The sequence below is a fragment of the Mesoplodon bidens genome, assembly GCF_964165515.1.
Source record: "Mesoplodon bidens genome assembly, contig: HAP1_SCAFFOLD_159, whole genome shotgun sequence".
In the NCBI taxonomy this organism is placed as follows: Eukaryota; Metazoa; Chordata; class Mammalia; order Artiodactyla; family Ziphiidae; genus Mesoplodon; species Mesoplodon bidens.
The window spans coordinates 1,076,686-1,148,774 of NW_027672558.1; the positions used below are offsets into that span (position 1 = coordinate 1,076,686).

Sequence of the window (72,089 nt, forward strand, 5' to 3'; positions counted from 1 at the left end):
AAGCAAATGGGAGGCTCTGTGGGTTGAACTGAGGAGAATCTAATGGGGAGATTGTTTACAGAGGTTAAAGGAATCAGCAGGGGTGAGGCTCCCCTCCCAGGAACTGCCAACAGTTGATGTGGTCATGGCCACTGTCACTGCCGCTGCTAAGTACTCTGCCTGTCCACAGCAGAGACCCACACCGAGTTCCCAATAAGGTAGCCTTCCCTGGGGGATGAGCCCACCACCTTGTGGCGATTGATGAAATCAGACCACATCTGTGGGGAAGGGGCCACAATTTGTCCTCACTTGAATAGGTACTTATCATGAGCCACCTTTCTGCTGGCATGGCCACCCGTAGACTTACTGTCCTGCATTCACTTTCACAATATTTCACATAACAGTGCTTCCAACCAAGGCAATCACTATAAGACACAAGACGTGTGCTACATGCTGACACTGAAGGATTGCCCTGAAGCCCCTGGCCTGAGAGGATCGGTGCTGGTCAGTCTAGTGAAGGCTCACTTCCTATGCTAGGTGGGTGAAAAGACACTGAAAGGGGGAGGTGAGCTGGTGGCCACTATGTGGTGCTGTTTCTCCTTAGCCAGAATCCACGGGCCCACAATCGAGAAGTGGGAAGGACTCCTCTCACCATCTCACCTAATCATCTACTCCCAGGGTGGAGCAGCTTGGAGCTCTGTTGGTTTCCAAGGTAGGAATGCTTCAACCAGGATCCAAACGCTGGTTCCATCATATTGCAAGTTGACATTGCCATCTGGCCATTTAGGGTTCTTTTTTTTTTTTTTTTTGCGGTACGTGGACCTCTCATTGTTGTGGCCTCTCCCATTGCGGAGCACAGGCTCCGGACGCGCAGGCTCAGCGGCCATGGCTCACGGGCCCAGCCGCTCCGCGACATGTGGGATCTTCCTGGACCAGGGCATGAACCCATGTCCCTTGCATCGGCAGGCAGACTCTTAACCACTGCGCCACCAGGGAAGCCCCATTTAGGGTTCTTTATGCCACTGAACCACAGGTCTCCTGAGCAGACTTGGATGGTTGACATGGATTACCAAGTTGAAACAGGGTCACTGTTATACCATGGGATTGGGAAGGACTATGTCTTAAATCCAAGGGATCCTCTGGGGCATCTCCTACTACCGTCACGTCCAGGCAGGACCACTAAGGATTCAGGCTCAGTGGGAATAAAGGTTTGGTTGACTTACCAGGTAAAGAATTCTGACCAGCTGAGGCTGGAGAGCAAAAGGAGGACAGGGACGGTAGTGAAGAAGGAAGTTATAAAGACCAATGAAATTATGATCTCAAGATCAGTTATAGAAAGGAGAACTGTAGTAGCTGTGTGTGCGCATCTGTGTGTGTGTGTGTGTGTGTGTGTGTGGTGAACATATAAATTTTTCCCATATTCCTTCTCTCCAGATTTTATGTATGTCAAATAAAGGCTGATAGAGGTTAGCTTTATGTTTTTCTTTAGGTTTTAGGATATTGAAGTGAGGTGGTGTCTGAACTAGAGATGGCTACAGTGACGGATGGGTCTTTTGGTGTCCTGTTTTAGGGAGTGCTTTTTAGTTTTGTAGGAGGGATACGGTAGCAGTATTATTTTGCCAGGAGTGAGTTGTTGTTGCTTTCAGCGCCCACGGACTCCCAATGCTCCAGCACTTCCATTGATTTTATAAGCACCTTCTTCCCTAAATTAAATCCCTTTCTGCTTGAAATACCTAGAGCAAGCTCTGTTCCCTCCACTGAACCCTGACTGATTACAGAACAACACATGAACCCTACCATACAAGAGTCATCGCTCTGTGGAAATTTCAGATGTATGGTAGGAGGTTGAGAAGTCTTTTTGTAAGTCAAAGAAATGATGTGGCATTTGTTTCTTCCAAGTGTCACTTCTAAGGGAGAGGCGTCACACCGAGGGAAAAGAGCACTACAGGTCAGGGAGCTGGCCAGGTGACGCCATACATCACTCGGATTGGCATTGTGGATGCGGCCCCGAAATTTGATATCCGTGCTTTTCTGTTTATAAAGTGCGTTCATAAAGGGCAGAGAGTGCCTTGAAGGGCAGCACAGACAGGCCTGTTTCTCATTTTACTCACCCGCACAACTGAGATCATGATCAAGCCCACTTGATAGTGTGTATGGATCCAGGGAGCTAATGCCTGTCCAGTGGTGCGCATACTCACCGGCCCTGCAGCCGCAGGTCTGCGTAAGTGTCGTGTGCGTGGCTGTTACCAGGCTCAGCACACCGCCTGCACCATCATTCTTGGATCCATGTTTTAAAGACTTCAGGTCAAAGAGACTGCAAACAGCACTTCCAGTTTTGAACCTTTTGATTATGGATGATTTGGATTCAGTTTTGCTGCAGAGCTCATCACTGATAAAGAGATCTTCGGGGGAGGGGCACAGCAGAAGCAGTAATTTGCCAACCGTCAAGTGGAAACGGGAAGTCAAGGGGCAGTTAGGCTTTTCTTTGTCCCTAAGCATTGACATCGCAGGTGCGGGGTCTAGATTTCGGCTCTCGTGACCCCGAGGCCCGAGCACCAGCCCTTCAGACGCGGACGACCGCGGGCGGGGGCGAGGGCGGCGAGGGACCGGCTCCGGCCCGCAGAGCTTTCCTGCCCGAGGCCAGGGGTGGCGCCCGTCCCCTCCGGGCGGGGGTCGCGGGGCCGTGGGGGCGGCGCTGGGAGGGCGGACGGGCGGGAGGCGCTGGGCCCGCCCCGCCGGCATCCCCGCCGACTTCCTCCCGCCGTGGGCGCCGGCCCAGCCGGAGGAAGCGCGGCACGATGAGCGCGGGCGACGCCGTGTGCACGGGCTGGCTCGTCAAGTCGCCCCCCGAGAGGAAGCTGCAGCGCTACGTGAGTAGGGGCGTCGCCGCGCGTCCTCGGGGCCCCGGGTGGCCGCGGAGTGGCCTCGGAGTGGCCCGGGAGTCCTGCACTCGGGCTGCGGGCGAGGCCGGCGGACGGAAAGCGAGATCGCACGTCGAGCCGGAGCGCGCCGAGCCGACGGGAGGGAGGCGGGTGGGGCGAGCCCGGGCGGCCGTCTCGGTGCGGGAGCGGCCGGGGGAACCCCCTGAAAGAGCGGCCCTGTCGCCGTGCCGCGGCGGGGGAGAGGGACGGGGACCCCGGGACGCGCTGCCTGCACGGGGCGGCCGCGGAGGCTCCGCTTTCCCCTGGGGGGCCGCGAGCACCGTCTTCCCGCGGAGCTGTCGTCGGACACGACCGTCCGCAGCCTTCCTCAGGGTGTCGCTTCTCAGCTTCTCCTTTCTGCGGACACTGCTCTTTTCGAGAACCTCCGGTAACCATGGACTTTTGCTAGGATGAGACAAGGGGCAGTCGGGAGAGCACAGCTCGAGCATTTATTATGTTCACCCGCGTCCTCGGGACAAGGTCTTTACAACGCACAGCTGCTCAGACCCCTTTCTCCATTGACCCGGGACTACGCACCCGGGACTACGCTAGTGTCTGTCTCTTAAGACTCTTTGAGAATTTTTTTTTTTTTATGGCTGTGTTGGGTCTTCGTTTCTGTGCGCGTGCTTTCTCTAGTTGCGGCGAGCGGGGGCCACTCTTCATCGCGGTGCGTGGGCCTCTCACTATCGCGGCCTCTCTTGTTGCGGAGCACAGGCTCAGTAGTTGTGGCTCACGGGCCCAGGTGCTCCGTGGCAATGTGGGATCTTCCCAGACCAGAGCTCGAACCCGTGTCCCCTGCATTGGCAGGCGGACTCTCAACCACTGCGCCACCAGGGAAGCCCTCTTTGTGAAGTTTTTTGCCATTTGTTCCGCTGAGCAGCGTTTTAGAGGCATGTTCCACTTAGCGTGTAGATGCCATAGATGTAGACACACCTAGATTCTTCTGATTACTACCACTGTTTACCTTCATCATTCTTTTTGAGTCCCCGAGTCTATAAACACGAGGTCCACTATTTCTCAGCCTCTAAGGCACCCAGCTGCTTTGCTAACGGTGCATCTGCCTTGAAGACTCACTGATACTCAGGGTGAGGGTCTGTCTGTCACAGAGCAGCACTTGCAAAGCCAGCTCGAGGTAGCCTTCCTTGTTGTCCTTTGGAATGTGAGACATCTTAAATGTTTACTGCATATTGTCAGCTGATGCAGGAAGGTGCTGAACCTGGAGTGCAAAGTTCGTGGCAGATTTTTTTCCAGTCCTGTTTTCTATCTTGTCCTGACCAGACTGGCTTAGGAAACTTTATTAGTACTTCATCCACCTCGGGAAGGCATGGGTGTCCATACCTCTTATTACATGTGCTTCATTCTCTTGAGGTGCACTGGAGGTGTGGCAGGCGTGGACTTTGAACAGCTTATAGGCGTGTGGGGCATGTGATGGGGTGGTGAAGGAGGAGACTTAGGACACAAGACTACCTAGATGTCATCTTACCAACACTCCAAGACATAAGCCTGGGCCTCTCAGGCTATGGTTGGGAACTTTTTATAATGAGGGGCATAGTCATTTCGACAGTCGATGCTCTTTGGTTGAAAGGAGTCCCTGAAACACACCCCATAGTCAGTTTCCGCGCATCTCTAAGTTCTGCAGGAATCCCGTATAGCCACTAGATGGCGATCATTTGTCAGTGCTCACAAGCCGCTTTTCACTCAGATCCTGTCGGGAGTGTTCATTCCGTCTTCCTTTTAATTGAACACCAACTCTGAACCAGGCCCTATGCTATTGGCTAGAGAGAGCAAAAGAGACTTGATCCCTGTCCTCAAGAAGTCCAGAGTCTCACATGTGTTACACAATGACATAACGAAGCTACTCAGTGGCACAACTAGGGCAATAACTTAGCTCTTTGCGCTGCCAGCCAAGTAGCTGTCTGTTAATGTTTGTAAACCACAGATGGAAGCTAAGTCTGTATTTAGGTAAGTCCTTCAGTCCGAGGTAAGCTGGTGTTTCATTCTCGAATCTATGAAAGAAAGAAAGTTAGTTTTATCACCGCTCTTTAAATTTTAAATTTAACTATAGTTAATTTACAATATTGTGTTACTTTCAGCCGTACACCTTCAGATTTTTTTCACTATAGGTTATTACAAGATATTGAATATAGTTCCCTGTGCCATACAGTAGGTCTTTGTTGTTTATCTATTTTATATATAGTGGTGTGTATTTACTAATCCTGAGCTAACTTATCCCCCACCCTTCCCCTTTGGTAATCATAAGTTTGTTTTCTATGTCTGTGAGTCTATTTCTGTTTTGTAAGTTCATTTTTTTTCTTTTAGATTCCACATATAAGTGAAATCATATGGTATTTGTCCTTCTCTGACTTACTGCACTTAGTATGATAATCTCTAGGTCCATCCATGTTGCTGCCAATATTTCATTCTTTTTTATGGCCGAGTAATATTCTACTGTAGATATATGTACCACATCTTCTTTATCCATTCCTCTGTCAGTGGACATTTAGGTTGTTTCCATGGTTTGGCTACTGTGAATTGTGCTGCTATGAACATTGGGGTGTATGTATCTTTTTGAATTAGACTTTTCATCTTTTCCAGATATATGCCTAGGAGTGGGATTGCTGGATCATATGGTAGCTCTATTTCTGCTTTCTTAAGGAGCCTCCATACTATTCTCCATAGTGGCTGCACCAGTCTACATTCCCACCAACAGTGTAGGAGTGTTCCCTTTTCTCTGCACCCTCTCCAGCATTTATTGTTTGTAGACTTTTTGCCATTCTGACAGGTGAATTACTGCTCTTTTAAAAGACGGTTGATTCTTTTCTGTTTTTTCTTTCACAAATATACAAACTTATTCTTATAAACAGCCAAATGATCTAGGAATAAATACAGTAAAAAGTGAAAGACCCTCTTTAATTTTCCCCACATCCTACCCTTCCTGTGCACCCCTCCTCATTCCCTTCCACACCCCTCCCCAGGGATGACAACTGTTAGAAGTTTGGTTAATGTTATTCTTTAAAAATTTCGAAGAAGATACAATTTTCTTTTTGCACAAATGAGATCATACTATACAAACTGTCCTGCGATCTTCTTTTTTCACAACAATCCTGGACATCTTTCCAAGTTAGTACATATAGATTTGCTTCATTCTTTTAAACCATTGTGTAACATTCCTGGTCATAGACATAACATATTTTAACAATTTCTCTGTTGATGAACAGGTATCTTGCTTTCATTTTCTCAACTTTAAAGAATGCTGTAACAATGATGATAATAAAATTATAATAATTCACATTTATTGAGTGGTTGTATGTGCCAGGCACCACACTAAGGACTTTACTTGAATTATCTCACTTAGTCTTCAAAGCAACACTAAGATCCAGGTACTACTTTTATCTCTACATACAAGTTCTTTGTTGGATATATAATTTGCAAATATTTCCTACCAGGCTATAGTTTGTCTTTTCTTTCTCTTTACAGTATCTTTTATAGAACAAAGATTTTAAAGTTTTGATTAAGTCCAATTTGTCAATTTTTCTTTTATGGATCATGTTTATTGTCAAATCTAAGAACTCTTGCCTAACCCTAGATCCTGAAGATTTTCTCCTATGCTTTTTCTCCTAAAAAATTTATAATTTTACAGTTTAGACCAATGATTCATTTCAGTTAAAAATTTTGTACAAGGTGTAGCATTCGTGTTGTGATTCATTTTCTTGCAAACCAATTACATTTATTGAACAAACTGTCTTTATTCCATTGAATTACTTTTGCAACTTGGATGGACCTAGAGTCTGTCATACAGAGTGAAGTAAGTCAGAAAGAGAAAAAAATACCGTATGCTAACACATATATATGGAATCTAAGAGAAAAAAAAAAAGGTCATGAAGAACCTAGGGGTAAGATGTGAATAAAGACACAGACCAACTAGAGAATGGACTTGAGGATATGGGGAGGGGGAAGGGGAAGCTGTGACAAAGTGAGAGAGTGTCATGGACATATATACACTACCAAACGTAAAATAGATAGCTAGTGGGAAGCAGCCGCATAGCACAGGGAAATCAGCTCGGTGCTTTGTGACCACCTAGAGGGGTGGGATAGGGAGGGTGGGAGGGAGGGAGACGCAAGAGGGAAGAGATATGGGAACGTGTGTATGTGTATAGCTGATTCACTTTGTTATAGAGCAGAAACTAACACACCATTGTAAAGCAATTATACTCCAATAAAGATGTTAAAAAATAAATAAAAATCAATTGGTCATATTTATTTATTTATTTATGTGTTTGTTTATTTGTTTATTTATTTATTTTTAAGGGCTTCAAATGCTTGGCTTTTTTTGGGGGGTCTTCATTTCTGTGCAAGGGCTTTCTCTAATTGTGGCAAGTGGGGGCCACTCTTCATCGCGGTGCGCGGGCCTCTCACTATCGCAGCCTCTCTTGTTGCGGAGCACGGGCTCCAGACGCGCAGGCTCAGTAGTTGTGGCTCACGGGCCTAGTTGCTCTGCGGCATGTGGGATCTTCCCAGACCAGGGCTCGAACCCGTGTCCCCTGCATTAGCAGGCAGATTCTCAACCATTGCACCACCAGGGAAGCCCCAATTGGTCATATTTATGTAAGTCTATTTCTATGTTCTCTAGTCTGTCCCCTTTATGTCTTTGTTCATCCTTATGCTAACACCGTGCTGTTTTGATGACAAGAACTTTATAATAATTCTTGAAATCAGGCAGTTTTAGCCCTCCAACTTTGTTTTTCTTTTATATTAAAGTATATACAGTGAAAAGTAAGTTTCCCCCTCCAACTGCAAGCATTGCGGATTTTCCTTCCAGATATATTCCATGCGTATACAAGCATATTTTTTGAACAAATGGTAGTATACTATATTCACTATTTTATAACCCGCTTTCTTAGTATATTTTGGGGATTGTTCCATATCAGCACACAGAGATCTTTCTCATTATCTTTAACAACTTCATAATATTTCACTGTATGGAGCTACTATGATAGACCTTCTCTTGTTTCCAGTCCCATGCTACTATAAACAATGCTGCCATGAATATCTTTGTACATTGGTCTGTGTAGTCATGTGCAATTAATTTTGCTTGTAAAAAAATGCTTAGAAGTGGAATTTCTTAGTCAAAGTGTATGTGAATGTAAAATGCCAATAGATATCAAAGTGCTTGTCTCTCTGCAACGCCCCAACTATAGTGTATTATCAAACGTTTTGATCTTTGTAAAGTTAATAGTTGAAAAATGGTATTTTATTTTAATTGAATTTATGAGTGAGGTTGAGCATCTTTTCATATATAAAAGACATTTGTATTTATGTTTGTACAGCATGATTTTAATTGCAACCTAAGTCTTAAATCCTTTCATGGGTCTGTTTTGGGGCAATTTTGTTCAGTTGCTTCTTCTGCTTTTATCTCAGCTTTTAAACTGTTATTGAATAAGTGCCATGAGGGAAGCCCCTTGTTTTGTTTTATTTATTTTCTTCCCTGAGTGTTCAGGTTTATTGAGGGCATGGGGGTCTACAGGGGAGACCCAAGTGCCTGCACGTGGCCAGGGATGAGGTCTCCAAAACCTGGGTTGACTTGAAAGTGTGACCCTCAGCTCCATCCCACCAAAGGCTTGGGACTCCAGTGTGGCTGCACTGCAGGGGTGGTTGCCTTTGGGTGTGGCCCCATCAGGGCAGCGACTTTGCACATTTCTCGCTCTTCAGGCAAGGCCCACGGCCGTTCTTCCCCAGGGAGGTCACCTGCTCAGCGCTTAGGGCACTTGGGTGCCAAGTCTGGGGCAGGCAGCTGGATGGCAGCAGACAGGAGCCCCGGACTGTGTGTGTGTGGTTTTTTTTTTACATTGAGATTTGGGATCCATTTGGAGTTTATCCTGGTGCAGATGTAAGGAATGGATCCGACTTTATTTTTTTCCAAATGGCTGTACAGTTTTGCCAGCACTACTTATTAAAAAGTTCATCTGTATCCCCACTGATTTGAGATACTGCCCTTCCTTATTATATATGAAATTCCCACATTTATTTTTGTTTCAGTTTCTGGTTCAACTTCCATTGGTCCCTCTGTCAATTCATGTGCCATTATTAAGCTGTTTTCATTATAGAGGTTTTACAGTTGATTTGAATAGTGATATGGCTAGTCCCCCTTTATTGTTCCTTTTTTGGAGTTTTTAGAGTTATAGAGTTTTAAGTGTTTTTAGAGTTTAGTTTGGTTAGTTTTGATTTAATTTTCCCACATGAACTTGAGAATCGGCTTGCTTAATTTCAAAACAAACCCTGTTATTATCGGGGAGGAGGGTTAAGTTAGTTTTTTAAATCAACTTAGAACTGACATTATGGTGTGGAGCCTTTCTATCCAAGTCAGCTCTTATGTCTTACAGGAGTATTTCCAAGTTTTTTTCACATTGGTCTTTACACAATTCTTATTAGGCTTATGCCTGTTTGGGTTTTTTTCTTTGTTTGTTTGTATTCATAGGGCTATTGGTTTCTGTCTTCACCTAATTCCTTAGAAAACAGAACTTGAGCCAAGGCTTATTTGCCAAGGCTTTGTTGGGGTTGTAATCTCAATGCAGTGAGAGTGATGGGAAAAAGGAAGAAAGGAAAGAACGTGCAAGTTCGTGTGTTACTGAGTTGGCCATGGCTTCATGAGAAAACACAGCCACTGGTTGGGTCATTTGGATGGATTTGGACAGGCTCTGTAGAACCGATTCACCTTGAAACCGTCTTTTGCAACAAAGAAGGGAGATAAATATATCTGCCAGTTCCCTTATGGCTCCTGTCTCTCAGTGCCTTTTGGGGCAGCCACTGGGAAAGCCAGTGTTTTTTGTCCTGGTTTCTCATCTGAATCCAGAAGTGGTGGAAGGAACTGGAGTATTTGAGGGTTCACTGGCTCGGGCCTGGGAAGGGTGGGAGGGTCTCTCAGCAGAGGCCATGGCTCCCCACTGAGTGAGCAGCTGGGCCTGGAAGGCAGGTGGCGCCAAGATGCACAAAGTTGGGTCCAATATAATTCCAACATATTAACATTCTATCCTCTTACCTTTGAATTCTCTTACTCTTTGTAGTAGTTTTTCAGTTGATTCTTCTTTGGGGATTTCTTGTGTATACAATTGTGTCATCCAAAAAAGAAAGAGTTTTTTTTTTTAATTTATTTGCCTGCGCCAGGTCTTAGTTGTGGCAGGCGGGATCTTTTAGTTGCGACATGTGGGCTCTTTAGTTGTGGCATGCAGGATCTAGTTCTCCGACTGGGGATGGAACCTGGGCCCCGTGCATTGGGAGCTTGGAGCTTAGCCACTGGACCACCAGGGAAGTCCCCAAAATAGAAAGAGTTTTACCACTTCCTTTTTCAATTCTTATGTATCTTGGTTTTTTTCCTCTTGTCCAAATGTGTTGGTTAACACCCCAACGTGAAACAGTAGTATTGACAATGGGCAAGCTTATTTTGATCTTGACTTTTATAGGCATGCCTTCAATGTTTTCCTATTAAGAAAAATATTAGAAGCTTATACCAATTGAACAACAAATCCCCATTTCCTTCTCCCCCTGTCCCCCAGTGACCACCATCCAACTCTCTGCTTCTATGAGTTTGACTATTCTAGGGACCTCATATAAGTGGAATCTTTGTCTGTTTGTGTCTGGCTTATCTCACTTAACATAATGTCCTCCAGGTTTATCCATAAGTCACAAATGGCAGGATTGCCTTTTTTAAGGCTTAATAATATTCCATTGTATGGACATACCACATTTTCTTTATGCATTCATCCATCACTCCAACACTTAGATTGTTTCCATGTCTTGGCTTTTTAAACAATGTTCTGATGGATGAACATGGGAGGACAGATATCTCTTTGAGATCCTGATTTCAATTCTTTTGAGCATATACCCACAAGTGGAATTGCTGGCCTGTATTGGTATAAAGTTTCAGTTATACAAGATAAATTATTTCTAGAGATCTGCTGTACAGCATAATGCCTATAGCCAACAATACTATATTATGCACTTAAAAGTTGTTAGAGGGGTAGATGTCATGTATGTGTTCTTATGCACACACACACAAAGGAACACAGGAAAACTTTGGGAGGTGATGGATATGTCTACTACCTTGACTATGGTGATGATTTCACAAGTGTCTACATATGTCAAACTCATCAAATTGTACACATTAGTTATGTCCAGTTCTTTGTGTGCCAATTATACTTCAATAAAGCTTCTCTTTAAAAAAAGAAAGAGGGCTGCCCTGATGGCGCAGTGGTTAAGAATCCGCCTGCCAATGCAGGGGACACGGGCTCGAGCCGTGGTCCGGGAAGATCCCACATGCCACGGAGCAATGAAGCCCATGCACCACAACTACTGAGCCTGTGCTCTAAAGCCCGTGAGCCACAGCTACTGAAGCCCGCGCGCCTAGAGCCCATGCTCCACAACAAGAGAAGCCACCGCAATGAGAAGCCCATGTACCGCAACAAAGAGTAGCCCCTGCTCACCACAACTAAAGAGAAAGCCCATGTGCAGCAACGAAGACCCAACACAGCCAAAGAATAAATTTTTTTTAAATCTTAAAAAAAAATTTTTTTAATACTTTAAGAAAAAAGAAAGAAAGAAAAATATTGACTTTGGGGCTAGGAGTATATATTTTCTTTACGTTAGTGAAATATTCTACAATTCCTGTATCACTGAGTTTTCTTTTCTTTTTTTTTTTTTTTTTTGCGGTACGTGGGCCTCTCACTGTTGTGGCCTCTCCCGTTGCGGAGCACAGGCTCCGGACGCGCAGGCTCAGCGGCCATGGCTCACGGGCCCAGCTGCTCCGCAGCTTGTGGGATCTTCCCGGACCAGGGCACAGGCCCGTGTCCCCTGCATTGGCAGGCAGACTCTCAACCACTGCACCACCAGGGAAGCCCTCTTTTTTTTTTTTAATCAGAAGTCATTGTTGAATTTTATTAAGTTTTTGAGCATTTCTAGTGATGCTCATAATGACTTTTTCATTAAATCTAGCAAAGCAATGATTCTGTTAATAGATTATGTAATATTAGACCACCTTTACATTTCTGGAATAAGCCCCAGTTGGACAAGGTATATTTTTCATTGTGTTGTTGGATTATTCATACTAATATTTTATATTGGCTATTTGCATCAACATTCATAAGTGAGATTGGTCTTTGGCTTTAAATTTGGCTTTATTTATTTATGTACAATCTTTAGCAGATTTTGGCATAAATGTTATACTTGGGTCATATAAAAATTTGGAAGTTTGCCATATTCTAGAATATTTTAAGTAGAGTTGGAATTAACAGCCCTTTAAAATTTTGGCAAAATTCCCCTCTAAACTATATCTGTTGCTTTTTTTGTGTGTTTAGATCTTTGTCAACTCTATTTCTTTTATGGAAATTGGTCTGTTTAGTCTATCTCTCCCTGAGTCAGTTTTATAAATTATACTCTTCCTGGAAAAGTGTCTGTTTCATCCAGGCCATCAAATTCATCACATATGATTTTCTGAAATGCTTTTATGATTTTTTACATTTGTTTTTACTCTTCTCAAAGGTATTGCTTCCTTGTCATTGTGAATTTGTGCTCTGTTCCTTTTCCCCTGTTGCTTAGGTTAGTTGGTGTTTTCTGCTTTATTGATTTTTGTTTTGGCAGTGAACCAGTTTTTTGATTATTAATAAGTCCTACTTTTTAATTTTTCTAACTTTAATTTCTCCTTTTCTATTTATTATTTCTTCATTCAGTTTTGGCGTATTTTAGAGATGAGGAAACTTGGACTGACCACACACTCTTTGTAGATGTTGTACTAGTCAGGGTTTTAATCTGCAAGCAACAGAAGCTGATCCTGACTGATTTAAGCAGAAAAAGGGCTGATCAGAATGATATTGGGTCTCTGACAGAAGTCGTGAGAGGGCTGGAGAACCAGCTTTGAGGTTAAACAGCCAGGAAAAAACACCCCAAACCACAACTCAGAACTAATTCTGGTGAGAAACCTGCTATCGCTACTGCGGGTGCCTGACAGGCTGAACAATGCCACTTAGCTCGAGTTCACTGCCACCAGCCCATCCTACAGAAAACAGTAGGGAAAAGAAAGGGGAAAGACAGTGCCTTAGCTGATCAGCGTTGTTGGCCTGGTGAGGTGATCGAAACCTTCCTTCCCGAGGAGTCTGACTCCTTGGTGGTCCTCCCAGTGGGGCTCAGATTCAGCCAAACGCCATCAAATGTCCCCATTCCAACTCTCCAGGTCCAGTCTTTTCAAAGCGTGCCCTTTGTTTCACTTATGAGACCCGGTGGAATAATTCAGCAACTTGCAGTGTTAAACCCAGGTTCGTCGTGGGTGATCTCAGCCTGCGCACATAAGCTAGGAGTCATAGCACTATCATAGAAAGCCTAGTTTTCCAACCGTGCTTCGAGCCAAGAATTTAAGTCTTGGAGCTTGTCATCCTTTTGCTTTACAATCTGGGCACATGGGTTCAGGGAACTAGATTTTTATTTAATTAGGTGGCTAGCAGACTGTTGTTGGGTCTGCAGAAGCGATCTTGAGGCCAAACTGGCAGGAGAGACCATCAGAGTCTGTATTCCAGCTGTAAGGGAGACTGGAAAACAAAGGGTATTAATGGGAGTGCAGCAAAAAGGAAGAATATGAGAATGATTTTAGAGAAATTACCAATGGGGCTTCTCGACTGCTTAATTAAAACGTCTGAGAGAGCCAGGGGCCGTTGAGCAGGGTGGTCTGTAAGCCCAATCGCAGTGCAGTTCTGTGAACTTCAGTGACTGGAAAGGGTGTCAGTGGTCGTCTCGTTACATACTGGCCACGTTTTTGAGCAATCACTTGTTATCCGGACAGTTCCAGCAACAGGAAACCGGTTACATAAACACGATTCCCAAAGAATCGTGTGACAGCTCCGACTGGGAGAATCCAGCCCGGTGTTGTTACCTCTTGAGATTACACGGAACACACCTTGCTCTGTTCACCTGGGAGCCCCGCTGGCGTCCGGTGTGAGGGTGGCAGTCGATGCCGCCATTTCTTCCAGGTTCTCAGGCCATCGATCCACCTCCTCCGAGCTGCTACCAGGACTGAGTGCGTTCCTGGGATCAGAGCCCCAGGCCGAGCGGAGCCAGCTGCCCCCTCCCCGCCTGGAGGCTGGAGGTCCCCCTGGCTCGGGGCTGGCGGCCACCGCACCGCTGACTCACACCCGCCTGGCTTCCTGTTGAGAGAACTGCGTTTTCCTCTTGCTGAGCTCTCTTTCCTCCAGTCTCTGCTTGTGCTGTCGATGTTTTGCTTTGTTGAGGCCCGGGGCCTGGACCTTGCATTTCTTACTGGTAAATTTCACCTTTTTGTTTGCAGTTTGTCCTTCAGCCAATCTGTCATGATCTTTGGGTAGCCGAAAGCAAAGGAGAGGGAAGCGTTTTATTGATTTGCAGTGTAAGGTCACCAGGAATCAAGTGACACCCACCTCCAGATTTGGGCCCGACAGAGAAGGAAATAAGTTCCCACCTTTCCTCAGGTCCTTCTCAGGATGTAAGTCCCCACCTGTTCAGAGCCTAGAGCCAGGGTGGAGAAAGAAAGCCATTGTCGTATCTTGTTCTTTTTTTATTGGAAGCTGGCAGCTGCTACCACCCCCCTGTCTATGGACCCATCTGCCTCTAGATTGTAACAGTCAACACTCACATGTTTTCATTTTCTGAGAGAAAACAAGCATTTCATAGAAGAAGAAACAAATGGCCCCAAGTCATATAACCAAAAATTGCTGATTAAAAATGTGATACCTTTGCCCATCAGATTGGCACAAAATTTTCAAAACTTTGCACAGTGATGTATGTTCATGGATGTTAACGTCACTATGTATAATGGCCAAAAATCAGAAAGGAAGAAAGTAAATCTCCGTCCAAAGGTACTTTGTTGTGATTCTTTGAGTTCCATTTCCCTCATCTCATTTACAAGTCTGAGTGAAATGAAGGGTAAAGTTTATCATTCTCCAAAATAAAAGCACACTCGCAGCAACGAGATAGAGCAGAGGCCTCGGGGCACTGTAGTCTCCCTAAATCCGCTCCTTCCAGGGGCTTCCAAATCTCAGAGTATGGAAATGCCATTCTCCAGGTGCTCAGGTCATTTAAGTTTATCGAAGTGTTTTCATAGAAGCTCTTTATGTATTTTGTTTATTCAGTTGTAGCTCCCTACAAATTCATCATCTCAACTTTGTTCAAGGGGTCTCTCGCCACGCACATATTTTTTATCTTTTGTAAGCAAATCTGGAAATTGGTTCCTTTATAGTTCTTGTGAGTTATTTGGCTTCTCGCAATTATATTCATGGAATAATTCACCATAAAAGGTTAAAAGGAAATGTAGGAAAATACTATTTTATTATCTTGTGTCAGGCTGGATGAGCCCAGAGGCCCTGTGTAGCAAAGCCCCAAGGCATGCTGGGCAGCCCTGGCTGGGGAGCCTCCACACCTGTTGTATCCTGTCAGGGATCAAAGTCGCGTTCCTTCTGCCATGGAGCACCCTATTTTCTTGTCTGTCTCCCTCCAGGTAGAGCCTCACGATGCATCCTGCCGTGCTGGGTAACTCAGCTTACTTTGCCTTCTTTACACATTAGAACTGTGCCTGCTTTATATCAACACGCCCGCTAGGTCCCCTGTAGGCTGCTTTGTTGTCCCCTCCCAGGCCTCCTTTTCCGTGGTTGTTTCGGTTTATCACCAGCAGTTCCTATTTCACAAGAAGCAAGTCTGTTACATTGTGGCTTTTAGTGCTGACAAGAAATCCGTGGTTTGGGGTCTTGGGCCCTGAGCATGGTGTAACTAGAAATTAAACTGAAGTTTAAACTGTAATTTAACTCCACCGAAATTTTCACACCAAAGGAGAACTCTCACATGGCCTTGCTAGAAAGAAGTACACACTTCACAGTCTTACACCCTAAAATGTTATTTTGGTCAATATTATAAGGTAAATATGAAAGAAGTGAAATTACCTCCGAGGCAGATGCTTGACTCAGAATGTTTTAATATTTGAGATCTTTTGAACTTTAAAGAACAGATCACTCTCACACTCCTTAAACTATTTAGGCACAGAACAAGATGCAAGCTTCTTCAGGAAGCCTGATAGCAAATTCATAAAACTATAGATCAATCTCACTTCATAGAGACGTGACAAACGAATTCCAGATGCGTTGAGTTTAAATGGAAGACAATGAAATATAATTCCTACAAGAGAATGTTGTAGGATCTCAATCTGATCTTGGGGTGGGGAAAACCTTTCTAAACATGATAGAAAAACTATAAAGGGAAAGACAGATGTTTGCTATATGAGAGTAAAACACTTCCATTCATTCATTTATTCATTCCTTCAGTCCTTCAGCAAATATTTACTGAGCATCTCCTGCATGCTGAGAACAATTTTAGGCACTGGCGCTTCAAAAACAACATAAACTTATAAGGCAAATGAGTTTATATCCTTAACTTCTAGGAATAATCCTTGTAAATCATTAGGGAAAAGATCGGCATTGCAATGGAAAAATGGGCATAGAGAAAGGTCTACAAAGGGACGTGACACATAAGGAATAATATACAACCTCCTGAGACACCAGACAAATACACATTTAAACAACAAGGTGCCCTTTTTGCTTTTGCCTATGTGACTGCTGGATCTTTCAAAGAGGTTTCTGAGAAAGAAAGGAACTTATTTCTGAATACATGTTTATGTGATTCCCCTCTGTGAAACTCATTGAAAAGAGTCGAAAACAGAGAAGGAAAATCTAACCAAGTCATGGAAAGACCTGAGATCGGTTAGACGTCTCATCTACCCCTGGAAGGGTACAGCTTTGACGAAATAGGAGGAAGATTTGTGAAGGATGCCAGTGAAAAGTCCTTAACTGAGGAACGAGAGGACAATGGTGTGGATTACTCCTCCACCCAGACTCTCAGTCTTTAGGAGCTGAGAGGGACCGTGAGGGGAACAGGATGAAAGCCAGACGCAGCGGGCAGCGGCTTGAGGTGCTTGCTCTAGACCAGTGCTCATCACTTCACCCAGCAAACATTTCTGCATCCTGATTGGCACGTGCGTTCCCGGCATGCAGAAATGCACTGGGGTCAGCAGGGAGGAGGCCCATGGAACTGGCCTTGAACTGTAAACAATAAAGGGGTCTTCCTTCTAACAGATGTCTGTCCCTTGAGCCCAGCAAGTCATGAAACCAAGCTGAAAGCCAGGCTGTTCTTTTCCTCTCTAGGTACCTGGGGACGAGTCTGCCGCCGGCAGGTGCCCTCTGGGAGCTCAGCTTCTCCCAGGCCGAGACTCGAGCTTAAGTCAACACTGGCATCCTGTGGGCTCCCGGGCGGAACCGCTTCTCTTGAGTCACAGTTTTGTGCTGGCCAGAGGCTGGGAGGCGGTTTTGGCAACTTCCTGCAGCCAAAAGAGTGTTTCGTGCTGATGAACTGCCCCATAACCATCACTCTGGGGCCGTTAGCTGCCTGCCAGCTGGGACCCGTCTCCTGCCCGCTGTCTCCTCTTTCCGTCCCTCCTGCCCTCCGGCAGCTGAGTCCCTCTGGTAGCACGAGTGTTAACAACACCGACGGCTCCACTTCTGAGGAATGAATGTGTGGCTGTCGTGTCTTGTTTTTGGAAAGCCTTCCCAGAGGCCAGTGTTAGGTCAATGCCCACCTCTATTTTTTCAGTCCTGTTATCATTTCCTTATTTAAATGTGAATATTTAATAAAGGCAGAATTTATTTGGATTACAGGTGGAATGAGCTAGACATTCATTAATTTGTTCAACAAGATTGCCTGAGCTTGCACCAGGCACCGGGGGGAACGTTTTAGACAGATTTTTCTCAGCGGTAAACCTCAGCTACCTTACATCTAATAACACAAGACACCGGGTTTTCCGAATGCCTTCCAAATTCACGTATTTCAGGAGAAAGAAGGGGTGGGCCTCCTGCTGGACTGTGAGCTCATTTGTATAAAATAGGGCCAGAGTTTCTCCTTTCCAAGACCTTTTGTCTTAGACTTGGTAACGAAGTCTACACTCTCGCCACATCCCAGTTCGTTCACATCACGCCTTTCCTTCTGTGTAGAGAATGCTGTAAGGAACTGTGTGCAGGTTAAATGATTTCATTTAATCCATCCAAAGCACTTCGACCAGTTCCCAGGACATGCGTGTTACCTATTATTATTACTATTGTGCATTCCAAGGGATCGGTGTCACCTCATCGTTCATGGACTCCTTCGGAGACAGTCCCAGGAGCCCTTACCCCTGTGTGCTCAGCTTGAGCAGTGGCGAAGGAACGTCCCAAGGGGACACCCTTGGGTGTGAGGGTCATATTATTTCATTTGTAAGTGTCCAGTTCAGAAATGATGAGAAACCACCCAGGACATTGAGTGGCACTTAGGTCTCCATACACGAGGAAGGTCAAGTCCACGTCACGTAGAGTGGCATACTTATCTCTGCCGAACAGTCCTCCTCAGGGTTCCTCCTTCCACATCACAGAGATCCAGGACTTGTCTGCTTCTCTTGACAAGGCCTGGAAGCGGAACCCGTGGGCCAGGCCGTCTCCAGGACAATCACAGGAAGCTATTCCACGCCTGCGACAAGTCCCGGCTCTATGTGGTGGCAGGCAGAAGGTTACAGGCCATCAGGCTGAAGGGTCACCAGCAATCCCGGCTCCTGGAAATTCCCGACCCACCGCCCTCAGGTCCCCTGGCTTTTGTGGGCCCCCTTGGCGAGGAAGTAGAAGGCGGAGAGAAGGGGCCCCCTTGAGTAAAGCACAGCAGAAAATAGAACATTACCCAGGACTTTGTTTCTTTGTTTCTTCAATGATGTTCGCCTTTTGCAACACATAGCCACACCCCAAACTTCCTGAGTGTTTTCAAGGTGTTTTCAAGGTGACACCACTGGGAAGAAAATGGGAGCTGGGCTTAAAGGAGCGGGTCTTGGGAAGTTACTATAAACCTCCAGGTTGTTACCAAATGCTTTCTTTCATCTCGTGTTCTGGGACCATATCCAAGATTCCCGGGGGCCTTACAAATGGCAGTTGGTGATGGAGTTGTTAGGTTTTCTAAACACTCACTAACATTTACTAAGTATCCGTTAATAGCAGCACAAGGAGAAGAAAAGCACAGTGGGGGAAATGTGTTCCAGTCAGAAGAATGGGGATGAAGAAAGGTGTAAAAGGAAATGAAAATTCACTCAGTCAGACAAGAGCCAGTCTTAGTCCTCTTGCCTCTTTTCCCTCCGTGTCTTCTGGACTCCAGCGAAGAATGTTTGTGTGTGAAGGGACAGAAAGATTCCACTTTGGAGCTAGATCGGGGAAAGAGCTTAGACAGTTCCGCATGACAGGACAGTCAGCGGAAAGCTAACACTCCACCTCTCTGAGGACCAGCTTCTTTTTCTGGAACATTAGCTGCCTTGACCACTTCACAAGATTATAAATACAAGTTGTTCCATTCGGGGGACTCTGAGCACTTGGTAACACGTGACACAATAATAGTACCTGCCTGGTCATAAAGCAGCCTCCGATTCAGCTTCAACCCCTCCCTCCCTCAGGCCCACCATTTGGCCACCACCCCCTCTTTAGCTTCATCCTCTGTCACTCTAACCTTCCTGGCACCCACAAATTCGTCCATGTGGTATATTCTGTCATAGCACATGGCCCTCAAGACCATCATGAGCATCCTGCGAGCAGGGCCTGGTGATGCTCATCTCTGCATCCCCTGCATGCGACTCATTCCATAAACATCTTTGTGCCAGAGTACTGAGTCCATTTCCACTGGATGTAATGATTGATGCATTTAGATTGAAATTGAGCATCTTACTTGTACTTTTGATGTGCTCCCCACTTCCTGTAGGTTTCCTTTTCTGTACTTTCTTGAGTTCTTTTGGATTGAGCATCTTTTTGTAAACTTATTTAGAAACTTAACTAGATCCCCAGGAGTTTGTAAACAAACAGGAGCTGCTGTAGGTTTCACCTGTTGTATGTGCGTGTGTCTGTGTGTCTCAGTGCAGTTTCATTGCACGTGTAGATTCCTGTGGCCACCACTGCAATCAATATACAGATCTGTTCCAACATGAGGATTCCTCCTGTTAAGCTTTTCTAGCCAGCCCTCCCCCCAGTCCTGCCCTCACAGAGCACACAGGCTAGATGGGCACAGGCTAGAGCCCCAGGGTGAGCTGGAGACCACCTGATGTTCATTGGCCAGATCTTGGTTTCTAAAGTTCCTTTCTTCTGCATGTAATTTCTCATGCTCCTCAAACAAGTTCCACTTCCAACTTTGTACCACAGAATTTGCACACAATGCGAACGCTTTTCACACTAGAGCTCAGAAGCCCAACACATGTAAGCAATCAGAACAGACTCAAATTTTGGAGTCTGAGCCCCAGATCCTGGAGCCCTGGACACTTCGGGCCAGGGCAGCATGGAGTACATCCACAGGTCCAAAGGGGAAGAGGCCTGCACAGTTCCTTGGGCAGCTTGAGTCGAAAACTGCCCTGGCTCAGATGACAGTAATATTGAAGGATCAAAACCCACAGTTCCAAGTGCAGCTCGATGGAGGTTTCGTTCCCTCAGCCCGAGTTGGAAAGCTGGGCGATGCCGGCAGCTTGCTGATGGGTCCTGTGCACATGCGGAGGAAATGATTTCATAGCTTTGGGATTTCACCACTGCAGAGGGGTCAGGGGGCCAATTCCGCTGAAACAAAGGGACAGTAATCACTCTGGCCAGGAGAGCAGTTTAAATCAGAGGTGTCTCTTTACAGCCTCAGAGACTTGCAGGATGTTTCTCAGTTCACTTCAGTGTCTTTCGACGATGGATACAATCCAGACAGGGCACTTCACTTTTATTGGAGTGAATTCTGGAGCCCAAGAAGTGAAACTTGCTTAACCCAGCCAGGTTTATTTTATTGTGCAAATAGAACTGAGTGTAGGAATAAAGTGCTCAAACTTCGAACCTTTGTCCATGGTAATCTTCAGCCTCAATAGCCTGTGTTATTAACTGAGAAAGGCTCATCTTAGAAGTGTGTAGCTAGGGCTTCCCTGGTGGCACAATGGTTAAGAATCTGCCTGCCAATGCAGGGGACATGGGTTCGAGCCCCGGTCTGGGAATATCCCACATGCCGCGGAGCAACTTAGCCTGTGTGCCACAACTACTGAGCCTGTGCTCTAGAGCCCGTGAGCCACAACTACTGAGCCCGCGTGCCTCAACTACTGAAGCCCGCGCGCCTAGAGCCCGTGCTCCACAACAAGAGAAGCCACTGCAATGAGAAGCCCACGCACCGCAACAAAGAGTAGGCCCCACTCGACGCAACTAGAGAAAGCCAGTGTGCAGCAACAAAGACGCAACGCAGCCAAAAATAAATAAAATTAATTAATTAAGAAAAAGCAAATAAATGTGTAGCTGACACCCCAGTGTACTCAATGTGTGGATGGAGCATTTACTGTGGTTGGCTTAGAAGGCTCGGACCAAGCCTTGCCTGACTGCCTCAGGTCCAGCTTCGAGAACTTGTCTGTCTGGTTCCCCATCACATCTCCAGTTCCTAGCACGTAAATATGTGATGAGTAAATCCTGGTGATGAGGTTTGTTATGAACCCACAAAGCTAGTCATGTTTCTCAAGAGTAGTGTTTTAAACCTAGGTCCAGGGCACTGTGAAATCATGTGGAATTAGTTCACTCAACAAGTATGAGCATGGTCTCGAAGCTGGACCTTAGGCATGGATCTGAAGTTTCTGGGAAAGATCTAGGTTGGAAACATAATTTTGTAAATCATCAGCAAACAGATGGTTGTTAAGAGAAATGATACTGGGTGAGGCCATGAGGGAAAGTGTGTGTAGTTCAATAAGGGAAAACCATCCAGAACAGCATGTGTGTGCTCACACGGGTGCGCACACACGTTTCTTTTTTTTAATTAATTAATTGTATTTTGGCTGCTCTGGGTCTTAGTTGCGGCATGCAGGCTGTTTAGTTGTGGCATGTGGGCTCTTAGTTGCAGCATGCATGTGGGATCTAGTTCCCTGACCAGGGATCGAACTTGGGCCCCCTCCGTTGGGAGCACGAAGTCTTAACCACTGGACCACCAGCGAAGTCCCTGCACACATGTTTGTGATGAGAGAAGGTCCATGAATTTCATCATGTTTCCTAAGGGGTTCACAACCCATAAAAGGATAGGAATTCAGTGTTGAAATGGTCCATCTTGAACTCCCTTTTCATCCTTGGCCAGTTAGGTACCTTTAGAAAGGGCGCTGCTTCTATGCATCACAATCTGTAGAGATGCTTGTTTAAAATGCACATTCCTGGGCCCCAAGCCAGCCCTGGTGAGTAAGGCTTTCTGGACATGAGGTCCAGGAATGTGCATTTTTAGCAGGTCCCTGGGGAGTCTGTTCATTTCTCCCCAGGGAGCTGCTAAAACTGCACTTTCGGTTCACTGAGCACTTCTTCGATGCTTAAGATGTTGTTCTACACATGCAGTGACTGTTTCATTTCAGATATTGTACATTTACCTGCACAAGCTCCATTTGGTTCTTGTCTATATCTTCTATCTCTGTCCTCGTTACGTACACATTTTCCTTTAAATGTCATACATTATAAGAGCTGTTTTAAAAATATTGTGTGCTTATTCCATCATCTCTGTCATTTTTTTTTTTTTTTTTTTTTTGCGGTACGCGGGCCTCTCACTCTTGTGGCCTCTCCTGTTGCGGAGCACAGACTCCGGACGCGCAGGCTCAGCGGCCATGGCTCACGGGCCCAGCTGCTCCACGGCCTGTGGGATCTTCCCGGACCGGGGCATGAACCCGTGTCCCCTGCATCGGCAGGCAGACTCTCAACCACTGCGCCACCAGGGAAGCCCCTTTCTGTCTATTGTATGATTTTTCTCCTGATTATGAACCACATTTTCGTGCTTCTTTGCATTTCTAGTAATTTGGGGGGAATGCTTTACATCATAAATATTATATTGTTTGGTGTCTGGGTTTCATTGTCTTCCTTTAAAAAGTGTTGAGCTGTCTTTGTCAGGTAATTCAGTAACTTGAAAGCTTCTGAGGTGCGGCCTTTCTAGAGTCTCTACTGAATGTTTCAGGTTTCTCCACTTGAGTTGGTCTGAATACCTCCCAGCCCTGTGTGAGCTCGGGTAGTCATTCACTTTGTGGGTGTCCAGGAGTTGTTTTTGGATTCACCTCATAGGGTTTCATCCAATACATGTGGGTGTTAGTATTCAGCCAAAGTCCTGTGAGGGAATTCCCAGGTAGATTTCTGCAGCTCTTTCTTTACCTTCTTTTCAGCACCCCCTCTTTGGTGCCTTTCCCTACAAATTGCAGCTACCTCAGCCATCCAGAATGCTGATCTGTCTTCTCAACTCTGCCAGTCATATTACATTAGGGCCCACCCTAATGACCTGATTTTAACTTGATACCTCTGTAAAGACCCTGTCTCCAAATAAGGTTACCTTCTGAGGTATTGAGGATTAGGACTTCCAGACAGGAATTTTTTTGGGGGGTGAGGGGAACAGTTCAGTCCGTAACAGGGAAACTTAGATCCAAGTCTCAGTCCCTCTTCCCTTGCAAGTGCTTGTACCTTTATTTAACCTGGGGGGTGGTTCCTCTTTATCAAGAAACCAACCAGGAGGTGTTTGTAAACACAGAATCAGCAACGGGCCTGTGATCTCAACACACCTTCCTAGAGGAGTTCAGTTTTACCTTCTTCATATTTGAGAAATGAGCACAAACACTTTTCCACAAGGTTACAGGATGTTGCAGGTTTTTGTTGCTGGAGATGATACTGGTGGGCTGGCTGAAAAGGCTGATGGGGAACATCTTTCTATGGTCAGAGCTAGAAGAGCCCTGAGGGCCCATCGGTGTGCAGTGGGAGAAGCAATTTGCCCAGGACAAACTGACAGTGTTTTGCTGTGGAATCCCGCAATCCTGCCCTTGGCACATAGTGAATGCAGCATGAACATGCCCTATGCAGAGAAATCTCTTCTTTGCATTTTTAAATGTCTTTATCACTCAAAAGAGCATCCCCTAGACACTATAATACAATGGAATGTCACTCAGCCATAAAAAAGAGTAAAACAATGCCATCTGCAGCAACAGGGATGGACCTAGAGATGACCATGCTAAGTGAAGTCAGTCAGACAGAGAAAGACAAATCTCATATGATATCACTTATATGTGGAATCTAAAAAAGCAATACAAATGAACTTATTTACAAAACAGATACAGACTCACAGACATAGAAGAGAAACTTATAGTTACCAAAGGGGGTGGGGAAGGGATAAATTAGGAGTTTGAGATTAGCAGATACACACTATTATATATAAAATAACCAACAAGGACCTACCGTATAGCACAGGGAACTATATTCAGTATCTATCTCATAATAACCTATAATGGAAAAGAATCTGAAAAAGAATATATGTATAACTGAATCGCCGTGCTGTACACCTGAAACTAACACAACATTGAAAATCAACTATACTTCAGTAAAAAATAATCCCACAGAAATTTTCTGATACATCTTTTAAGACTCATTTACTCCATAGATCACCTCTGTCCTTTCTTTTTCTTGTCATTTATCTGTTGAACAACCTGGGCCTTTGATCACAGAATTTCCCACTGTCTGGCTTTGCGGGTGGAACTTTCACGTCTGTTCGTTCCTCTTCATAAGTTAGCAACTGTTGAGGCTGAACACCTCTACCTATGATTTCACTGTGGACAGCAGAATGGTGAGATTCTAATTCTATCATTGGTTTTCCTTTGTTAAGCAGAATACATTTATGAAAAGATAATGAAGTGGTTCCATCACAGCCTCTGAGGATGACAAATTCTTTTTTCTCTTTTAATATCATGATGAACTCCCAGATTTAAACATATCTGATGGATTTCAAGCCACCGTAATTATTATATTTATTAAAGCTCAAATTGTTCCATCTTCGACCAGTGGGAGTATCTTCAGATTGGCTCCTGAGTCCTTTTGATAACTTCCTTGTGGAACAGTGTCACGGTGAAGAGCTTCACTTTGGTGCTGGCTGCTCGCTTTCAAGGGTCTTTGTCACATGACTCTCGCTTCCAGAAGCCCAGAAGCCTGGTTTCACCTACTTGGCAAAGAGCTCCAAGAACACGTTATTTCTGCTTTTCTATAATCACAACTCTTAGGCAGAGATTTTAAAACCTGAGGGGAGGGCGTGCTGGTGAGTTTCGCATGCAGACTGCGCTAGATGCTGCTGCTTCCTTGGCCCTTCTTCACTCTCAGCTTGGCTACCACGTCGTCCCGGAGGATGTCTCTTGTGTATGCCCGTAGCATTTTGGCTCTCCCTTTTTGTAGCACTGATCTCGCTGACTGCAGTTGTCTGTTTACCCATATGCCCACTTCCCCTGCTGCCCACGAGACTGAGGGGCAGGGCCCATGGCTTGTTGACCAGTGGCTAGCATATTAGGGTGCCAACAGATAACTGCCGAGTGAATGTCTGTGTCATTCTTCTCCTACCAGAGCGCTCCTTACCCGGGGTTGAAATCTACCCATTTCATATTTCCACCCCTCTCGGCATCCCAGCTACATGGTGAGCTCTTTCAGGGACCAGTTCTAACCCCCTTCCCCATCTCCACCATCTGGCAGGATGCATTGTGGACCCCTCCCCCCCCCGCCCACCAACACTATTATTAAAGGATAAGAAATGTGTTTCTATAAAACTAAGAGCAGTTAACTTGAAACTTGTTTCAGCATCCAATTTGACTTCCTCTTTTAGAATCATTTTTGGGAAGTACAACAAAGTTCCTCTTCACATTTCCCTACCAAAGTGGCCTTTGGAAAGTTTGGGGTACCCCTGGCACCCCAGGGCGTTCTCTCATCCTGACGGTGATGCGGGAGCTCCTTCCACCCCATCCAGTACCATGTTTTTGTGACAGGAATTGATTGAATGATTAATGCTTCTCTTCCTCATCCACCACTCCCAGGAGCCTACAAACATGCTGTTATTTCTCTCATCTTAAAAACAAGGACTTAATTACACTGCTTTGTCCCTCTTCCAAGTGGCCAGATCTCTCCTTAGAGCTTTACCCCATCATTAAAGGCAGGGTTTCCTCCTCTCTGTCGCAACCCTATGTGGGGTGACCGCCACCCTTCTGATGCTGCCTCTTGCCATGGCCTCAAAGCAGCTTTCAATTCTGAGCCATGATTGCAGGTCGGGTGTGAGAGCCCCCTTTCCCCCTTCATGGCCTCATCAGATGTTCTGCTGCCTCAGATCTCCCAGCCCCTGGGCAGGGAGGGAGCTGAGAACACTGCACATGGTGCCCTTTCCCTTTTCTCCCGGCCTCTGGATGAAAGTCGGTGGGCATATAAACATGTTAGGCGCACCTGAAGCTGTAGTGGCACGCAGAGCATCATTCTCTTTTCTTTTTTGGTCATGGTAAGCTTTGCCAGATCATCTGACCTCAAGGCTTGGCTCTTTCCCAGATTCCTACAGCACTAAAGGCAGTTTCTTCCTATTGTTATGGTGCTTCTCAGCGGGGAATAGAGGACCGCTTTAGGCCAGACAATGCCTGCCCCATGCCCGGGCCCCCAGCCTTTATGATGGGCTGACCTAGGGGGTGGATGCAGAAGTGTCTTCCATCTTTAAAAATATCCCTGGACCCCAGAGCTCTCCCCCTTTACAATCAGACATCTCTAAAGAATTGCCCACAGTCCCCTCTCTCTATTTTTTTTACTTCATATTTAGTGATCCTTCCACCCTCACTTGAGTTCAAATCTCTTCCTACAGCTTTGTAGCTGTGTGACCTTGGGCTCATGAATTTCTGCGAACCTCAATGTTTTCATACATAAAATGGACATAAAAATAGTTACCTGTCCCATGGGATAGTTTTTGGAGATGAAATAGGTTATGGTAAAGCCCTTAGAAAACAGTCTTTCCCATGGGAAACAGAACCAGCACGTTACTTAATTCTCTGAGAACTCTACTTGTATTTTAATCTTCATTGGGGATTTTATAGAAAGACAATCACATCAACTTCAGCTAATGATAATCCTCTTTCCCCTCCAATGTACACTATTTTTCTTTTCTGGCTGAGCAATTCTCTACAAGTTAAATGACCACGTTAGATGGCACTGATTTGAGTGTATGATACTGGCTTTTGGCTTGAGGTAGACAGTGATAAGAAAGCTGCCTTCTTGTTCTTCATTATTGGGTTTTTTTTAAAAAAGCATGGGCACACATAAATTTGTACTGCATGCCTTTGCTGCATCACTTGTGATGACTGCATAGTTCTCATTGACCTGGGGCTGTGAGTCCCATCACTACCCTCCCCAGTGATGACCCATCATTAAAATCACTGATGAAAGGCGACTTGAAGAGGCTGCACAGGTCCTTTCAGACAACGCCGCCGGCTGGGCCTCGCGCCTCACTGTTACGGTGGGCGGTGTCCTCGTTGTCTGCTGTCCTCGTCCGGCCGGCGGAGTCTGAGAAGCCGTGTCCACTTGCCTCCCCACAGGCCTGGCGCAGGCGCTGGTTCGTGCTGCGGCGGGGCCGCCTGAGTGGCGACCGCGACGTCCTGGAGTACTACCGCAGCCAGCGCGCCCGCAAGCCCATCCGCGCCATCGACCTCAGCGAGTGCGCCGTCTGGAAGCACACGGGCCCGGGCTTCGTTCGTAAGGAATTCCAGAACCATTTCGTGTTCGTTGTCAAGACTGCATCTCGCACGTTCTATCTGGTGGCCAAGACGGAGGAAGAAATGCAGGTGTGGGTGCACAGCATCAGTCAGGTCTGCAACCTCGGCCACCTGGATGACAGCGCAAGTAAGAGGGGACAGGGGGCTCCTGAGGCTAAGGGCGGGCGGGGGCCGCTGCGCTTGTGCCAGGGAGCTCCGGAAAGGACCCGGCGGCCGAGCCACGAGCCACGGGCGCTGCCCCCGGAGCGTGACGGGCCACTTCGGTGGCTTCAAAGCCTCACCTTGGCTTTGCTCTGGTGAGCTGCAGTGGAAGCAAAACGTGGGTGGGGATGTGCTGTCCGGCTCTGATTTTCCCCATGCTGCTGCTGCCAGTTTTTCTAGAAATATCAAATATCACTGTCTTTAAAAAATTCTAGGAACTCCAGCTTTTCTGTTGCCTACTGCGTTGTTCAGTACTAGAAGGTAGAAAGACAGAACTAAGCTACTTGTCGTAGGCAGGTAACGTTTCCTCTTATCTCCAAGTGGCTCAAGGTCTCTGCAACGGAAATGAGCTCTAAGTTTGCTGTAAGCCATTTCTGGGCAGTGGAAGCAAATGACCCATGAGGCTCCTTTTCTCTCACTCTTGCTCTCTCTCTTTTACACACACACACACACACACACACACACACACACACACTACCCTTTCTATATAATGTACTGGGTATAAAGCACTTGGGGTTACAGTGAACTCCCCTTCACGGATTTTGTTTTTGAGGCCTTGGCACCATGCCCTGATCTTCAAACTATGAGACTTAGAATCTGCTTTCTTTTAGTCTCTTAGTCTAGCCGGCAGAACCTTACCCCTAAATCCCATGGTCTACAGTTGCTTCAGCATTTCCCTCGTTACTGATGCTTATCATCTTCCACTGAAATACCCACATTCTAACGCTAGGTGGCGCGGAAGAGTCAGAGTTGCATCTCTCTTTAGACAGACGTGAGGGTGTGTGTGCTTCCTGCCAGCAAAGTCCTTTTCTTTTCATGACCCAGGGAAGCTTACTAAGTGAAGCTACTCGGTCACACCGCTGCTCACTCTTCACCCCAGTCCATACATTCAGCCCACACTAGATACATATTTTTGTGTCATGTTATGTGTCTCCTCTGTTTGTTTCCTCATCTGGGAGTTATGCTAAAATATAGGTACATAACATGTGTCCCAATATCCTAAGGGGAACAGAAACAAGTAAGGCACCAGGCAGAAAACAGAAAGCTCTGGCCTGAAGTTGGAGGAAGCCAGAACCCCCCATGACCTCTTTTGTTCCCTGTAGCCCCCCTCAGTTTTGACGACGATGTAGGGGCTAACTCCTCTTCATCTGAGAACCAGGCCTGTTTTAGCTCGTCTCATCCGCAGACCGATTCTGTGGCATATGTACTATGAGCATAAGCACTTTATGGATGAGGAAGCTTGGAGCAAGCAGGTAACTTGCCCAAGGTCAGGACAGCTGGATACTAGAGCCTGGACTTGAACCCAGGCAGTTCTGGACCACTCTGACTCAGGAATCCTGAATTCCTGCCAACTTGGTTCAAAAGGGAAATAGGGGCTTCCCTGGTGGCGCAGTGGTTGAGAGTCCGCCTGCCGATGCAGGGGACACGGGTTCGTGCCCTGGTCTAGGAAGATCCCACATGCTGCGAAGCGGCTGGGCCCGTGATCCTGTGGCCGCTGAGCCTGCGAGTCCAGAGCACAGCCGCAACGGGAGAGGCCGCAGCAGTGAGAGGCCCGCGTGCTGCAAAAAAAAAAAATTAAAAAAAAAAAAAAAAAAAAAAAAAAAAAAGGGAAATAGAAGCAGGAATTTCATTGGGAGTTTATGAATGTGGACTTTACCAGCCATCACAACTCTTTATTTCTTTCATTCCTTTTCTTAGACATCACTAACAGTCAATCATTAACGCTGTGAGGGTAGAGTTAGAGCGGTTCCAGGCACCTAGTAGGTGCAAGAGTAGGTATCTATATAGACATAAATAGACATATATCTACATATGCATGTCTGCATATGTGCACAAATGCTTATGTAAGTCTGTGTACATATATTTGTTATGCATAAATATGTGTGTTTACATATATATAAAATGTAAGTATATCTGTTGAGTGAATAAACAGTGATGCAGAGCTGTGGCCGAGGGCCATGAAGAGGCTGTGTGTAGACTATCTAACTGCAGATTTTTAGGCCAAGAGTCCTTGGGTTTTTTGCTCTTAATTGATTCAGCACTTCACTCTTGGAACATTGGCATTCTTCCCCAGACATTGTTTATAGCTTGGGGAAATGGTCTCCGTCAGTACAAACACCAGCTGTGATTTGCATCTTCTCTTTGGCCTCTTAGATGCCATTTGAGGAACTGTGTTCTAGCCATTCTTAAACGTTCAGCTGGGAAATGATTTCTCCTGCAGATTGTGTGGAGAGTGGCTCTCGTGCGCCTTCCTGCGTGCAGCCCTCTGCCGCCAGCTCCCTGCCAAGAGATGACCCAAGCACTAGTACTGTAGCCACTGAGGAAACCGGAAGTGAGTCAGAGTTTCTCTTCCTTCCTGATTATCTGATTCTATCCAACTGCGAGACGGGAAGACTGCACCACGCCAGGTACGCCTCCGTCCGTTTAGCTGTAGCATCTTCCAGTGGGTGTATGTACACTGCCCTCTCTTCCTGCTGCCGTCAGGGCAGGGACAGATCCTTATCAACCACTACCGAGGCCGAAGCTTGTGGCACACCAAGCAGAATGACTCATGCATTTCAGCACTGTGGCTTTCCTTTCTAACCTTGCATTTTCATACGTATCTTACACTTAGAGGATGAAAAAAATCAACGAGCCATTTTTTTCCCCAGCATCAAGGGCTTGGTGTCACCGAGTGTTGTAGAGGCGACATTAGAGGCATGGGTGGCTGGGTGCCAAGGGTGTAGCAGTACCAACTACCGCTGCCGGGGACTTGCTGCCTCTCAGTCAAATGTATGTGCTTTGCTTCCCTCAGTCTCCCCACCAGATGTGACAGCTGGTCAAACTCGGAGCGTTCACTGGAACAGGTGTCCTTTGACGATGTTTTTGTGGACGGCCCGCAGCCACTGTCCTCCGGGAACCTGGCCTGCCTCTCACGCCCTGGGAACAGTTCTCAAGAGGCCCCTTCCACGAGGCCCCCGGCTGCCCTGATCTGGACGAGAGATGTCAATGGCCCGTCCAGGGACCACTTTTCTTTACCAGTGCTGGAAACTTCCTTAAACTCCACCATCCAGGTAGATCAAAACCAAGCTTCCTTGCCCTATGGGGTAAAAGAACTAGATGTTATGTCCAACACGCCACCTCCCCGCCCCCCCAAGCCAAGCCATCTCTCTGAACGGCGCCACGAGGACCAGCTCCTGTGTGGTGGGCCCAGTAGCATCAAGAAGCCAGAAGGCACTGTGATACCGAGAAGAATCTCTCTCTCTGGCTTAGAGAACATGAGAACCTGGAAAGGTAAGTGTCCGATGCTAAACTTCACTACCGAGAGAAGCCTGGCTTCTCTTGCCTCCTTGTGTCCACTGAGGACATTGTCCAGCGTCCTTTGCTCAGGCCAGTCCAGTGTCCCGGCACAGTCAGGCTCTGGGTGGAAGCGCATAGCCCAAGCGGCAGCCCTCACTCCCAGGCTCCCCACCTGCCCCGCCAGGAGAGGTATACATGGGTCCCTGTAGACGCTGAAAGAGGTCAGATCCCTGGTCCCCTAGTCATGCCCTTGCCCACACGATGGGCTCCCCACCTGAGACCACGCTCCTGGTGTTTGTTTGGAGCCACTCCAGGATCCACTTGGTACAGAAGGCGGTGTCTTTTGCCTCAGCTGGGCCCAGTTCCATCCGTTTCCTTTCACATGCAGACTGAGCGCTGAGGTGGGAGACCATACCTCTTGTCTCCATTTTTCAACAATCCAATCAGCCTCATCCATCATCCCACCTGACATGTTCTTTCCAAATTCTACCTGGCTGAAGTGATGTGGCTTTTTGCCAGGCTATCACCATCAAGGTAATTCTAACCTAGCCCTATCAGCTTGGTCCCTGTTTGGCCTTTTTCTGGAACTCTGTTGATTCTCACAGGGTTGCCTTGCATGCGCACTCTCTCTCTTCCTTTCTCTCTCTCCTTCCCTCCCTCCCCCATCTCTCTCCCTCACTCCCTCTCCCTCTTCCTTTCTCTCCCTCCCTCCCTCCCTCCCTCTCTCCCTCTCTCTCCCCTCTCCTCTTCTCTATCTCCATCCAAACGTTGGATTCTTTTACACGAAGGTAAACAAAAGATAAAACTCATTGAAATGGAGGTTTTGACCATGAAACAAAGACCAGAACAACAGTGCTGGATGGAAGCCAAATGGCTGTGATAAGGCAGAGGGGACGCGTCCCATGGATTGTTCTGCCTTCCCCATGGAGCTTCCCCAGGAACCGATGTCTGTAGGCGGCGGCGGCAGAGTGGGGTCAGGTTCGTCATCATCCTCGTGGGGCTCCAGTGACCTGGCAGCCTTGATTGTCCCCGAGGCTCTCCAGCCCCCCTCTGCCATCGGTGAAGTGCCCGTGGCGCGGAGCCTGCGTCTCAGCTCTGCTGTCTCCCATCGGGCCCCCTGCTGCGGCCAGCACCACTGCCACTCTTTTTTTTTTGGTGGGGGGAGGGGCTACTAAATTATTTTATTGTAAGGAATAGTAGAAATGAAAGAACTTAAGTGGGTGCTTTGGTACAACTTATAGAAAAGGTTAAGGTAACCACGACATTCATGCCCCGCCTTGGCGACCAGGGAAGTCACCCCCACCCCGAGGCTGGCTCATTGTCACCGTGTTCCAAGGTGTGCTTGTCAAAGAGAGACAAGCTGGTGTCATCGTCACCCAGTTTGTTGATGGATCTCACCTCTTATTCAGCTGATGAGTCTCAGTGAAATGACACAAGCGGGGGTTGTGTTGTCAGTCGTCACTTTTTTCCAAGTGCAACACATTCTGTTGCATTCAGCTGCTTGCTCTCCAAGTCGTCATGGTTTAATTTCTTGATTTCATGACGATTTTGGGATTCAGCCACCTTGTTGGTTCTGCCCAAACAATGTCGAATAGGAAGAATTTCTGGAAACAATTAAACAATACAGAAATACATACTATCTCTTCTTTTTAAAGCATAAATGAAATCTGAATATATTTACTGTAATACAACTCGTTATCCTGAGATCACACCACCACCATTCTTGCCTGCCTCTAATCTGTTCTCCACACGAAGTCAAGTGGTCTCTTAAAAAATGTAAATCAGATAGTCAGTTCCTTGCTAAAAACCAATCTGACGACTTCTCTTCGCACTTGGGATAAAATCTAAATTTCTTAGCATAGTGTGCAAGGCCCACTGGGATCTATCGTGCCTACATCCCTTATCCTTCTTTTATTTTTCTTCCGGTTTTATTGAGATGTAATTGACGTACAGCACTGTATGAGTTTAAGGAATACAGAATGATCTGACTTACACACATCGTGAAATGATGACCACAGTAAGTTTTGTGAGCATCTATCATCTCATGTAGATACAACATTAAACAAATAGAAAAAATATTTCCTTCTGATGAGAACTCTTAGGATTTACTCTTGTTAACAGCTTTCGTATATGACATGCAGCACTGTTATTTATATTTATCTTGTCCTGCACTCCATCCCTAGTACTTATTTATCTTAGAACTGGAGGTTTGTACTTTTTGACCACCTTCAGACCTTCATCCAATTCCCCCTCCCCCAATACCATACTCTCAACTAGGAGTGAAAGTGCAGAGTCCTAACCACTGAACCACCAGGGAATTCCCCTTCCTATTTTACTTCTGTCTGTAATTTTTATGGTTTTTAGTGAAATCTTGCATAGCTCATTAATGTATTCCCATGCATTTGTTATTTTTTACGTGAGTGCCAACGGTATTTTACTTTAAATAATTTCTTTGCTGTTGCAATCAAATAAATTAGCTTTATATTTTGATTTTGTATCTACCTTTTCTAAACTATATATTTATTTGCATTTTCTTTGTATACAATCATATCACATGCAAATACTAATAACTTTGTTTTTCTTTTATAACATATCTTTCATTTTCTTTTTCTTACATCACTGCTTGGGGTAGGAGGCCAGGACATCTTTGAATAGTAGTATTAATAACAGGGACCCTTGTCTTATTCCCGATCTCACATGGAAAGCTTCCAGTGTTTCACCATTCTAATGTGGTTTGCAGCAGACTTTTATAGACACCATTCATTAGATTAAGGACATTCTCTGATATTCCTACTTTGCCAAATGTTATTTTTTAAAATCATGAAAAGGTATTGAATTTATTGAAACATTTTATGATCATGTGATTTTTTTCTCCTTTATCCTGTTAACGTGAAGAACTTCACTGGCCAATTATTTTTTGCAGTATAGTTGGTTTACAATATTATATTAGTTTCAGGTGTATAGCATAGTGATTCAGTATTTTTACAGATTATACTCTGTTAAAAGTTATTACAGGGACTTCCCTGGCAGCCCAGTGGTTAGGACTCGGCGCTCTGACTGCCGGAGCCCGGGTTCAGTCCCTGGTTGGGGAACTGAGATCCTGCAATCTGCGCAGCATGGCCAAAAAAAAAAAGTTATTCCAAAGTAATGGCTATAATTCCCTGTGCTGTACAATATATCCTTGTTGCTTATCTATTTTACACATAGTAGTTTATACCTCTTAATCCCCTACCTTATCTTGCCCCTCCCCCTTTCCCTCTCCCCAGTGGTAAACACTAGTTTGTTCTCTATATCTGTGAGTCTGCTTCCGTTTTGCTATAATACATTTATTTGTTTTATTTTTTAGATTCCACATACAAATGATATCATACAGTATTTGTCTTTCTCCGTCTGACTTACTTATTTCACTAAGCATAAGAGCCATCCACATTACTGCAAATGGTAGAATTTCATTCATTTTTATGGCTGAGTAATATTCCATTGTACATATGTACCACATCTTCTTTATCCATTCCTCTGTTGATGGACACTTAGGTTGCTTCCATGTCTTGGCTATTTTAAATACTGCTGCTGTGAACATTGGGGTGTATGTGTCTTTTCAAATTAGAGTTCTCATTTTTTCCTGATATTTGCCCAGCAGTGGGATTGCTGGATCATATGGTAGCTCTAGTTTTAGTTTTCTGAGGAACCTTCATGCTATTTTCCATAGTGACTACACCAATTTACATTTCCACCAACAGTGTACAAGGGTTCCCTTTTATCCACGTCCTCACCAGCCTTTGTTATTTGTTGCCTTTTTGATGATGGCCATTCTGACAGGTATGAGGTGATACCTCATTGTGGTTTTGATTTGCATTTCTCTAATAATTAGAAATTTGGAGCATCTTTTCATCTGCCTGTTGGCTATCTGTATGTTTTCTTTGGAAAAATGTCTATTCACTTCTTCTGCCCATTTTTAAATCAGGTTGTTTGTTTTTTTGACATTGAGTTTTATGAGCTGTTTATATATTTTGAATATTAAACCCTTGTTCGTCATATCATGTGCAAATATTTTCTCTCATTCTGCAGGTTGCTTTTTGTTTTGTTGGTGGTTTCCTTTGCTGTGCAAAAGATTTTTAAGTTTAATTAGGTCCTGTTTGTTTATTTTGCTTTTATTTCTTTTCCTTAGAAGTTGGATCCAAAAAATATTGCTATGATTTATGGCAAAGAGTGTTCTATGTTCTCTTCTAGGAGTTTTATGGTTTCAGGTCTTGCAGTTAGGTCTTTAGTCCATTTTGAGTTTATTTTTGTATATGGTGTGAGGAAATGTTCTAATCTCACTGTTTTACATGTAGCTGTCCAGCTTTCCCAGCACCACTTATTGAAGAGACTGTCTTTTCTCCACTGTATATTCTTGCCTCCTTTGTTGTAGATTAATTGACCATAGGTGTGTGGGTTTATTTCTGGGCTCTCTATTCTGTTGCATTGATCTATGTGTCTGTTTTTGTGGCACTATCATTCTGTTTTGATTAATGTAGCTTTGTAGCATTGTGTTAAGTCTGGGAGGGTTATGCCTCCTGCTTTGTTCTTTTTCCTCTGGATTGCTTTGGCATTTCAGGGTCTTTCATAGTTTCATTCAGGGTCAAAATCCATATGAATTTTGGGATTATTTGTTCCAGTTCTGTGAAAAATATGGGTATTTTGATAGGGATTGCATTAAATCTGTAGATTGCTTTGGGTCCTACGGACACTTTAACAATATTAATTTTTCCAATCCAAGAGCGCAAGATATCTTTTCATTAGTTTGTATCATCTTCAGTTTCCCTCATCAGTGTTGTATAGTTTTCAGAGTATAGGTCTTTCACCTCCTTGGTTAAGTTTATTCTTGGTTATTTTATTCTTTTTGATGTGATTTTAAACAGGACCATTTTCTTGCTTTCTCTTTCTGATAGTTCATTATTAGTGTATAGAAATATGACAGATTTCTGTATATTAATCTTGTATGCTGCAACTTTGCTGAATTCATTTATTAGTTCTAATAGTTTTTTGTGGAGACTTTAGGGTTTTCTATATAAAGTATGTCATCAGCAAATACTGACTGTTTTACTTCTTCCTTTCCAATTTGGTTGCTTTTTATTTCTATTTCTTGTTTGGCTGCTGTCGCTAGGACTTCCAATACTCTGTTAAACAGAAGTGGTCAGAGTGGGCATCCTTGTCTTGTTCCTGAATTCAGAGGAAAGGTTTTCAACTTTTCACCGTTAAGTATAATGTTAGCTGTGGGCTTGTCATAAATTCCCTTTATTGTGTTGAGATATGTTCCCTCTATACCCACCTTGAAGAGAGTTTTTATCATGAATGGATGTTGAATTTTGTCAAATGATTTTTCTGCATCTATTGAGATGATCGTGTGATTTTTATCCTTCCTTTTGTGAATGTGGTGTATCACATTGATTGATTTGCGAAAATTGAACCATCCTTGTGTTTCTGGAATAAATCCAACTTGATTCTTTGATGGTATATGATCCTTGTTATATATTGTTGGATTTAGTTTGCTAATATTTTATTAAGGATTTTTGCATCTATATTCATCAAAGATATTGACCTGTAATTTTCTTTTTTTGTAGTGTCTTTGTTTGGTTTTGGTATCAAGGTGATGGTGGCCTTGTAGAATGAATTTGGGAGTGTTCTGTCCTCTTCAATTATTTGGAATAGTTTGAGAAGGATAAGTATTAGTTCTTCTTTATATGTTTGTTAGAATTCCCCTGTGAAGCCATTTGGCCTTGGAGTTTTATTTTCTGGGAGTTTTGGGGTTTTTTTAATACAAATTCATTTTCACTACTAGTGACTGGTCTGTTCAAATTGTGTGTTTCTTCTTGTTTCAGTCTTGGCAGGTTGTATATTTCTAGAAATTTGTCCATTTCTTCTAGGTTTTCCAATTCTTTGGCATTAACTATTTGTACTATTCTTTTATGATTTTTTAAATCTCTCTGGGATCAGTTGTTATTTCTCTTGTTTCATTTATTTTGTTAATTTGGGCCCTCTCTCTTTACTTCTTGGTGAGCCTGGCTAAAGGTTTATGAATTTTGTTTACCTTTTCAAAAAAGCAGCTCTTGGTTTCATTGATCTTTTCTATTGTTTTTTGATCTCTATTTATCTCCTCTCTGATCTTTATGATTTCCTTCCTTCTGCTGACTTTGGCCTTTGTTTGTTCTTCTTTTTCTAATTCTTTTAGATGGTAGGTTAGGTTGTTTATTTGAGATTTTTCTTGTTTCTTGAGGAAGGCCTGTATTGCTGTAAACTTCCTTCTTAGAACTGCTTTTGCTGCATTCCATAGACTTTGGAGTGTTGTGTTTCCATTTTAACTTGTCTCAAGTTATTTTCTGATTTCCTCTTTGACTTCTTCATTGACCCATTGATCTTTATTAGCATATTGGTTAGTCTCCACACATTTGTGCTTTTCCTATTTTTCTTTCTATAATTGATTTCTAGTTTCATACTGTTGTTGGAAAAATACTTGATATAATTTCTATCCTCTTAAATTTGTTGAGACTTGTTCTGTGGCCTAGCATGTGATTTATCCTGGAGAACATTCCATGTGCACTTGAAAAAAATGTGTATTCTGCTGTTTTTGGATTGAATGTCCTGTAGATATCTATTAAGTCCAACCAGTCTATTGTGTCATTTAAGACCACTGTTGCCTTACTGAGTTTCTGTCTGGATGATCTGTCCATTGATGTCAGTGGGATGTAAAAGTCCCCTACTATTCTTGTGTTACTGTCAATTTCTTCCTTTATGTCTGTTAGTATTTGCTTTGTATATTTAGGGGCTCCTGTATTGGGTGCATATTTGTTAATGAGTGTAATATCCTCTTTTTTTATCGATCCCTTTATCATTATATAGTGTCCTTCTTTGTCTTTTGTTATAGCTTTTGTTTTAAAGTCTGTTTTGTCTGATAGAAGTATTGCTACTCCCACTTTTTTTGTTATTTCTGTTGGCATGAAATATTCTTTTCCATCCCTTCACATTCAGTCTTTGTGTGTCTTTAGCCCTGAAGTGAGTCTCTTGTAGGTAGCATATTGAAGAATCTTGTTTTTAATCTGATCAGCCAGCCTATGTCTTTTTTTTTTTTTTTTTTTTTTTTTTTTTTTGGTATGCAGGCCTCTCACTGCTTTGGCCTCTCCCGTTGTGGAGCACAGGCTCTGGACATGCAGGCTCAGTGGCCATGGCTCATGGGCCCAGCCGCTCCACAGCATGTGGGATCTTCCCGGACCGGGGCAAGAACCTGTGTCCCCCACCTCAGCAGGCAGACTCTCAACCACTGTGCCACCAGGGAAGCCCCAGCCTATGTCTTTTGATTGGAGCATTTAGCCCATTGACATTTAAAGTAATTATTGATAGATATGTATTTATTTCCATTTTATTGCTTGTTTTTGGTTGTTTTTGTAGGTCTTCTCTGTTCATTTCTTCTTTTTGTGTCTTCCCTTGTGGTTTGATGATTTTCTTTAGTTTATGTTTGTGTTCCTTTCTTTTTAGTCTTTGTGTATCTATTGTAGGTTTTTCGTTTGTGGTTATCATTGGGTTCATATATGTTGACTTATAACTGTATCTACTTGTTTTAAACTGATAGTCATTTAAATTCAAACAAATTCTAGAAGATTTACATTTTTTACTCCCTTCCCCCACATTTTGCGTTTTTGACGTCATATTTTACATCTTCATGTCTATCCCTTAACTCTTTATTGTAGTTATAGTTGATTTTATAATTTTTTGTACTGTAATCTTTGTACTGGCTTATTTAAGTGGTTGATCCTTAGTCATTACTATATATTTGCCTTTCCTAGTGGGATTTTCCTTTTCCTGTAGATTTTTCCTTCTTTTCTGCTTAGAGAAGACCTTTTAACATTTCTTTTAGGGTAGGTTTAGTATTGATGAACTCTTTTAGTTTTTGCTTGTCTGAGAAGCTCTTTATCTCTCCTTCGATCCTAAATGATGATCTTGCTGGGTAGATTATCCTAGGTTGCAGGTTTTTCCCTTTTAGGACTTTGAATCTATCACTCCACTCTCTTCTGGCCTGCAAAGTTTCTGCAGAGAAATCAGCTGATATAGCCTTATGGGGATTTCCTTGTAAATGACTATTTTTCTCTTGCTGCTTTGAGAATTATCTCTTTATCTTTAACTTTTGCCATTTGATTATGATATGTCTTGGTGTGAGTCTGTTCGGGTTCATTTTGTTTGGGACCCTCTGTGCTTACTGTACAGGAAGGAAACAGGATATCTGTTTCCTTCTTTAGGTTTGGGAAGTTTTCAGCCATATGTTCTGCAAATACATTTTCAATGCTTTTCTCTCTCTTTTCTCCTGGAACCCCAATGAAATGAATTGTTGGTATGCTTTTGCTAGTACCTAGAGGAATGGAGTTTTTTATATGCTTTGATCCAAATCAAATTAGACCCCTTTGGCAAAGAAGCTTCTGGTCTTCACAACTTGCCTTGCCCTGGTAGAACTACTTCTGAGTGAGCTGGTGAGGGGTATGGGAGCACCCCAAGCTAAAATGCCACAGATTCTCAGTGTTCTTACCGGATTCCAGTAGTTGTTTTTCATTTCTTCAATAAATCCTTCCCAGTATAATATGCAACAATTTTGTTGTATGCTTTTGGTAAATTTTCAGAGTCCCCAGATAGTTGTGCTTGACTTTTTAAAAATAGTTTTGTACACTTGTATAATTGTTTTTTGGAGAATGGCTTTTCTGAGCTCCTCATTCAGCCATTCCAGTAATACCACCTTCCTCTGTTTGCTAATATTTTTGTGGAGTGAAGTAGAAAAGAATAGCTTTATTGCTTTGCCAGGCAAAGGGAGCTGCAGCAGGCGAATGCCCTTAAAACTGTGTGTCCCAACTTGGAGAGGGTAGTGAGAAGTTTTACAGTAATGGTTCAAAGAGGGTGTGACATTTGTTAATATTTTATTTAGGATTTTTGCATTGTTAATCATAAGTGATATTAGTCTGTACTTTTCTGATATATTTTATGTTTATCAGGTTTAGCTACCAAAGTTATACTTGCATCATAAAAAGAATTAGAAATATTCCTTGATTTCCTAAACTCTTGAACAAATTTGTGAAGCATTGGGACTGTCTGGTCTTTGAAGTTTTGGTAAAATTGTCTGTTGAAACCATCTGATCTTCGTAACTTTGTCTATTTTATTCTTTGGAAATTTTTTGTGTCAATTTTGCTGTAGTGTATTTTTTGGAAAATTATCCATTTCATCTAGATTTTAAAATTTATTTGTGTAAAGGCATGCAGAATTGTCTCTTTTAAAAAAATTCCTCTGTTTCAATGATAATTTTTTCCTTGTCAATTCTTATTTTGGATATTTGTGCCCCCCTCTTTTATTGATTAGATTGGCTAGTCGGTTGCCTTTAGGTTAATTTTTTTCCCCAGGAAACCAAGATTTTGATTTTTTAAAATTAATTCCACTATTTCTCTGTACTCTATTATTTTTTGCTTTTATCTTTATTTTATCATTTCTTTTCGTTTTCTCTATTGTGCTTTTTTAGCTTTGAGCTGGTTATTTAATTCATCTGTTTCATTCTGTCATTATTATTGATATAATGTTTTAATAGATTTTACATTCTGGGTAGAATTGACCATTTATTTATTCCAGGTACTTGATGGGCCCTTTCAATATTAGATTCAAGTGTTACTTTATTTGTGGACCTTTTCTTGGATTATGATTTCAATATTTTGTAAAATTAATTTTTATTGGAGAATAGTTCTTTACAATGTTGTGTTAGTTTCTACTGCACAGCAAAATGAATCAGCTGTATACATATACATATGCCCCCTCCCTTTTGGACTCCCTTCCCATTCACGTCACCACAGTGCATTGAGTAGGTTACCCTGTGCTATACAGTAGGTTCTCATTAGTTATCTATTTTACACATAACATCAATAGTGTATATATGTCAATCCCAATCTCCCAGTTCATCCCACACCCCCCTTCCCCCTTGGTGTCTATACGTTTCTTCTCTACATGTGTGTCTGTATTTCTGCTTTGCAAATAGGATCATCTATACCATTTTTCTAGGTTCCACATATATGGGTTAATATGTGATATTTGTCTTTCTCTTTCTGACTTACTTCACTCTCTGTATGACACTGTCTAGGTCCATCCATGTCTCTACAAATGACCCAATTTCATTCCTTTTTATGGCTAATATTCCATTGTATATATGTACCACATCTTCTTTATCCATTCCTCTGTTGATGGACATTTAGGTTGCTTCCATGTCCTGGCTATTGTAAATAGTGCTGCAATGAACATTGGGGTTCATGCCCCTTTTTGAGTTATGTTTTTCTCTGGGTATATGCCCAGGAGTGGGATTGCTGTGCTGGGTCACATGGCAGCTCTAATTTTAGTTTTTTAAGGAACCTTCATACTATTTTCCATAGTGGCTGTATCAATTTACACTCCCACCAACTGTGCATAAGGGTTCCCTTTTCTCCACACCCTCTCCAGCGTTTGTTATTTGTAGACTTTTTAATGATGGCCATTCTGACCGGTGTGAGTAATACCTCATTGTAGTTTTGATTTGCATTTCTCTAATAATTAGTGATGTTGAGCATCTTTTCATGTTTTTTGGCCATCTGTATGTGTTCTTTGGAGAAATGTCTATTTAGGTCTTCCACCCATTTTTTTATTGGTTTTTTTTTTTTTTGATATTGAACTGCATGAGCTGCTTGTATATTTTGGAGATTAATCCTTTGTCAGTTGCTTTGTTTGCAAATATTTTCTCCCATTCTGAGGGTTGTCTTTTCGTCTTGTTTATGGTTGCCTTTGCTGTGCAAAAGCTTTTAAGTTTCATTAGGTCCCATTTGTTTGTTTTTATTTCCATTTCTCTAGGAGGTGGGTCAAAAAGGATCTTGCTGTGATTTATGTCAGAGAGTGTTCTGCCTATGTTTTCCTCTAAGAGTTTGATAGTGTCTGGTCTTAATTCCATCAATCTCCATCACATCTTTCTGAGCTGGGAGTTATTCTCTTGCTTTAAGATGATGTTGACTCTTCAGTTTGTTTCTCAGAGGCAGCCTGGCTTTTCACATGTCTAAGTTCTAGGAAGACATTTTGCTCTGGTCCCCACGTGCTGAGGGCCCATTTTGGTGGTGTTCCCCACCACCAGCCACCATCTCCTCCTGTGGGCTCTCGCAGTCCGGGGCCCCTGACTTTCCTCCTTCTCCACTTGCTCTCTCTCAACATGAGCCAGTGCTCATCTTCCTACTCTTTGAATATTGAGAGTCTCTAGGATTTTATATTTAAACTTTTCTCAACATTTACAACCTAGATCATCTCCTCTACTCTTAGGTTTTGACTGTCATCTCTAAGCAGGTCTCATTTGAATCGAGGCCCATATATCTTGCTACCTTCTGGACATCTCCTATTTCAGTTCAACAGTTATTCTAAGTTTATGTCACATCCGTCTCACAAATGTCTGATCCTGGATTCATCCAGCTCTCCTCTCTCTCCGGATCTGTTCCTGAGGCGCTGACTCTTGCTTCAGAAGTTCATGGTCACCGATTCGCGCTGCTGCTCTGCAAAGGCTTTTATTCACCCCGTGCTCCTGCTCATCACAAGGGCTATTTCATGCCTGCTCCCCTCTCCTCAAACCTCCAGCTCTGTCTCTACCATCTCTAAGTGCAGAAAATTCATGTAACAAATGCAACGAGCATTTGTTAATTACTTGCTCTGACTCTCCCCAGTTCACAGAGAGAACTGAAGCCGTCATACAGCAACCTCTTCAAAATCTGGTCCGCTTTCCATCTGTGGGGGGAAGGTGTTCTGACTGCCCAGCTAGACTCAATAGCAAGTCTCTCTCCCTCTCTGGAGCTGCACACAGGGCCCTGAGGCGCATAGGTACTTGGAGCCTAGTTTCAACTGATGTTGTCCGCATTTTTCACCACCCTGCTTGTTTCTTGCAGGTGATGTAGAAGGCCAATCTTTAAGACACCGAGATAAGCGGCTAAGTTTAAATTTGGTAAGTTTGGTACTTGAGTTTCTTTCAGCCTCAATTTTTACCAAAAAAATACCCTGACCTACTTATGTTCCCATGATATCTTTTGAGACAGCACTGTGAATCTCTGAGGAGCCCTCCAGTCTCCCATCAAGGCTTAAACTTGTCTGGGAGCTACTGGACTTTGTGTGCTGTGAGGACCCTGCCAGTTCTAATGGTCCAGAGGCTTCCCCAAACTTGGGGTACCTGCTGAAGTCATCACATGATACTTAAAGCATTTGCATAAATTCATTAACCTCTGTCTTCCAGCATGAGATCTAGGCGAATCATCACCTACCTCACATGATAAGTCCAGAGGCAGAGCTTGAGTTAGAGGCTTGTCTGACTTTCCTAAGAAAATTCAAAGTTATTCTTGGATAATCTGCAACTGAAATGCCATGTGCAGCCGAGGCTGCCCACTGGAAGCAGTTTCCATGGCTATTCTGTGCTTTCCCTTGCAGCCGTGCAGGTTCTTCCCGATGTCCCTTCCGGGTTCTGCCAGCACTGAGGACAGTTACATGCCCATGAGCCCCCAGGCCACCGCCTCTGCTCTCGGACCCCACTGCAGCCCTGACGACTACATCCAAATGAGCTCAGGAAGCATCTCCAGCCCATTGCCCGAGCTCCCGGCGGACCTGGAGCCTCCCCCCGTGAATAGAGATCTCAAGCCTCAGAGGAAATGTAAGTCACTTCCCCAGGCCTGCTGTGCGGGACTGGGGAGCAAGGTCTGGTGGCCGTGTGGAAAAGCTTCCGTCCTGACCGTCTCTGGGAAGGGGACACTAGAGAAACCAGCCCAGGGGCCTGGGAAGCACAAGGGCAGGGAGAAATGGCTGGGATTGAGTGGGGAGGGCTGAGGAGCCCTTCTGCCCCAGATCCTAAGGATAAAAGGAACCGGGGGACTTGCAATCACTGTGGCCTGGCAAATGCAGCCTCTGAAGCCAAGTTCATTCCAGAGGACTCATCTTTGGCTGCTTCCCTAACAAAGTCCCAGAAATAAGTGAGGATGGGTGAGAATGGAACCCACCTGTCCTCTCTTTGTTTAGACAGCACTTAAATGTAATCACAGTGTCCACCTTGTGTAAGGCAGCCAAGAATGGCCTTTGACACTGATTCCTGAATGTAGACCTGGTCGTATGCCACGTCGCTCAGTGCCCTGCTAGTGCCTGGCAGAAGAGGTGTGTGGGGCGGGGGCATGTGGAGATGAGCAGCCGGAACCGGCAGGGAGGAGGGCGAAGAGGGGACGAGCAAAAGCAGGTCAGAGTAACTTGCTAACTTCCTTTTTCGCTCGTCGTCACCTGCCCAGTAGGGCTGGGCGATTCCAAGGAAATACCTGGTACCGTGACCGTGACCCCTGACAGTCCATTGGCTCCATCGCCGCCTCTGCTGCTTCAGGTGGCCACGCCCAGAGCTGGAACTAAGTCGTCTGCTTATGTCCAGTCCACTCCAGCCTCCCTCTCTTCAATTCGAGTCAAATCACATTTCTGGGGGAGGCACAGATGAGGAAGCAAGCAGGGAGAAAGATATGTCCAAACCACCTGGAAGAAAAATAGTTATTCAATAGGTACTAAATAGGAGAACAGACCCTGTCTCGTGAGCTTTAGAGGAAATAGCCATTCAGGCTGGCCAGAAACCATTTCACAGGGACCTGTAACTTTGAGGTAGATACTGTTGTTTTGCTCAGTGACTTTTCTGTAGCAATGCTGTGCAACAGAACTTTCTGTAATGAAGAAAATGTGGCTGTTGAACAAGTGAAACGTGGCCAGTGCAACTGAGGAAGTGAATTTTTAAATTTCATTTAATTTTAACGTATTTAAATTTCAATAACCACATGTGGCTAGTGGCTACCACGTTGGATGTTAGAGCTCTAAAAGACCTAGTGATGGAGGTGCAGAGATTTTGGTTGGACGTGTGGTTGTGGATTAATTGGGACACCTGGGCCGGGAGGGGCTGGTTCTTACACGTGTGGCTCCAGGGATGGACCCTGTGGCCCAAGTGAGAGAGGCAGGGGGTGAAGCCAGGAGGCGGCTGGTCAGTGAAGCCAAGGCCAGGGTGCATCACAGCCAGGAGAGACCTTCTCCCCGGGGACTACACGACGCATATGTCCTTTCCAGCTCAGCACCTGGCAGGTCTGAGGCTCCTGGGAAACTGATTGAGCAGCACGGAAGTCACTGGCAATATGGAGCGGAGTTAAACACTCTCCACCTGTGTGGCCTAGTGAGGAAAGAGCTAGAAGACCAAGCAATAGAGGAATACACTCACGGCCAACTCAGCAAGGCGGGCAGCTAAGGCAGAATGGGATGCCGAGGCTACTGCAGTGAACAAGCCAGAAAACCCTGTGCTCCCAGAACGTGGTCGGTCTAGAGCCGAATGAGATCATCACAGCTGAATGTATCATCACGAAGTGGGCGAGTGCTGTGAAGGGTAAGCACAGGAACTCATGAGAGCCCATGAGCTGGGCCTTATCTTGCCTGGAGGTCAAAGAAGGCCTTCCTAAGCAGGACATGTTGAGCTGAGATCCGAAGATGACTCTAACTAGACAGACAGATGGGGAAGAAAGGTACAGTTTCAGTTTGGGACACCTAGAACCATGCCTGACAGTGAGTTCTCAATAAGTGTGTAGTGACTGGATGTAAGCCCAGCTGATGATGTGGCCACTGGCTCGGTGGTTGTCCCCTCTACTCCCAGTGAGGCAGGGAAGAGTAGGACAGCACAAAGCATGCTCATCATCAGCACTGCTTGTAAGTAAATGTGGATCTGATGGAATGTCATAGTTTTATATTCTTCAGTTTCTGGCCTTGAACCCCTGAGAACTTACCATGTTGGCTGTCATGTGTTATCTTGTAGCACGGTCACCTCCCCTGGACCTGAAAAGCCTCTCCACCATCCGGGAACACACGGCTCTCACCAGGACCCGCACTGTGCCTTGGTGAGTCTTTGATTGCTCATAGGGGCCTCATCTGGTGCACTCCCAGCGTTACTCAGGCCTCGGTGGTTAAAGGTAGTCGAAGCCCACTGGATCTAGCTTAAGCCGAACAAGGGATGGGATTTATTATCTCGAGCTGGAAGTGTTTTGTAGGTCACAGAGGAAGGACCATAAGTGAGTCTCCCAGGACAATGGAATCGGGAATGAGAGTGCTGCTGGGAACCTGTCTCTCACGTCTGCTTCTCTGTTGCACAATCCTCACGGCCTGAGATAGCTGTCCCTTAGATCCTTATTTACATGCTACAACCCTAGTACCAACAGAGAAAGTTCTTTTTCAATCCCAATTCACATGGGCTCAGTAGACAAACCCCAAAATGTATCTGCACTCTCTCATCTCACCTTGTAGCAATTTCAGAGTCCTTGTAGGAATTTCAGAGTCCTGAGCCTGGCCTGGGAGTTTCTTAGTTCACCCTATATGCCGCAGGACACAGTGGCTCTGTAAAGCAGAATTCTGCAGTGAACTACATTTCCAGACAGAAGTACAGAGCCTTGGCCTCTGCTTCTGACTTGGGAGTATGATGAAAGTGGATTTGTAGTCTTGATCTCATCCTATCAAAGGAATGACCACACTTCCTTACTTTTCCTGGTTACTCTGAATGGAAAGAAGAGAGCCTCAAAGGAGCGTTTTTGTTCTGTTTTGTTTTTCTCTAAATGATATGATGCCTTGGTCTCTTTCTAGAAAGCTCATGAGCTGTGTCACATGGAGGGCCTGGAAAAAAATAGCCTTTGAGAATTGGGAACCCTTTGCCCCATAGCAGGATGGCAGCTGTGGGGTAGTCTCTCTCCTGGTTCAGGAATTGCTTTGGCCAGGAGGAGGTTGCATGGGGAAGCGGGGGCGAGGGCCGAAACCCCAGAGGGGCCATGTCAGTTCTTGGCTGGCTTTCAGAGCAGCTGTAAGACATTGCTTTGACCTCATCTATATTTCTGTTCTTAGCAATCGAACCAGCTTTCTCTCTCCAGAAAGAAATGGTATTAATTCTGCAAGATTTTTTGCCAATTGTGTTTCCAGAGAAGAGGAACAAAGCTACATGCAAATGGTAATCCTATATTTTTCACACTCTTCGTATTCTTCACCCCAATCTATATTCTTATCAGTTCACTATAAAGGAAACATAGCATTCAGAAAGTCCCGTGCAATCTTAAAACAATTACTTGACTGTAATACCAGCTTACAATGTTTTCCAGACGGGGAACAAGTTGTTATGAAGTCGGTTTTCTTTCCTGCGATATTCAGCTCCTCGTACCATTTTGAGGCCACAGTTTTAAGTGTACCCAGGGCTGCAACGTGTAATGGGAAAATGGAAATGCTAGCGGTTCTTTTCACCATGGCTGGGATATCGTGTTTGACCGCAGTAGCTTTGTAGCTCCCTGTATGTCCAGAGTCTAAGCTGTGAAAACTCACACATTGGATGTTCCCGTCCACCACACCACCGGGTAGCCCTGCCCTGACTGCCTCCGAACCTTTACCAAAGATAAATCACTTAGAGTCCCGTTGGGAGGGTGGCCCAGTGTCCCGGGTCATGGATGGGTCTAGTCTCTGGAGACTCCTGGTAGAGTCTTTCTGTGGCCCAGAGTGCACAGAGACCCGATATCTCGATCCTTTGATGAACGATTTATGGTTCAATCTCTCCTCCTGCCCTGTGTTGTCCCTTCCATTCTCTCTACTTTGGATTCTGTTGAGAATGGGTTACTGAAGAGAAAGAGGGTCTTTTAGCACCTCTGGCAATTATCAGGCCCTTTAGCCAGAACTTTAAAATGTAGGGAACTCTAGAGAGAATCTCTGTTTAAACTATGAAATTTTGAAAAACAGATCTTAGAAGGACAGTGTTCAAGGCACTGAGACTATATACTTTTCAGAAGAGAACTCTGCCTTCCTATACGTGACAATAACAGGCATTTACAATTCTCAAAACAGTCATCTCCAGTGAAGCAGCAATTAAATGCTTCATTTTGCCTTTCTATTTGACAGATTGTTCTGTGAGTACCCATATGCAGGTGGAAAGTGACTCATATCCAGTCTGCTGTGGTATTCCCAATATTTTTCACACTTAGTAATGGCCCTTGGGAAACCTCTAGAAGAAAACACTCTTATAAAAGATACTGCCCAGCTGTGCTTTGTCTCCAGAGAACAGAGAAGGGAAGTGAATCTATAGCCTCATAGAAGCAAGTGCAGAGTCATTCCAGACACTAACCGTTATTTCTGATCTTTGAGGTTGTGAGAAAGACCAGTGTTTCATTAACAGCATAATTCAGGATTGCTTTCTTGCCTGTATATAGTCATTGATTAATGACTCTCTCTGTACATTACTAGGCAATATGACCCAGTAGATTAAGAGCCCAGAAAACTGGCTGAAGGAAGGTAGCTCTGAGGGAACCACCACATAAATGAATTTAAAGCCTTCCCACCTCATTCAATTGTGTGTTTTAAATTCAGTAATATGATATTTTCAAATGACTTTGATTTACATTATTTCACTTGTTCCACAAAACAACCCATTTGGTAGACAGAACTAATATGATTCAGTTTCGATTTTGCACATAATCATATGCATAATTTTTTTCTCTTTGAGGACAAGTTCTTATCTGAATGTAAAAATTTAGGCTAGGGGCTGAAATACAAGTTTTGTTTTATTAAAGTCACCTATTCTTCCTTAGCTACTTTATTTTTTAATGAAATATGGTTGACGTTCAACATTTTGTTTGTCTCAGGTGTACTACATAATGATTGACATTTGCATACATGAATGAAATGATCACCATGATAAGTCTAGTAAGCATTTGTCCCTCCATGACTTACAACAATATTATTGATCCTGTTCCTTACACTGTAGAGTACATTCCCATGGGTTATATAATGGGGGTGTGTACCTCCAAATCCCCTTCACTTTTTCCGCCCACTCCTCACCCCCTCCCTTATGGCAACCACCCATTTGTTCTCTGTATCTATGAGTCTGTTTCCATTTTTTGTTTTTGTTTTTGTTTTTGTTTTTGTTTTGGCTGCATTGGGTCTTCATTGCTGCACGCGGGCTTTCTCTAGTTGCGGTGATTGGGGGCTACTCTTCATTGTGGTGCACGGGCTTCTCATTGTGGTGGCTTCTCTTGTTGTGGAGCACGGGCTCTAGGTGCATGGGCTTCAGTAGTTGTGGCTTGCGGGCTCAGTAGTTGTGGCTCGTGGGCTCAGTAGTTTTGGCTTGTGGGCTCTAGAGCGCAGGCTCAGCAGTTGTAGTGCATGGGCTTACTTGCTCTGCAGCATGTGGGATCTTCCCGGACCAGGGCTCAAACCCGTGTCCCCTGCATTGGCAGGTGAATTCTTAGCCACTGTGCCACCAAGGAAACCCCTGCTTTTTGGTTTTTGTATTTGTTTTATTTAGATTCCACGTATGAGTAAGATCATGTAGCGTTTGTCTTTCTCTGACTTATTTCACTTTGGCATAACAGCCTCTAGATCCACCCATGTTGTCATAATGGCAAGATTTTTTTTTTTTACTGGGTAACATTCCATTGTGTGTGTCTCTCTCTCTCTCTCTCTCTCTCTCTCTCTATATATATATATATATATATATATATATATATATATGCAAATGTACATATACACACACACACACATATATATATACACATCCGTATACCACATTTTGTCCATTTATCTGTTGATGGACACTGAGGTTGCTTCCATGTCTTGGCTATTGTAAATAGTGCTGCAGTGAACATGGGAGTGCATGTATCTTTTCGAATTAGTGTTTTTGTATTTGGGGGGGATAAATACCCAGAAGTGAAATTACTGAATCATATTTTTAATTGAGGAACCTCCATACTGTTTTCCATAGCAGCTGCACCACTTTAGGTTCTCACCAACAGTTTAGGAGGGTCCCCTTTTCTCCACATCCTCACCAAATTTGTTACTTGTGTTCTTTTGATGATGGCCATTCTGACAGGTGTGAGGTGATGTCTCATTGTGGTACTGATTTGCATTTACCTGCTGATTAGCGATGTTGAGCATCTTTTCATCTATCTGTTGGACACAGGTATGTCTTCTTTGGAAAAATGTCTATTCAGGTCCTCTGCCCATTTTTTAATCAGATTGTTTTTTTGATGTTGATTTGTATTTGTTATTTGTATATTTTGGTTATGAACCTCTTGTCAGATGTATCATTTGAAAATATCTTCTCCCATTCAGTAGGCTGCCCTTTTGTTTTACTGATAGTTCCCTTTGCTGTGCAAAAACTTTTTAATTTGATGTGCTCCCTTTTATTTATTTTTTGTTTGTTTTTCTTTCTCTTGCCTGAGGAGACATAACCAAAAAATATTGTTAAGACCCATGTCAAAGAATATACTGTGTGTTTTCTTCTGGGAGTTTTATGGTTTCAGGTCTGGTATTTGTCTTTCATCCATTTTGAATTTGTTTTTGTATATGGTGTGAGAAAGTAGTCCTGTTTGATTCTTTTGCATGTAGCTGTCCAGTTTTCCCAACATTTATTGAAGAAGCTGTCTTTTCTCCATTGTATATTCTTGCTTCCTCTGTCGTAGATTAATCGACCATACAAGTATGGATTTATTTATGGAGTCTATTCTGTTCCATTAACCTATGTGTCTGTTTTTTTGCCAGTACCGCAGTACTTTGATTATAGTATAGTTTGAAATCAGGGAGTGTGATTCCTCCAGCTTTCTTCTTCTTTTTCTTTCTTTCTATATATATATTTTTTGCTGCACCCTGGCTTTCTCTAGTTGCAGCGAGCGGGGGCTACTATTTGTTGAGGTGTGCAGGCTTTTCATTGCAGTGGTTTATCTTGTTGCAGAGCAGGGGCTCTAGGTGCAAGGGCTTCAGTAGTTGTGGCTCGCGGGCTTCAGTAGTTGTGACACACAGGCTCAGTAGTTGTGGCGCACGGGCTTAGTTGCTCCGCAGCACGTGGGATCTTCCCGGACCAGGGCTCGAACCCGTGTCCCCTGCATTGGCAGGTGGATTCTTAACCACTGCACGACCAGGGAAGTCCCTGTTCTATGTTTTAAAATTTGATGAAGCACTTCAGTAGGCAAGGTACCGTGAAAACCACATGACCACCATATAAAAATAATCTTAAAATGGTAGAGAATATAGTTTTAAATGTATTTTTTAAATCCAAAACTCAACTGCCAAGAAAGGAAAGGGGATCTCTCAGGCCAAAAATATTGAGAAATTGCAAATCTTGAGAATCAGTAGGAATTACAAAAAATAAAATCACATAAGGAAGTAAGTCATTATTAGAAATATTAGATTTCACATATAAAATAACTATGTTTTATATATTTAAAAAATAAGATGAGGAGTTGAAAGTTGGACTGAGTCACAAGATACTATTTAAAAATGACCAGGTGGGGGCTTTCCTAGTGGGGCAGTGGTTGAGAGTCTGCCTGCTGATGCAGGGGACGCGGGTTCCTGCCCCGGTCGGGGAAGATCCCACATGCCGCGGGGCGGCTAGGCCCGTGAGCCATGGCCGCTGAGCCTGCACGTCCGGAGCCTGTGCTCTGCAACGGGAGAGGCCACAACAGTGAGAGGCCCGTGTACCACAAAAACAAAACCAAAAACCAAAACCAAAACCAAAACAAAAACTGACTCAAGTAAAAACAGAAAACACAAATTATTAGGGAAACTGAATACGTAGGGAAATTTTTACTACAAAGGATCACGAGGCCCCCAAGACTTTACAGAAACTTTCTATCAGAAGGAAGCGATCATTGCAGTCTTATATAAGCACCTCCAGGGAATGGCAAAAAGAGGAAATATTACCCAGCTTATTTTATAAAGCTAAAATAACTTGATACCAAAACAAATAGCACTAACATAAGTAGAAAACTTTATAGCAATCTCACTCATTCATGCAGGTTAAAAAATCCTAAGCAAGAATAAGTCCAACCAAATCTTGCACGTGAATGTTCATAGCCTCGTTTTTCATAATGGCCAACCAGTGAAAGGAACCGAAATGTTCACCAAGTGATGAATGGGTAAATAAAATGTGGTCTGGCTACACAGTGGAATGTTATGCAGCCATACAATGAAATCAGATATCCATGAAACAACAAGGATGAACCCTGAAAGCAATACGCTGAGTGAAAGAAGCCAGTCACAAAAGACCACTCTTTGGGATTTCTGGACCCAATTCCAGGATGTGTGTGTGTGTTGGTTGGGGTGGGTTCCCACATAACACCAAGCAATTCTCGGACACCGGCAGGGTGTCCAAGGATTCAACTCAATTCTGACACTTTCTACCAGGAGGTAGCATCAGATTCCACAGGTTAAGGGTTCAGTCCTACAGGACTGCCCACCCCTTCCAACTTCAGCTGCTAGTCACAATCCCAGGTTGTTATCTGTGCTTCTGACTGACTGGCTACAGATTGGAGGTTCCCATGTCCCCCTCCTTGGGTTTGACTCATTTGCTAGGGCAGCTCACAGAATTCAGGGAAGCACTTACTTAACATTTACTAGTTTATTATAAAAGGATATGATAAAGGATACAGATGAACATCCAGATGGAAGAGATGCACAGGCCGAGGCATGAGGAAAGGGCCCAGAGCTTCCACGCCGTCACCAGGGGCCACTCTCTCAGCACCTCCAGGTGTTCACCAACCAAGAAGCTCTCTGAACCCAGTGCTCTTGGGTTTTATGGAGGCTTCATGATACCGTATGACTGGTTAAATCATTGGCCGTTGGTGATTGAGTCAAGCTCCAGCACCTCCCCACTCCCCGGAGATCGGGTGGGAGCCGGGGAGTGGGACTGCAATTTCCAAGCCTGTGATCTCATGGTTGGTTCTCCTGGCGAGCAGGAGGCACGTTGTTAGGTGCCACCTGAAAGTCACCTCGTTCCTATAGTGAGACATCTCTGTCATTCTCAACACTTAGGAAATTCGAAGGGTTTTGGGAGCTGTGACCCAGGAATTGTGGACTGAAGACCAACTATATATGAGAAATAAATATTTGGTCATCTGAATGACCAAATATATATTTCTTGTAAATCACAGTATCACAACCACATATTGTATGATTCCATTTGTATCACATGTCTAGAATAGCAAATTTATAGAGACAGAAATTAGATTAGTGGTGGTTGCCTAGAGCTTGGGGAGATAGTGGGACTAGGGGATGATGGCTAAGGGGTGCAGGATTTCGTTTTGGGGTGATGAAAATAATCTAACATTGAGGTGATGATTGCACAAATATGTGAATAGCCTAAGCACCACTCCCCGGAGGCTGACCACTGTGGCTTCCCCTCTCCTACTCCACACAAAAGATGAAGTGTAGTCTCTGGAGAGAGTAAAACAAGGGGTCTCTGCCCTGTGGGGTGCTAGACACATCTGACCAAGAATACTAGGCTAAAAACAATGTAAGTAAATATGCACAGTAGATACACGAGCCTTTCCCAAACCCTTTTCCAGTGGCTCTCTCCCAGAATGTTGACAACCAGACCTTTACCCTTGGGTCTAGAGATTCGAAGACAGTTCTCTGACCTACTTGAGCAGCCCAAGAGGCGAGACATGGGTCATAATATTAGGGGCTCCCCAAGAAAATCGTCCAGCTAGGTCACCTTGCAGTGAACCCCACAGCTGACAAGCACCACCAGATCAGCGTTTTGGTCTTCCACACTTAAATGTGAGCAGACAGCCAATGATTTGGTCAGACATCTCAGGGAAGCTCTAGCATAAAGACAGAAACCAAACAAACGGACTGGAGGAAATGAAAACTATGCCAGAAGGAGAAACATTTTTAAAAAAATCTATTGTTCCATATATATGTGTCAGCATACAGTATTTGTGTTTCTCTTTCTGACTTACTTCACTCTGTATGACAGACTCTAGGTCCATCCACCTCATTACAAATAGCTCAGTTTCGTTTCTTTTTATGGCTGAGTAATATTCCATTGTATATATGTGCCACATCTTCTTTATCCATTCATCCGATGATGGACACTTAGGTTGCTTCCATCTCCAGAACATAGGGGTAAGACAGGAATAAAGACACAGACCTACTAGAGAATGGACTTGAGGATATGGGGAGGGGGAAGGGTAAGCTGTGACAAAACGAAAGAGCGGCATGGACATGTATACACTACCGAACGTAAGGTAGATAGCTAGTGGGAAGCAGCCGCATAGCACAGGGAGATCAGCTCGGTGCTTTGTGACCGCCTGGAGGGGTGGGATAGGGAGGGTGGGAGGGAGACGCAAAAGGGAGGGGATATGGGAACATATGTATATGTATAACTGAGTAAATTTGTTATAAAGCAGAAACTAAAAATAAATAAATAAATAAGAAAAAAAATCTATTGTTACAAATATTCCCTGAGAGATGAGCTGTTACAACCATAAATTAAAGGAATCTATCAAGTCACTCAAGCACATTAACATGCTAAAGGAGAGAAGTGATGTGATTGTCTCAGATGCAGCAAAAATATTCAGTAGAACTGACCACCTATTCACATATGGGAACGTGATATGTGAGCAGAGGCTGCATTACTGGGGAAAGGAGGGTTGCCCATGTGGGATACAAACAGAACAAAAGGGAATTAATTGTATCCCCGGGTCACCACCACATGTTAAAATCAGTTGAGGCTAGATTATTGCTTAAATGTAAAGGACAAAACTTTATAACTTAGAAGAAGATGTGGGAAAACAAATTACAACCTCAGCATAGGAAGAATTCTTTAAACAAAATACAAGAGCAAGCTCCTCAGGAAAATATTGATATATTACATTGAAAGCGAGAACAGTTCTTAATTTAAAAAATACCAAGAAAAACCCACTGTAGACTGTGATGGGCTATTAGCAACACACATAACCAACAAATGATTAGTCTCTTAGATGTGTGAGGAAGTACGGAGGAAAATCAGAAAAATACAAGCACTTCAGTATAAAAGTTAGCAAAACAAAAACAAACCTAAACACATAATTCACAGAAGAGAAAAAAATAAATGACCCATAAACATATGAAAGGATGGCCAATTAATTAAATTATCAAGGGCGTGGAAAATCAAATCACAGTAAAATACCATGTTCGACATATCAGGCTGGTGATAGTCAAGTTGAAGGGGCCCACATCCCAGGGACACCCTAGAAGTTCTTCCACAGGTGCATGAATGCTCACAGCAGCATTGCTTGTAAGAGCCGCCAAACTGGAAACAACTCAAATGTCTGTTGTTGGTAGAACAGTTAAATAAATTATGCAATGGAATCATGTATGCTAAGGAAAATGAATGAAACAGGGCATTGACATGGGTGAATGTGAAGTATGTAAATGGAGCGCAAATTGAAGACACCACAAGTGCATACAATACGGTTCTACTGATAAAAGTTCAAAACAGGCAAAACAAAACAGTAGGCCACTTAAGGACATTCATAAAACCATCTTTGAAAAGAAAAGTGGTAAACACCAAGTTCAAGATAGCACTCACCCCCTTGGGGGGCAAGAAGGCAGCAGTAGAAGGGGGCCCTCGGCATGGGCCGTGTGTGTCATGTAGTGGTGGTATATTCTGAAGCTGGATGGTGATGCCATGGGTGTGTGTTGCACACGTTATCACTGTTTGTATTGTATAAAGTATCTTTAAATGCATTTGGGATGTCTTTACTAAAGCTTTCATAAGTGTGATTGACCTTTTCAGGATTTAAAGTCTCTAAGGTATCATGGGCCTGTCAGATCCCTAAAATGATTTCTTCTTGGGGCAGATTTTGGCCGACTGCTTCAATGGTGAATGAAGGCATAGCCTCCTGTGCAGGCCAAATGGGCTGTATTGTATTTCAAAGCCAGCTCTCCTTCCGAGGTGCAGGCTGAGCTGCACGGGACTCATCGGGCCGCTGTTGTCCAACGGCAGCTGCTCCTCCCCTGGCCAGCCCGGCCAGAAGTTGGTAACCCGCATCCTGTGACGTTGGTTTCTAGGAGGAGCACGGAGAAGCCAACTTGCTGAGCAGTGGAGCTCTGACGTGGACGAGGAAATTCAGCCTGGACTATTTAGCCCTGGACTTCAACTCAGCGTCACCAGCCCCTGTGCAGCAGGTAGGAAGTACTCTTGAGTCTGAGACTTGCCAGGAGATCCCATTTCGGTTTGGATTTTGTTTGGATGATTCCACCATGGATGTTCTCCTTGCAAAGTCTTAAACCTACAGACACGTACAGTGAAGAATCTTAAAATCAGCCCTAATTCTGCCTCCCAGAAGTCCTGGTGTATTTCCCTCGGGGGTGGGTTCTTTGCACGTCTATGTGTAAATGTATGTAGTATTCGTGCTCTTCAAATCTTGGACCGTAAGGTTTGCTGAGAAATTGCTCTGGCAGAGATGAGGGTGGGGTAGAGTGTAGTCCAGCCATAGGAAGGGCCTGCTGAGGAAAGAAGTAACAGTCCCGCTTGGCTAGACTCTGGGGAGTGGTGACGGAGCTCTCAGCTGGCTTTGAAACAGCTCCGTAAAGGGCCTCAAGTGCCAGGTTGGGCAGTTTTGACTCCTTTGAGCGGCATTCTTGTCTGTGGAGTGCTCAGCAGAAATAACGCCTACGTTGAAGCCTGTCGTGAGGATTAAGTGAGTTAATACATGTCAGGGACCTTAGCCATTGACCGGTGTCACTCACTGCCCAGGGGAAGCCATGGAATGAATGGCTGGTAAGCAGTGGACGACAGCTAAATAGTTTTTAGCACGGGATGGTCATAGTCTAGACTGCGCTAACAATGTATTGTTTGATGAGAAAAATCACCTGCTGAACAGAATATACAGTATAATTTCACTTTGTGCGTGTGGAGAAAAAAAGAGTCTGGGGGGCTTCCCTTCCCTTTGGCTGAATGACCTCCCACTTCTCCTTTACCTTTCATTTCATTCCAGACACCTAAAATGATACTCCAGCAAAGCTGGTCAGCAGGATAGACAGATAAGCCCAGACGGTGCATTAGTCAGCTCTGGTCAGCTGTGCAGTGAAGACAAGCCCCGAATCTCTGCGGCTTTCGACCGCAAAGGCTTCTCAGTTGTGGCCTGTGGGACAGTCCATCACGGTCCCCACGTGAGGCATGCCGGCGTCGTGGCAGGGGAAAACGGGAGAGTGCAGGATCACAGGACGCCTGTCTTCTCTTTAGGAGGGGCACCCGTCACCCCACGCACATTATATTGGCCAAGGCGAGTCAGCTGGCTAGAGCCAAGTTGAAGGGAGCAGAGGTGAGGAGAGATTTACACACGTTCACACGCAGCATGACGTTTCTGCAAGTGACGACCCAGGGGGGAGGGCCAGCCAATACTCGACACTGTAATCCACCAGAGACTGACTGACGTTGTGCCGAATTTTTAAATTTGATGGAATGAAACCTTTTTCTTCTCCCCCTTCAGAAACTTCTCTTTTCAGAGGAGCAAAGAGTAGACTATGTCCAAGTGGATGAGCAGAAGACGCAAGCTCTCCAGAGCACAAAGCAGGAGTGGACGGACGAGAGGCAATCCAAAGTGTGACGGGGCTGGGCTGCGGGCAGGGGGCTCTGAGGGAGGCCAGCCCTTGTCACCGGCCACACTTGCCCCTGCCGAGCCTCAGGCCGGTGGACTGGGATGTAGAAGACTCCATTCGGGCAGGGTGGGAACAATCAAAGCAAAAGTGGCATTAGAAATCTTCTCCAGTGGAGCCCTTGACGTGCAGATTGGAGCCAACAGGATGACATCTTTTGACTCCAACGCCTGAAGTTTCGATCTCTCTCCTGTGCTTCCACTGGAATCATAAATGACCCTAGGAGAGATGCGCCTGGACACCATCTTGTCCTCACCCCTGAAGACACAGTGCAAGACACCAAGCCTAGTGATGGTGGCAGAAAGACAATGCGAGTGACAGGAGCCTTGAGTCCCGAGGTCCGTGATGGGCCTATCAGATGACACTGGTGGCTCTAAGGACAGCGTGCTTGAGCAGCCACCTGTGGCTGGGCGTCCCACTGCTGTTGGCCTTTTCCTGGCATGCTTTCACACGCATCGTCTCATCTCTTCCCCTCAGAGACCTCGGAAGCTAGGCTTGGCGGAGATCACCGCTCCCACTTTGAGGAAAACAATACCAAGCACCAGAGAGGGGAACGCTTGACCCAAGATGACTCATGGAGTGAGACAGCAAGTCAGGCTCCTTCCGCCGTCTTAAGGCTGCGTCCGTCGCTTAGGGTAACTTCGGAGACGCGTGGGAAACACGTGCAGACACGGGATGACTCATCATCTCCTGTCCCTTTCATAGGATCTCGAGCAGGTGCTTGTATACTTGAAAGGTATGCCTGTCGAGCCAGGGTTTCTTTGTATGGTCTTCAAACAGGGCACTCTAACATAATCAGCAGTTACCATTAGAGACACCTCCCGACAGTCAGTGTGAAATCCGTTCTTGGTTCACATGGTCCCCTTGCCGTGTGTGTCCCGTGAGCTGGCTAATGCTGGCAGAAGAATCTTTGCCACCTCGGGGAAAGCTATCCCTGGCCATCCTGTGCTGCACTCAAGCTTCTGAGTGACAGTTATGATCCAAAACAAAGCCAAAAAACAGACCAAACGCCGGTGACTTCAAGTCTCAGGTTTCCTGGCTAATTTTCCCTTCTGCTTTAGTGGTGACGAGCCCCTGAGACTGCACACGTTCCCCGCAGGCAATGAAGGCATCTTGTCACTCCTTCCTTTATGGGGCGCTGGGGTTCAGGGGACGCAGACAACAGGCTCGACTGGGCTTGGAGTTTTGCTTAACGCCCATTCCCAATCCTTCTGAGCACCTGCAGCCAGAAGACAAACCTCGCCAACTGGGTAGTAGGCAGGTTCTGGCCCACTGTTCTGCCACGGTGGCTTATATACGAGGATGCATCAAATAGGCGGGCAGGTCTGCGGCAGCCAGGGTTAGGCAGGGCACCTGTAGGCTTTGCTGCAGGGTTTCAGGGTTTCAAACTGCTCCGAAGGTAAGTGCCAAAGTCTTGGTTTTCCAGACCATAAAAGAAGTAATTTTGATGTTCAAAGCAGCACGGTCTGGTGACATCATTTTCTTCCCAGAGCAAGATGGGGGCCAATTGCCAAGGGATTTAACTGAGTTAAGAGTCCTTAGTGAGTTTGGATGGAGCCACGAGAGGGCTCCCTGAGCCTACGGCCTGCTCCACGGCCAGAGCCTGTAAAGAGCTGCCTTCTTCCTTCTGTGACTTGCAAGGAGTCACAGAGCCTCAGGCAAGAATCCAGGGCTACAGACGGCCAGTTCCCGTAGATGGTGGCTTCCTTATGTGTGGGCCACCTGTGTTTAGCTCACTGATTGCCTGACAAAGGCCAGTGCAGAAAAATTGTACGTCCAAGTGTCAAGAACCTCACCAGATTGAAGAGAGATTGGAATAGTAAATGCAGCTGAAATTTTGTCGGCAGTGAAATGTCATCCAGTTGACCAAAAAACAAAAATCTGTTTCTACAAAACATTTCCAGGGACATACTTACTGCACGAAACAATAGACACTTGAGCAGTGTGACTTGTTTGGAAGTGATTAGGGATTTAAAAAAATATGACTTCACCCTCATTTCCAGGGTGGATGGGATGATGTCTTGCTTTGCTAAAAACTGCTAATGGATGGCTACACGAAGGCATAATGATTCAGGGACACAAAATACAGGTAGTTTTGGAGCTGACGGCAGCATATGCTCCTGAGAAAGGCACCGTAAATCACAGCGATGCCGGCCAAATCTTGTTTTCCGGCAGAGATAATCCACGTGTAATAGAGGGCTATGATTCTGATGGGGTCTGAGGGATTTTTGTGGGGTTTTTTTTTTAACAGAAATGATCCCAGATACCACTCCAACTCAAGTACACATGGCATGTCTGTACACTGTGCAGAGTACACCTTTCTAGAAGATTTGGGAATCAACATAACAGGACAGTGCAGCAATTAATCTCGCATTATTTTCTGTAGCTCCTTTTTGGCTTCGTTTCCTTCCGTCTCCTTTCATTAGGAAATACTTCCAGATCAGGCGTTTTGCCATGCAGAAAGGGGGACCGAAGGGACTCAAGCCTAAATCCACAGGCCCAGGAACGTTGGGAGTTAAGCTTTCCTTGGGGAGGGAGGAGCCCTGAGGCCCAGCACACAGCCTGGCTACAAGGGCATGGTGTGACCCTGGGGACTGTGTCCAGGCCACTTCACCACGCAGCAAGCAGCAGCTGAATCGTGGCCGTTGGGTCCGGGTCGAGACTGATGGCTCCCCTTAGGCCTGGCTTCCCCCTCTCAAGGCCTCCTCCTCGGTCCCCGTTCAAACCACCTTTGTATCCACAACCGTGCAGATTTTTAACAATTCACTATGTTTTTACTATTTCATGTCTGGCATTAATAAAAGTCTTATAAGGAGAGGAATCGTGACCTAAGTGCCCTCTTATTTAAGTGATGACATCTGAAAGACTACGGGACACGTTTTGAAACCTGAATAAGTGGAAATAGACTTCATTGCCATTTTCAAATACAGCTGACTTAACCTGACTCACATGGAATGACCTACATCCGTGTCACTTTGCTGCAAACAGTGGAGCAGGTGGCTGTAAGAAGTACTGCTTCTGCTCAGCCAAACCACATCTTGACATCTGGGTCAGCAGCTAGCTTCGATAATTGGCAGTAAACTTACCGGCTCTGCCAGTTACCACGTATAACACAACCGTTGTCATTACTGACATTAAAAAGCAACAGCGCCCAGCTTGCTTCTCCCCAGAGGGGGTCTCTTGTGCCACCACCTCCCTTTTCCCTATGGCTGAGACTCCCAGTTGCCCTGGCTGCCAGGCCAGCAGCATCTCTAGGCCACGATGTGAGGCAGAGACAACCAGAATAGCAGGGGCTCAGGTCTGGGGAAAACAGGCCCAAAGCAGAAACCCTACAGCCAACGGGAGTCCTGGTGCTGAGAGAGAGGAGGAGAAGCCACGTGAAATTCCTCACCCTGGTCAAGTACGAGGCTGATTACCATGAACGCTTTTTCCTGACACACACTCCAGGCCGAGCCCTTGGCCTAAAGGAGAGCAGGTCGGCCCACTAGGCTAACCTGGAAGCAGGGGCCGGGAAACCTGACCTAAAGGTCTCTGAGCCCCAGGCCCCTCGTGCTCTGGCCCCTTTACTTCACCAGACAGTTCCCTAAGTTTCCAGCTTTCTACTTCTTTATTTTCCTTGATCTTAAATTGCATTTATTGTTATCATTTCCTTATTTTAATTGTCATTTGTTTTTATAAATTTAGTTTTTATTTTCTGCAACTGAGAGAGAGTGGCAGTGGTGCTGGCCGCAGCAGGGGGCCCGATGGGAGACAGCAGAGCTGAGACGCAGGCTCCGCGCCACGGGCACTTCACCGATGGCAGAGGGGGGCTGGAGAGCCTCGGGGACAATCAAGGCTGCCAGGTCACTGGAGCCCCACGAGGATGATGACGAACCTGACCCCACTCTGCCACCGCCGCCTACAGACATCGGTTCCTGGGGGAGCTCCATGGGGAAGGCAGAACAATCCATGGGACGCGTCCCCTCTGCCTTATCACAGCCATTTGGCTTCCATCCAGCACTGTTGTTCTGGTCTTTGTTTCATGGTCAAAACCTCCATTTCAATGAGTTTTATCTTTTGTTTACCTTTGTATAAACAAATGCATCCTAACTGTTTTATATCCGTCTTGAAATTTTAAATCATTTCCATTTTTTTGTTCTTCAACATGAGACTTTTAATTCACTTTCATACTCTATGGTGGTAGAAGTCAGAATAGTGGTTATCTCTATTGGGAAGAGGCAGGAAATAAAAAGTCAATTTGTAAATTATACTGTGTTGTAGAAGGTGATGAGTCGTATGGAAAAGAACAGCAGGAAGAGGATGGGCTGTTGGTGGCCTCAGGAAGAAGTAGGCCGAGAAGACGAGATCTGGGCAGACTCGAAGGAGATGAGAGCACATTCCAGGCAGGGAGAACAGACTGTGCAAAAGCCCTAAGTCAGTAGAAAACCGGGAACGTTGAGGGCACAGGCAAGAGGCCAGCGTGGCTGGCATGGAGTGAGCAAGAGAGCAGAGGAGGTAAGAGAGGCGATGGGGGATTCACAGATTAGAATGTGGGGACTTGCTGGCCATTACAAGGACCTCTGGCTTATATTCTGGGTGAGAATGGAGCCCTGAAGGGAATTAGGCAGGGGAGACGTGATCTGACTTCTATTTTGAAAGGCAGGATCAGCGTAGCCACCAGAGCTGCTGCGTGCTGGCAGGGGAGATGCTCCATCATCACCGTCGTCGCCATGCCCACCGCCACCATCCCCAGCACCAGCATCGCCCTCCCTCCAGCCCACGCTGTCAGAGCTCTCTGGGCTCTGTGCCGGCGGACTCCGTTCACGCACATGCAGGAACAGGGACCGGATCTCCCCCGCACTGGCTTGAAAGAATCCCCTAAACGCAGCCAAAAGTTATGAAACACAGGCTGTGAAGAAACTGGGCCTCGGGTGAGGGAGGACCGTCAGTGACCTCTGGGAGCTGAGACCCCAAAGAGGTGAGCCGTGCAGCTGCCCCAGCTTGCTGTCTACACGGACCGTCCGGACCGAGTCCAGCCGCCTCCCCGGGTCTCGGGGGTGGATCGCAGAGCGCACGCAGCCGGAGTTGGCGGGTGGAGGACTGGAGAGGACACAGCGGCACAGGGACAGAACCGTGCCCAAGGGCGGAGGGTCCACTAGCGGAAACTCGGAACTCGGGTGACATCATATACAGTACTCAGACGGATCTTGTCTCAATCGTGTGGAAAACTAAAAGCTGCTCTGCCCCCACCCAGAAAGTCTCAAGGCAAGACTCAAAAGGACCAAACTGTTTCCCAGGAAGTTAACAATATTAGATTTTTTGAAGTTCTGGAATATACCTAGGAAGAAAAGTACCCAGCACCCAAGGAAAAGGGTATGCTAAGATTCAGAAAAATCCAACCCATTAGGAGGAGACAGATCAATTGATAAAAGACATCCCAATTGGAAAGGAAGAAGTAAAACTTTATCTGCAGACAACATGATTGTCTATGTAGAAAACCGAATGCAATCTACACGAGTGAGGAGAACTAGTCAGTGAGTTTAGCAAGATCACAGGATAAAAGATATCAGAGGAGCTAACTCCACCTGCCCAAACGCTCAACTAATTGTTCTTGTCCCAGCACTTTTCTGCACTGATCTGAAACAAGTCCAGTCAGCCACAACATTGTTCTTTTACTGTGCCTAGGGTTTTTCTCTTCTTGTGCAAACTAAGTTTTTAATTTTAGTAGGAAACCAAGCCGATTGTGACAAGGATGTTGGGAAACCAGAAATCCGGTAGTAGGTGTATTTTCTGAAGAGAAACTGTGAGTCTTTCCTTTTTTAAAGACAGTCTGTTTCCTCTCTCTCTCTCCCGCTCTTTTTTTTTTTTTTTCCATGCCGCGTGGCTTACAGGATCTTAGTTCCCCAACCAGGGGTGGAACCCGTGCCCCTTGCAGTGGAAGCACGGAGTCCTAAGCACTGGACTGTCAGGGAATTCCCTGTGATCAAGAGTCTCAAAAAAGAAATAGAAAAGTAAACATTTAGATCAATATTTCCAACTTTTGGAATATACTTTCAGGAAATAATCATTCATGGAAAGAATTACATACATGAATTCCACTGAATCGTTAACCATAGTAATGAAAAAATTGAAAACAACTTAAATGTTCAATGATTACATTATGGTGCATCTTATATACCTCCACTCAATAACATATTTTTGAAGAGTTTTTAGAATGTGGAAAAGCTAGTATGTTAAATGAAAAAAAGTCAGGAAAAAATTTAATGCTAACCTTAATGACTTCTACATTGCATACCGTTATACATTTACTGTGCAAGTGCAACTAAAAAAATCGTTCTAGAACGTTGACAGTATTTAGTGCTGGACATCGGGCTTTTCATTTTCCTAAACTGTCTTCAATTACCTTGTACTACTGGAATATCTGAATTCCAGAACCTTCCCTCCAACACGAGGACAAAGATAAAAAATCCAGAAATGCATTAGCTGAGAAGAAACTGTGACACAAAACAGTGGCCTAGTTTTATTTTCTGCAGTAATACACATTGAAGCATCCCACTCCTCGAGCCGCAGGGAAACAAAACAAGTGAACCAAGAGATACCAAGGGCCAGTACTGGCAAAAAATTAAACCCAAATAACAAAGTGGTGATTACTCAAGTTTGAATTCCCTAAGCCTTGCCTAGTAGGGGACACAAGGTTAGGCCTCAGCCCCCTTTCCTTCGCGTAGCCTTTAGGGAGGCGAGGGCCCAAGGTGCTGAATATTCCGAATCACCAGGGAAAGCTGATCGAGGGAGGAGCTGATGGAAATCTGGAAGAGCTCAAGGTCTTCAGCAGTCCACGTACTACAAGTGAGGGGAAAGGAAAATCAGGTTAAAGGGGAGATCGCTCATGTAGGTCCAGGGCACCAGCCCCCAGGCCCCTCCGTATACCAAGCCCGTCAGCGCCCCCATCGCAGCACTCTTAAGACAGAGATCAGATCCCAGCACCTGCCACCGACCCCACCCCACCCCACCCCCGCCCACGGCAGACTCTTCTAGAACTCACATATCTAGGGCATTGCCATTCACTCTATATTCCTTCCGAATCATGCCTTGGTCACGCTGGGCATCTGGGGTCAGAGCTCTGCGGGCCATGTGTGCCTCCAGCGGGGATCGGAAGAGCACTATGAGCTTGCTGGGGGAGACGTGGTTAAGGCACCATCCGCCACTGAATTTGCTGGTATCTCGGGCTTGCCCACACCTCAGAGGCCCGTTTTTGCCCCAGGATGAGACCGCCCGGAGCTGCCTCCCTAACCCTTCGGTCCTTCCCCACCCCCCAGGCTCCTCAGGCATTGACAATCCCCTTTCCTGCAGGGCTGCCCGCCCCTGCTGCCCCTGACTGCGCCCTGCGCTCCCCTCCGTCCCCTCCACAGGCGGCCGCCATGTACCCTGCCACCGCACCGCTGCCCCAGCCCAGGGAGGCTCCACGGAAAGGATACAACACCAGCCGTCTGCTTCCAGGCCCTACAGCCGCGAACGCTGCATCTCCACCAGCTCTTAGGGCACGTGGTGCCCGCCCACCCTGGGGACCTGCAGCAGCCGCTCCCGTCGCTGCTCCTCCTCTGCCAGGCCCACGGGGGGCTTCCGGGCGCCGAGGACCACCCTCGCCTTCAGGGCTACCCGACCGACTCTGGTAACCAGGAGTTCCGGAGCTCTGCTGGCCAACTCGGCCCCCTGCACCTACCGCGCCGCCATCCCCCGGGGCCTGCATGGCCGCTGTGCGTCCCTCTAAGAGCAGAGGAGAGCCTGAGCGCCTCACGAGGCCACGCCCCTTCTGCCCAAGGACGCCCAGGGCGCCTGCGCACACACCCCTGAGGTCGCCTCCCGGCACCCGATTGGCTGCCGCCCTGACCCCCACGGGCCGCCCCGGAGACCCCGTTGGGCTGCACGGACTCGGTTCTGCCGTGAAGCCCCGCTCCTTTCGCGCGCCCCGGATGCGCCTGCGCAGACTGGCCCCCCCGGCGGGGCCTGGGCGGCGTGGAGCGGGTGCCGAGTGCCCACGGAGTCACCACCGAGACAGGAATGACGCCTTTCCACTCCCAAGGCCTTGAACCGTCTCCCAAACCATCTGCCCCAGGCAATAAGGGCCACCCACCCACCCCCATAGCCCCCCGACCCTCCCCCCGGTAAAGCCCAGAGTAAACCACAAACAGCAGGGGAAGCGTAGGACCTCCAAGCAGCGGGGTCTCCGCTGAGTGGGGAGGTCAGGGCTGGTGGGTGTCTCCACTGACCCCATCATGGAGGCGCCACCCGCATGACCTCGTCCAGACCCTATTACCTCCCAAAGGCCCGCCTCCAAAGTCCATCCCATGGGGGGGTTAGGGCTTCCATGGGTGAACCGGGGGAGGGGAGGGGGAGGGGCAGGGACTGGACGCTCCGGCCATAGGCCAGCACTGCTCAGCTAACCCGGGCTAGGTTCCCGTGAGTATTCTTAGCGGGGCGCCACTGACTTACCTGACCGAACACAGAAACAGCATCTTTCCTGACGGAGAGATGATCCACCTCAGCTGTCCTGAGAGATGCGCCAGCCAAGGCCTCACAGGTCCCCCAGCTGCGGGCCGGGACGCAAACGGGGAAACGAAGATTCTGTGGGTTAACGCCAGTCAACCCCAAGCGCCCTGAGGACGCGCCTGGAATCAAAGGAGCTGTGGCGGTGACACCCGCTGTGGTGATGGATGCTAATTCTACTTTCACTCCACCTCCTCTCGGGTGCCCCTCCCCCTCCTCGTGCTCCCTGCTGTCCTTGCCAGTGGTGTGGACCCTCCTGCCCCTGGGCCGGCCCGGTCCCTCGCGTCCCAGGGCCAGGAGGTGACACGGGCCGGTCTGGCTTCCTCTCGGCTGTTTCCAGGCCACTCCTCCACCTGCTGGGCTGGTTACCGTCCTTCCGCAGCCCTGCCCTCGGCCCCAGAGGCTGCCCCGAGGTGGACGCTCACTCAGTAGGCGCCCTCGCCCGGGCGGCCAGTGCTGCACTGGTGAAGCTTTAACAACGGCTCTCCAGATGCAGCAGGGGCGCTGCATCTGCTGATCTCCACGCTGTACCCACTCCCACCACAGCCGACTGACTGCAGGCCGCCAACACGACGTCACTGAGTGCCTGGCCGCAAAGACACGCTCCTGCTCGGCTGTCGCCAGCAGGTCCAAGGTGGCCCAGCACACCCCCAGGGCCGCACCGTGCGTCCCAGCACACACGGACACTCTGCTAGTACTCACACGGAAACCGTGTCACTGTGACTCACAGGAAGAGCACCCAGAAGCAGACTTCCATCTCGCTTTGCCCCCCACATCACACGTGAGGGCAACTAGCTGGCCACGCCTGGACCTCGCCCAGGACGCTAGTTCCAAAGGGGCCGGGGAAACGCAGCTCTCATTTCTCCAGCGCGTGTGGTAGAAGAGGCCTCACCGGACCGAGGTTGGAGTACGTGGCAAGGGGCCAAGCCACGGAACCCACCAGAGTCCTCCCTCTGGCTACTCGACATCTGCACCTGTGCTTTCTTTTTTAAGTATTTTTTCAGTTTGTTTGTTTATTTCTTTATTGGCTGCGTTGGGTCTTCGTTGCTGTGCGTGGGCTCAGTGGTTGTGGCTCACGGGCTGTAGCACGCAGGCTCAGTAGTGGTGGCGCACGGGCTTAGTTGCTCCGCGGCATGTGGGACTTAGTTGCGGCGTGCAGACTCCTTAGTTGTGGCATACGAACTCCTCAGTTGCGGCATATGGGATCCAGTTCCCCGACCAGGGATGGAACTGCATTGGGAACTCGCAGTCTTACCCACTGGACCACCAGGGAAGTACCCCCAATGAGTTAGTTTTTCTTGTTGTTTTTTAATGCATTTATTTATTTATTTGGTTGTGCTGGGTCTTAGTTGTGGCTCGCGGGTTCCTTGACTGTGGCAGGCGGGCTCTGTAGTTGTGGCACGTGGGCTCCTTAGTGGTGGCAGGCAGGCTCCTTAGTTGCAGCTCACAGGCTTCTTAGTTGTGGCATGCGAACTCTTAGTTGTGGCATGCACATGGGATCTTGTTCCCTGACCAGGGATCGAACCCAGGCCCCCTGCATTGGGAGCATGGAGTCTTAACCACTGCACCATCAGGGAAGTCCCCCAATCAGTTTTATCAGTAATAAAGCTGGTATTTAGGTTGAAAAACATGTCAAGGGAGATGTGTCAAAGGCTGCAGATGGTAAACTAGACCTATTTGAAAGGAGTGGAAAAGGACAGGCGGCAGGTGTGAGTGGATGGTGTCAGTGAACTCCTTGCAGAGGAAATGATTCGCGTGGTCCAATTTGTAAAGCCACATACTTTTTTCGGGAGAAAGCAGAGAGTACAGAAGTGATTACAATTCACACCAGACTAACATATAAACACGAGGAAAGGAGAGCAGGCCAGCTTCTCTGAATAATGGGCAGTAGGGAGCCGGACTAGGGAGGCCGAGCCGTGGTCTTGTACAAAAGCCAGGTGGGAATTAACGCCTCACAGTCACTTACGGAAGACTCAATGAGCTCTCTGTCCCACGTTTCCCTGTGGGAGTTGCAAAGCGGGAGCCGTGAGCAGACATTCTCATAGTTTTTTAGTTTTAGGTTTAGCAAATAGGTTTTAATCATCATCACTGGGGGAAAAAAAAAACCATCAGTGCAGAATTGGACTCACGTGGGTAGGTAGTGAGTAGGCGTGGACACTGGTTGGACATGTGCGGGAAAAGCCCAGAGAACGTACTGAGCAAGGGTCTAGCTTGTTGGCTTCTGCTGTCGTCCATATCACAAGAGGAAACTCATGAATTAACCAGCCCCACCTGAGGGTCTGAAACAAGGGCAGAAGGAGGGTCAGTGGGACGTCTAGGGGGCTCTGACTCCCGCCTCCGCGAAAAATACCTGATGGACAGCCTCATACATACCCACTAAGGGGACCAGTGGCAAGTTCCCAGGAGCAGAATTGCTGGGCTTTAGGGATGGGCAGACGTCACTGGATTCAGTCATGCCACGCTGCTCTCTGCTATGGCTGTACCCGTCTCCACTCCTACTATAGCCTTGCGACCTTTGGGGATTTCCTTTTCTGTAACTAGCCTATTCATATCGTTCGGCCATTTCCAAAAAAATTGGAATTGCTCTTATCTTCTTGATGACCAGCAGGATATGTTAAAAATATATTCTTTTTTTTAATGAATTAATTTATTTTTGGCTGCGTTGGGTCTTCGTTGCTGCGCACGGGCTTTCTCTAGTTGCGGCGAGCGGGGGCTACTCTTCATTGTGGTGTGCGGGCTTCTCACTGTGGTGGTTTCTCCTGTTGCGGAGCACGGGCCCTAGGCACAAGGGCTTCAGTAGTTGTGGCTCGCGGGCTTCAGTAGTTGTGACACGCAGGCTCAGTAGTTGTGGCGCACGGGCTTAGTTGCTCCGCGGCACGTGGGATCTTCCGGACCAGGGCTCGAACCCGTGTCCCCTGCATTGGCTGGCGGATTCTTAACCACTGCGCCACCAGGGAAGCCCCCAAATCTCTTCTTAATACTTGAGTCTTCGCTCCTTTGTGGTATCCTTTTCCTAATATATACTCATAGTTCCTGGGCCTGGGTTTAATATTTCTGATCCTTCATCCTCATATATATCTGAGGATGTCAGATAACACCCAGTAACTGATACTGTGGGGCACCTTGGAAAGATTGAATATGGAATTATTTCTGTCCACTGTGGGAGGAGAAGGAGACAAAGCTGTAGATGCTGTGTTAACAGGATGTCCAGTATCACATGCAATAGATGTATGTTTCTTTTCAAATGTATTGCAAATTGTTTGCCAAAAAGAATTACATCAATTCACACTGTCACCAATATAGTCTACCCATTGACTACAACCTAGTCAGCACTGGCTGTTCATTTTAGTACATCTAATTTACTAGTTATAAAATGGTATTCACTTGCTATTTTAATTATCATTTTATAAGTAACTTGTGGGATTGAATATTTTGCCATATGTACTACTTTTCTTTCCTCTGCTAACAAATTTTCTATTTGTTTGCTTTCCTAATTTTTGTCTATGTGTAATCTTGCTTTGTGATGGAAATCTTCAAACGTTAAATTTTCGTGAGTAAAAGAAAAAAATCCCGGGTCTTCCAAGCCATGAACATGATACATTTCTCCATTAATATAGGTTTTAAGTTCTCTTGTTAATAGGTTTTAGTTTTCACTGTAAATGTTTTGCACGTGTTTTATTAAATGCATCACTAAGTATTTCATGTTTTAGGATACTATTATAAATTATAGTGACTTTTAAATTTCACGTTTCTTTCTTTGTAGATTGCTTAGGATTTTCTACAGACACAAACATGTCATCTCTGAATAAAGATAAAGATAATTTTTCCAATCTGTATAACTTTTATTTTTCTTTCTTGTCTAGTGCACTGCCTAGGATTTCCAGGACAATACTTAAAAGTGGTGAACATCCATGCCTTACTCTCAAGTTCAGGGGTGGGGAAGTATATTTTCCTCCATTATCATTTTAGCTGTAGGATTTTTGTAGATTGCCTTTATCAGATTAAGAAAGTTTCTTTCTAGTCCTAGTTTTCTGAGAGTTTTTATCATAGTGGTTGTTGAATGTTGTCAAATGCTTTTTCTGCATCTATTGAAATGATCACATGGTTTTTCTCCTTTATTTTGTTAATATGATGAATAACTCTTGATTGATTTTTCAATGCAAAACCAGTCTTTCATTCTTTGGATAAATCTCACTTGGTCGTAATGTATCGTCCTCTTTATATATTGCTGGATTAAACTTGCTCATATTTAACTAAGTTTTTTGTGTGTAAGTTACTGAAGGATATTGGTCTATGGTTTTCTTTTCGTGCAATGTCTTCATCTGGTTTGGGTATTTTGTAATGCTGGCCTCATAAAATGACTTGAGAAGTGTTTCCCCTCCTCTACTTTGGTAATATTGGTAATATTTCTTCTCTAAGTATTTCATAGTATTCACTAGTAAAGTCATATGGGCCTGGAGTTTTCTGTTCCATTTCTTTCATAGATTTAGGGATATTCAGGTTTCCCACTTCTTCTTGAGTTAGTTTTGGTGATTTGTGTCATTCAAGGAATTTGTCCATCTCATCTAAATTGGCAAATTTATTCACAAACATTTTCCCTAACATTCCCTGGTTACAGTTTTTTATCAGTTTTATTGGTATTTTCAAAAGCTTTCTGTTTCATGGATTTTTCTCTATCATTTATTTGCTCATTTTACATTTTATTCATATCTGCTCTTATCTTCATTATTTCTTTCCTACTGCTTATTTAGGTGCAATTAATCAAAATTTGCTCTTCTATGTCTGATTTTCTGCAGTATCGTTCTGTTACTTAAGATAAGTTTCCTCTTGATTGCTACTTTACTTCTTTCTTTTCTGTGAGTTTTGTTTCATACATTTTGAAGCTCTGTTATTATGACTTCTTCATGAAATAACCCCTTTATCATTAGCAAATGTCCTCCATCCCATCATATTCCTTATCGTAAGGTCTACTCTGCCTGCTATTAATAGAGCTACTCAAACTCTCTTATTATTCGAGTTTGCACGGTATGTCTTCATCCATCGTTTTACTGTTACCAGACCTATATCTTTATGTTTAAAGTGGGTTTCTTATGCTTAGCATATGTTTTGTTTTGCCTTTTTATCCACTTTGACACTCTCTGCTTTTTTTTATTTAATAAATGTTTTATTGACATATAAGTACACAGATCACTACTTTAAATGATGAACATTTAGAAAGAAAATGCACCCCATGTAACCATAAAGAAATTAATATCCCTAGACCCTCTCAAAAAACTCCCATCTACTCTTTTTTTTTATTTTTTGCTTTATAACAAATTTAATCAGTTATACATATACATATGTTCCCATATCCCCTCCCTTTTGCGTCTCCCTCCCACCCTCCCTATCCCACCCCTCCAGGCGGTCACAAAGCACCGAGCTGATCTCCCTGTGCTATGCGGCTGCTTCCCACTAGCTATCTACCTTACGTTTGGTAGTGTATATATGTCCATGCCGCTCTTTCACTTTGTCACAGCTTACCCTTCCCCCTCCCCATATCCTCAAGTCCATTCTCTAGTAGGTCTGTGTCTGTATTCCTGTCTTACCCCTATGTTCTTCATGACATTTTTTTTTCTTAAATTCCGTATATATGTGTCAGCATACAGTATTTGTCTTTCTCTTTCTGACTTACTTCACTCTGTATGACAGACTCTAGGTCCATCCACCTCATTACAAATAGCTCAATTTCGTTTCTTTTTATGGCTGAGTAATATTCCGTTGTATATATGTACCACATCTTCTTTACCCATTCATCCGATGATGGACACTTAGGTTGTTTCCATCTCCGGGCTATTGTAAATAGGGCTGCTATGAACATTTTGGTACATGTCTCTTTTTGAATTATGGTTTTCTCGGGGTATATGCCCAGTAGTGGGATTGCTGGGTCATATGGTAGTTCTATTTTTAGTTTTTTAAGGAACCTCCATACCGTTCTCCATAGTGGCTGTACCAATTCACATTCCCACCAGCAGTGCAAGAGTGTTCCTTTTTTTCCACACCCTCTCCAGCATTTATTGTTTGATGATGGCCATTCTGACTGGTGTGA

General features: G+C 45.3%; 1 protein-coding gene across 1 annotated transcript; it reads left to right on the plus strand.

The window, feature by feature from the left end:
- Window positions 1-2,777: 2,777 nt before the first annotated feature.
- Window positions 2,778-57,928, plus strand: LOC308610019 (GRB2-associated-binding protein 3-like; the record flags this gene model as incomplete). Its single annotated transcript, XM_081259288.1, has 10 exons — window positions 2,778-2,849; window positions 27,337-27,640; window positions 29,936-30,122; window positions 30,509-30,987; window positions 42,940-42,995; window positions 43,472-43,691; window positions 45,855-45,936; window positions 46,928-47,030; window positions 55,892-56,008; window positions 57,316-57,928. 10 exons carry the CDS (start codon window positions 2,778-2,780, stop codon window positions 57,430-57,432), a joined length of 1,737 nt encoding a protein of 578 aa, XP_081115414.1. The 3' UTR covers window positions 57,433-57,928.
- Window positions 57,929-72,089: the final 14,161 nt, after the last annotated feature.